This window comes from Cucumis sativus, chromosome 5 (assembly GCF_000004075.3).
Source record: "Cucumis sativus cultivar 9930 chromosome 5, Cucumber_9930_V3, whole genome shotgun sequence".
Taxonomy (NCBI): domain Eukaryota; kingdom Viridiplantae; phylum Streptophyta; class Magnoliopsida; order Cucurbitales; family Cucurbitaceae; genus Cucumis; species Cucumis sativus.
This window is the reverse complement of record NC_026659.2, coordinates 18,274,572-18,346,660: the sequence shown is the minus strand read 5'-3', so window position 1 is coordinate 18,346,660 and position 72,089 is coordinate 18,274,572. Positions and strand designations below refer to the sequence as shown.

The 72,089-nt window shown below is 32.5% G+C and overlaps 3 protein-coding genes and 1 long non-coding RNA gene across 10 annotated transcripts in view; 3 read left to right on the top strand and 1 right to left on the bottom strand.

The window, feature by feature from the left end:
- Window positions 1-3,536, top strand: part of LOC101210912 (potassium channel SKOR) — a 9,214-nt gene extending 5,678 nt beyond the window's left edge. For both annotated transcript variants that reach the window (XM_011656922.2, XM_004140321.3), the window contains 9 exons: window positions 29-324; window positions 611-691; window positions 784-882; window positions 1,284-1,505; window positions 1,647-1,835; window positions 1,940-2,015; window positions 2,100-2,394; window positions 2,553-2,674; window positions 2,770-3,536. In XM_011656922.2, coding sequence (XP_011655224.1) covers window positions 29-324; window positions 611-691; window positions 784-882; window positions 1,284-1,505; window positions 1,647-1,835; window positions 1,940-2,015; window positions 2,100-2,394; window positions 2,553-2,674; window positions 2,770-3,011 — 1,622 coding nt within the window. In that variant the 3' untranslated portion in view covers window positions 3,012-3,536. The remainder of the gene's footprint in view (window positions 1-28; window positions 325-610; window positions 692-783; window positions 883-1,283; window positions 1,506-1,646; window positions 1,836-1,939; window positions 2,016-2,099; window positions 2,395-2,552; window positions 2,675-2,769) is intronic.
- A 15,616-nt stretch (window positions 3,537-19,152) lies between these two features.
- Window positions 19,153-34,240, top strand: LOC101211160 (myosin heavy chain, skeletal muscle). 5 transcript variants are annotated; one of them, XM_031886116.1, is made up of 13 exons: window positions 19,153-19,465; window positions 19,608-19,688; window positions 19,821-20,078; window positions 21,171-21,273; window positions 21,555-21,755; window positions 21,871-21,993; window positions 22,139-22,176; window positions 22,247-22,376; window positions 23,120-27,520; window positions 27,617-27,772; window positions 27,854-27,952; window positions 33,254-33,396; window positions 33,554-34,240. In XM_031886116.1, the coding sequence occupies exons 4-13, from the start codon at window positions 21,196-21,198 to the stop codon at window positions 33,840-33,842; spliced, it is 5,658 nt and encodes a 1,885-aa protein (XP_031741976.1). In that variant the 5' UTR covers window positions 19,153-19,465; window positions 19,608-19,688; window positions 19,821-20,078; window positions 21,171-21,195; the 3' UTR covers window positions 33,843-34,240. The 5 variants fall into 5 exon arrangements, with proteins under 5 accessions (XP_031741976.1, XP_011655222.1, XP_031741977.1 ...); XM_011656920.2 differs by lacking the exon at window positions 19,608-19,688; XM_031886117.1 differs by lacking the exons at window positions 19,608-19,688; window positions 19,821-20,078.
- A 1,396-nt stretch (window positions 34,241-35,636) lies between these two features.
- LOC105435502 lies at window positions 35,637-40,622 on the top strand. 2 transcript variants are annotated; one of them, XR_004216589.1, is made up of 4 exons: window positions 35,637-35,711; window positions 35,833-36,278; window positions 40,130-40,223; window positions 40,372-40,622. It is a non-coding gene; the product is annotated as an uncharacterized LOC105435502 (long non-coding RNA). The 2 variants fall into 2 exon arrangements; XR_969544.2 differs by lacking the exon at window positions 35,637-35,711 and having other exon boundaries at window positions 35,737-36,278.
- A 30,030-nt stretch (window positions 40,623-70,652) lies between these two features.
- On the bottom strand, window positions 70,653-71,252 carry LOC105435501. The gene has a single exon (XM_031885873.1). The coding sequence runs from the start codon at window positions 71,250-71,252 to the stop codon at window positions 70,653-70,655; it is 600 nt and encodes a 199-aa protein (XP_031741733.1).
- Window positions 71,253-72,089: the final 837 nt, after the last annotated feature.

The window sequence follows — 72,089 nt, the reverse complement described above, 5'->3', positions numbered from 1 at the left end:
TCTCTAATCCTTGATTGTTTATGAACAGGTTATGGTGATGTACATGCAGTCAACTTAAGGGAAATGATATTCATTATGATTTACGTGTCATTTGACATGGTTCTCGGTGCTTACTTGATTGGTAACATGACTGCATTGATTGTAAAAGGATCCAAGACGGTGAAATTCAGGGATAAAATGGCAGATGTAATGAAATACATGAACAGAAATAGACTTAGCAGGGAAATCCGTGATCAGATCAAAGGTCACTTACGTTTACAGTATGAAAGTAGCTACACTGAGGCTACTGTTCTACAGGACATACCAATATCAATCCGTGCTAAGGTAAACACTGATTTTCAATTTTACATAATTTAGTTTAGACGTAAAATATAATGTGAGAATATGAACATATTCGTTTATCAAAGAAATGGCATTAGAAAACACATGCCTTCTTTTCACTTTCTTTTATCATATCTTTGATTTGGACGAGCAGAGAGTAATGATTTGCATATTCAAATCAGTGTCGTTTAGCTTTCTGTACTTCCATATTTTTATTAGGAAGTAGACTCTTTCTTCAGAGCATAAATGAGCTTGGGTTGGTAGCATGACGATATTTCACTTTATGCAGATTTCCCAAACACTGTACTTGCCTTATGTTCAGAATGTTTCTCTCTTTAGAGGATGCTCTCCAGAGTTCATCAATCAAATAGTAAGCATTTTATTTTCTAGCTGTAACCAGATGATTTCTTTTTAAGAAAGTGGTTTTAATTTTCTTGTGATTTCTTTGGTTTGTGATTATAGGTTATTAGACTCCATGAAGAGTTTTTTTTGCCTGGCGAGGTGATAATGGAACAAGGAAATGTGGTTGATCAACTTTATTTTGTCTGTCATGGTGTGCTGGTATGACTTCACTCATCATATTTTTTGTTTCCAATAATTTATTTTGCCAGTACCAACTTTTTTCCGTGACTTGCTTTTTCCTTTTTATGTGCACTTGCCCTTATCAACTTATGTAGACTTCTTCAGGGAGAGGGGAGGTAGTTGTGGAATTTCGTTTCAATGTTTATCTTTGGAACATCTGACAAATATTGGCCTCCTTTGTAGTTTAAGGCTGTGCTTGATAAGAATATACGTTTGATTAGATTGGTGCTACATGCCTTGAATCATTCTTAATACTTCATCTTATTCTCTGTTCTAGCCTAGTGTCCTCTTATTATTTTCCTTTGTAAGGGGCCCGAAAATATTGTTGAATATTAACAAGATAATGCTGAAGCTCTTAAAAGTTAACCATATTTCTGCAGGAGGAATTAGGAATAGGACAAGATAGTTCAGAAGAGACCATAGATTTACTACAACCCAACAGCTCTTTTGGAGAGATTTCAATTCTTTGCAATATTCCTCAACCTTATACAGTTCGAGTGTGTGAATTGTGTAGACTCTTGCGAATTGATAAGCAGTCTTTTACAAATATCCTTGACATATACTTTTACGACGGGAGAAAAATCTTGAACAACCTTCTAGAGGTAACACAATTTCACTTATGTAATTTTGATTTCAAGTTGCTGAATTACTTTTCTAAGAACTATGGTTTCTAAGAACCCTGAACTTTTGTAATTTCTTACACAATTCACTTATGTAATTTCGTTTCTTTTCCATACCTGAAGGGAAAAGAAACAAACCTTCGAGTTAAGCAATTGGAGTCGGATATCACATTTCATATTGGTAAACAAGAAGCTGAACTTGCTCTCAAGGTGAACAGTGCAGCATATCATGGAGATCTATACCAATTAAAAGGTCTTGTTCGAGCTGGAGCTGATCCAAACAAGACTGATTATGACGGGAGGTCGCCTTTGGTATGGAATAGACTTTTATTATTATTATTATAATTATATTAAAATATGCTTCTTGGAATTGTTATTGAATTACTTTGGCTAAACGATTGCTTGTTTTTCCACAGCATCTTGCAGCATCCAGAGGATTCGAGGATATAGTAGTTTTCCTTATTCAAGAAGGTGTAAACATTGACCTTAAAGGTACACTATAGACAGTAGTATACAAGTTTCGGGAGGTTTCTTCTTCTCTTTAACTTATTAATATTGTGTTGTCTTTTTTCCCAGATAATTTTGGCAATACACCATTAATGGAAGCTATCAAGAATGGGAACGACCAAGTTGCTGTTTTGCTTTCTAAAGAAGGTGCTTCATTGAAGGTTGATAATCCTGGTAGTTTCCTCTGTACAGCAGTTTCAAGGGGCGATTCAGATCTTGTTAAGAGATTATTGTGCTATGGTATTGATCCCAACTCCAAAGATTATGATTCCCGAACTCCGCTACATATAGCTGTCTCAGAAGGGCTAACTTTGATGGCAAAGTTGCTTTTAGAATCTGGGGCTAGTGTTTTCTCAAAAGACAGGTATGCAAATAGAACATAAAATAATACGTTGTGGTCTAATAATGGAGCCTACTTGTCAACCCTTTTGAAAGCCTTGTGGAAAAGCGTTTCCATTAATAATTAAGAAAAGTTTATGTTCGTATTATTTCATCCTTGCTATGGTCATTTGTATACTGCAGATGGGGAAACACTCCGCTTGATGAAGGCCGAATTTGTGGAAACAAGAATATGCTTAAGCTCTTGGAAGAGGCAAAAGCTTCACAATTGTCAGAATCCCCTTATTCCTCTCGAGAATTTACAGGTTTATTGAGCTTCCACTTTACAATTTCTCAAGAAATCAAACTTGAAAATGATTAGTATAAGGTTAAAAATGAGGATTTGTGTTTGTTTTTACAGACAAAAAACCCACCAAGAAATGTACGGTGTTTCCCTTCCACCCATGGGATCCTGAAGAAAACAAAAGACCTGGAATTATGCTATGGGTTCCACTAACCATTGAAGAGCTCATCAAGGAATCATCAGAACAGCTACAAGTTTCAGGTGAATGTTGTATATTATCAGAAGATGGAGGTAAAATTCTTGATGTCCATATGATTGATGAATCTCAAAAGCTGTATCTAGTTCCTGATACTCATTAAAATGGGGGCTATTGGTTATTGTTGTGTAATTTTATAGCTAAGCCATTCTTCACCTTGGCTATGTTGTCAAATCAGTGATGAGTGTAAATATAATGTTGATGAAAAATGAGAGCCTTACAAGGTATTCCTTTTCTCCATTGCAAAATGGTTTTTGGGCTCCCATCCTCACCATTTCTTGTTCTGAATTGACCGAAAGGAAAGTTAGAAATGAATGGCCTAAGCTATCTTGGAAAATGTCATTACTTGAGAATGAAAGAAAATACACACTTCTTTATTTGCAGCTTTTGTAAAATGCTTCCCTGTTTTATAGCATACTCTTAAGGCATTGTATGCATTCTTGCCGGAGCGCCGTTCTCTCTTTGTGTTTCTTGAGCTTGTACACCTCTCCCTCCTCCTTGGAAGATTTGAGTTCTTGTTTTCGAGAGGTAAAATATTATTGTGTGAATCTAGTGTGCTATAATGGAGGGGTGATTCGTACCAATGGCATTAGTTGGAAGTTCAAATGAAAACAGACCCAATTTTCAAGAGTGAATGGTAAGTAGTCTTAATTTTTAATCGTAAATGATAAGTGATCTTCTACTTACATCATCACATTGTTAATTTACTAATTCATCAATCAAAACTATTCATACACTTGCTAATGAGGAACGCTACTCGATGCATGCTACTTGATACTTGATACTCTATGTTTTATGTTTTATATGATATGTTCTATGTTATATACTAGATACTACTACTCGATCCTCGAAGAGTAGAAATGCATAAAAAAAATGGAGAAAGAAATAAAAAAAGGAGAAAGGATCCAAAAAGATAAAAAGGAAGAAGAAATGCAAAGAAAAGAAAGGAAGAAAAAATTAGAAAGAAAATTGCGAAAGGAAGAAAAGATGAGAAGAAAGCATTTAATATTAAAGTCGACTTACACAATATTGTCATAAGCAAGATGCGGCTTTTCATTGGCTTTAAAAAAGTAGTCAATTTCATAGGTCACCTATGCAGTTTTTCCACAATAGAAAGGAGTGATTGTGTTAAATAAGGGAAAAAAAAGCTAGCAACATAAGCACTCTGTCACCTAAACTAAAAGAAATATAATTTTAAAAAATTGACCACTATTTTCATCTTTCAAAAATTCTTAATTCTAGAATATGATAAGGTAAATATAGTTGTAATTTTTCACTACCTGGTTGGATGTGTGTATTTGAGTTGAATTTGATTTCAAATTGTTTTGTTTTATTTTTGTTTTAATTTAAATTTGTATCGATTTTGTATATAAGTGTTGTGATGTAGTTATATTATACGTGTTAGTTGATTGATATACTTATTATATGATTTTCATTTTTTTTCCGAATTTTATGTAGTTTATTATAGTATTATTAAGTATATTATGATGTAATTGAGTGTATCCTTATCAAGTATATCAGTAAAGTGAATCATTAACAAGTATAAAGTTTACAAGTGTATATTAATAATGTATCAAATGTATAAGTAGAACTTCAAGCATATCAAGTGTAATTTATCAATCAAGTGTGTATAAGTGAAGAATACTAAGTGTATTTGCAGTACATCAGATATATTAAACATATCACATGCATCAAGCATATCAATTTTTTTTAGTGTACCAATGAAGCACAAACAAGTTTAATTTATTAGCACATCAAGTGTACTAAACTTATCAGTGAAGCCTTTAAGTGTATCAAGGCCTAAAGTGTATCAAGCGTATCAAGAAAAATCGAGTGTAACAAGGAGTAGTAGGTGTATCAAAATGTTTCAAGTGTATCAAAAAAAGTATCATGGTGCATCAAGTGTATCAAGGTCCAAAGGTTATCAAGAAGTATCAAATGTATATTAGGTGTATCAATGGATAATAGGTGTATCAGATGTATCAAATGTATATCGGTAACAAGGGTATTTGTGACATTTTACATCTTGTATATGTGGGAGAGCTCTGTTTTTACCATTTTTTAAAACAATAAATTTGTTTTCTATGGATTTAATTATTATAACTTGTTTTTTCTTTTTTGCAAGTGCTCTAGGAAAATTGTTGAAAATGACAAAACTGTTGAAAATATTTACCAAATATAACAAAATACCATACTCTACCAACGATAGATACTAATATATACAAATAAAAGTCTATCATTGTATATTAAACGCACTGATAGATACTGATAGAAGTGTATCGATGTAATTGATAGAATCCAAAAGTTTGCTATATTTTGTAAATATTTTGGTTCATTTTGTTATATTTGAAAATGGCTCTTTTAATTTTAATGTATTTTAGTTCTTAAATTTTGGCTTGGTTTTTTAAACCATTGGTAGAATTTAGATAACAAAGAAAAAAAGTTAGAAGTAAAATAACCGCTTACACGAGATTTTTGAAGAAATGTAATTCGTGGAATTGAATTTTGTATATTGATTTAAAGTGTTGTGAATATAATCTCTAATATTTACTCATTTGATGCTTTCTCCTAGATACAAATTAAAACTTAGAAATTCTTGTTCTTTGATTTACAGGAAGTTGTGGTTGCAAATCAAATTGAGTTTCAATATTCTAGAATTCAAGGAATGTTTAATATTCAATTCTTCAATCTTTTAGAAGATCATAATCTTGGGGTTGCTAAGAACTTTCACATTTTAAGAGCTTTTAGAAGTTTGAATCTTCAACTCTCTCGAGCTTCAATTCTTCCTTCCATCAAAGTTCCTTCAAATGAATGGCAAATGTCAATTTTCATGATCTTTAGGTGGGTTTGAGCTTGAGCTCATTTGTTTGTTGAACTTGAGCTTGGGTCTATATGTTGGCTGGACCTAGATTTGAGCCTATTATTTCTTTGACCTAATTTTTCTATTTAGGGCTTGAATTGAGTTGAATGTGAGAAAATTTAATTAGCCAATTTTTCTATATGTTGGTTGGACCTAGTTTGGCTAATTAAATTTTCTCATATCCAACTCAATCAAATTATAAAAAAATTTGATGTGATGACGTGACACCATTTAATTAGCCAAAAAATTGTGTTCAACAATAACCTTGATAGACTTAATCTTTTAATAAAACTTAATTGCTACAACTGGGTTTGATTTGTGGGAACCACCTCTAAAAGAGGAGAAATTATTAGGTGAATGTTGCAAAATTAATCTAAACATATCTTATGAATGACATATTATTATCAGGGAAATTGCATCAGAGACAAAAGAATTTAGAAAAAACAATTCGTAGTACATTTTTTTTTTACATATTTGCGAATATAAAAAATATGACAAGTAATTAATGATATCATACGACTATGAGAGACCTATCAAAAAATTATTTTACAATTTAAAAAAATATAGTGACATAGACTCTATTATCATAAATTTTGTTGTTACTTTTGTAAATATCCCTTATTATTAGGGGAATGTTGCATAAAACTGTTTTGCATGGGTGAGATCATTGTCATTATGGCAAAGCACTAAGGTAAATATATCTGTCTAAACTAAAAATATAAATTTTAATATCAAATACTAAAATATTTATTTTTAGTTTAGTTTAATCTTGTTCGATTATCAAATTCTCCAGCTGCATATTTGAATCCTATTTAAATTTTTTATATCTTATCTATTAATATTTGGATCACTTGCTTCATTGATATTTACGTAAAAAGTAATAAAATATATAAAACAAAGGATAAGATAATTGCATATTTAGCACAAAAATTAGTAAAGGACTAAAAAACATGTGTGCAACCACCATTTTGGACATTTTTGTTCACAAGAGGTATCCAGAGAAATATGTTTTGTGGAGCTGTGCTTGTGTTGATCATCTAATTCTATCTTGGTCAAACGCCTACACTTGGAAGTGGAGCGGTTGATATTGTTAAAGTTGGAGTTTTTGAAGAATATTTATATCTCTGAAGAACTTGAGTTTCAAGGAGTGATTCAGTCAGAAGCTATCGAGTCTCATTGTTGTTGGGAGTTCTCTCTAAGCTTTTTGTAGTAAAAACTTATGTAACCCAATAAATACATATAACTCCTCTATTTATAGGCTTTATGGATTCGGGCTTGGTTGGTCCATGGATCAAACCACACGTGCCTAATCATATGAATTTGGGTCTCATTTAACATTTGGGCCAATCTAAGCCTATATTTTTTGCTCAATTGATCTTTATTCCAAGTAAATAATTTTAATTAAACCAAAAGAATTAACTTGATCCAATAGTCATGATGAAAACACGTGGCCTCATAAAGATTTGTCAATTTATGTTTTCAATTTGAATTGGGGAAACATATCAACTTTTAATTAGTCCAAAATTTAATTAAGTGTATTTTCATTGTTAATTTGGTAAATGATGTGGTAATTTTTTATTAAGTCCAAAACATATCAACTTTTGTTAATTTTTTATTAAATGATTTGATAGCCTTTCGGCCGCCTGTAAAGTCTATTCTCTTCTTCTCTAGTCAGTTTATAGAGTGAGAGCTTAACCTTCAAGTGGAGAAGATCCCATATTTCCCATTTTCTCCCTAACTTGTAATATTCTTCATCTTCTTTTCTTCCACTTTTGTATTTCTCGGTAATAGATGTGTTCATATTGTACAACGGCCAAAGGCCTACATTCTTTAATATATTGTATTATTATACCCTTTCAACCCATTATGTCTTTATTCTCCATCAATCAATGTGTTATTTGTAGTTTAGGTTAGTGATAAATTCTTGATAAGAAGTTTTGCTTATAAGTCTTATCACGTTAGTTGAGCTATTCTCATCGCTTGGCCAGAATAAGTTGCCAACTATCCGAGAGAATAAGTAGCAAGGACATAGCTAACACGTGCAAGGAAGAGTTTTATCTTTCTTTGCAAGATCACTTCCATCAATTGTATCCCAAAAGGCCAACAAGTGTGGACATTAGGCGCGAGAGGTTGTTGTCCTTAATCTCGAAGTCCTATACTATTTATATGTGATTTCTAGATATACCTCACGTAATCGTACTCAGTCATATGGATCCCAAGAGGTGACCATGTGTGGCATATAATGGCTTCGAGAGAAGTACGTCTTACTCATGAGCATGATTAAGTAAGTTATATCGAATCAAGGTTGTCAGATTACTTGTTGCATGATTATGCATAGACATTCCTTCACTCATTTCTTAGATACAAGTTAGTTCGTATTACCATTTCATCATCTTAAGCCCTCTTTACAGATTCTCTAGGCTTAACTTAGCAGTTTAGTTTAGTCTTACATTCTTTATATTTGTTATTCTTTTCGATTACACTGCGTAGATGGTAAATAATTCCTAGAACTAATATCTTGAGTCAATTTCCTGTGTTCGATTCTGGATCATCCAAGTTAACCTGCTATTTCACTTGCACTTGGGTAAGCAATAGGAAAACTTGTACTCAATGAGGACTTAGTTACTACACGATATAGAGAGACATAGTGAGCATATCGCATGCAATGAACATGCTCGGTGACATATCACCTAGATAAGAATATAAACCCAACACACTTCACATACTGAGTCCAAGTGAATAAGTAATCACTCTACAAATTTACACAACCAACCAATTGTATTGCTAACTCAATTTGGAGTTGCTTGAGTTGTATACAAATGAGCCCCTTTAGGGTATATATAAGCATGGCGACCTTAGGACCATGGATAGGTTGGTGACCAAGAGCCATCCCAACTTGTCTTAGCCCTTACATGTGATGCCTATACCCTTCTAGACACACATAGACCCATCTAAACACTTTTAGGACATTCTAAAATTTGACCGACACTAAAAGCATCATCATGGAATGTCCTAACCTTGTCTAGCGTCCTCAATCACCTTCCAATGCCTTCTTGAGTGGTCTGAAGACTTCTCGCATGCCTCAACAATATCTTTTGCCTTCCAAAGTTGTGTAGGTCATGGATAAGCGGTACAACATGGTCAGAGGGGCTTGTCTGGGCTCTTCCAAACACTTATAGCACTCACTAGGGTCATTTGGGCGTGTCTGGATGTGTCGCAAGAGCACTAGAGAAATTCCAAGCCTTTTAAAAGCTTCAAGAGGTTTTGTAGAGGCTTTTGAAAGCGTTTGGAGCATGGGGGAGTACACCATGGGCATGTGTGAGTTAGGTTGGGCGTATGGTGTTGCGGGGTTTGTGTGACACACACAATGAGTGTGTGCAGCTAATATGCACAAAGTAATGCACATATAATGTCTTGGGCTTACACGATGGTCGTGCATCAAGTGTATGTACATGACGGTGCGCATGTTGTAGGACTATATGGGGCTCGTGTGATGGCTAGGCTGAGTGTGTGTTTGTGTGCATACACTTGTGGTCGATCGACTGACCATGCACTCATCGGCATCTGAGCATGTCTTGCCTGTTGCACATCTGGGTACACATATGGGCTATCATGGGCTTCTATCTAGACACACTTATGGGGTTTGGTTGCCTTGGATGGATACACACTTATGTCATAGGCGTGTGTTCTAGCCACACATGGGCTGTCAACATGGCATGTTGGATTTCTCCTCGGCTTTGCTAAAGGAGCCTTAAGCATCATTTTGGTAGAAATTTTGGAATCATTTTAGTGGGACGTGACAATAAGCTCCTTTTATAGTGGCAATAATCCATCACTTCTATTTTTTCAGTAGAGAACAAATTGGACTTCTAATATTTTATCAAAAGCTCAACATAATGTGCATATTTTTAAAAAAATAAATTTAATGATCATCTATATATTAAAAAAATATGTTTGTGGATCCTTAAATAATAGGCATCAATAAAAGTACACTATTCTTTGAAAACAACCACATTTTTCTTATAAATCGTAAAAAAATAACAATATTAAAATTCTTTAAAATTTGGGCTCAAAACTTTGCAAATCTATAGAATTTTGGTTCTTAAATTTTGATAGTTACATGATTATATTGTTTATAAGAAAAATTGTCAAAAATAAAAAAACAGGCAAAATATCTACACTTAATAGAAAAATGAAGTGTCTTTTTGTGGTTTTTTCCCATGGAGTCTAAATATTTTTTTTCTATTTAAAAAATAATAGTTTTCCTTTTCTTTTTTTTTATATATATGTTATTTCCTATAGACGTTCGTACGCTAGCATCAAGACTCAATTTACTTAGTCACAAAAGGTATTTGACTTTTGGCATACAATCTCATGACTTTGCTTTTGGTTTCCCCTCAAAATGCCTCATACCATTGGAGATAGTCGTTCTCCTTTAGATACCCATGGTCATACCCTTATTTAATCACTTTAATTGCATTCTCACCTTACCCTCTTTTGTACACAAATTTGTTTAACTTGTTATACTCAAAGTGTTTCGATTAATATCAAGTTTACTATAAAAATGAAGACTATTAAAGAATATGATTTGGTCATCGGGGGTGATCATAGAAGTTTGTCATCAAAGAAAATAATCTAAGCAAGTCACCGGATGCGCCCATCGCTGAAATGAAGTGTCAAAGGTGCTTTCCATAGAGTTGGTCATTTGAAGTTTGCCACATAGGTGGTTTTCCAGAGCCGGTCTTCATCAAAATTAGGTGTTAAAGGTTGCCTTTGTTGAACTTGGCTATTAGAGTGATTGTCAGAGGTGACTATCAAAGTTGGTCGCTGAAGTGATCGTTAGATTTTGATCCCACAGGTGGTAGTTGTCGTCGAAGATAGTTGCCAAAGCTAGCGAACGAAATTGGATGTGAAAGATAGTCTTCCCTAGAGATGGTCACCAAAATGGATGTTAGAGTTTGGTCATTTTGGAGTGATTGTTGGAATTAGTTGGAGCAAGTGGAGTTAATAGAAATATTGAAGAAAGAAAGAGTTGGGTAATAAGTAAAATGTCGACTTCAACATAGATAATTATTCACTTCAATGATTTAGCTGCTTGTTTAAGTAATATAAAAGAAGATAAAAAAAAGAGTTAAAAGTAGAGGTTAGTTAATTAAAAACAAATGCAAAGGATGCAAAAGGTAATGCTTAATTATACATTTTGTGACAATCACAAACGCGGAGTGCATGTGAGATCACGTGAGAAAAAGATATTTATTTTACTCATTATTTGAAGATTAGGTCTGAGTTGTTATGAAGAAGAAAGAGGAAAAGAAAAAGAAAAAGAAAGAAAGAAAAAAGTGGTGTGTGTGAGTTGAGCTATTAATAAGAGTTTAGAGTGAAACGACATGGCGTAGAGCAGCATGAGCATGTGAAGGTGGGGCCGGGGCCGGGGCCAGAGTGCGCCTCATTTTGGTGCACGCTTCACTACCGCAATCAATGATTATACACCAATGCTCCAAACCTGCGCTCCGCTCCTTGGCTACATTCAATTGTCTATTTCCTCTTCTCCACCAACTCTCCATTCATTTTCCATTTCTTTTTATCTCCTTTCCATTTTTCTTTATTCTTATTATTTAAGAAAATAGTTTTTTAAACCTAAAAAAAAGAGTATCAAAACTATGTTAGATAGATATAAAAGAAATTCTTTTATCTTCTATATAAACTAGGTAGAAACTAATAAAAGTTTATCAACGTTTATCAATCATAAATCTATCAGTGTCTACTAACGATAGAAACATATATAAATCTATTATTGACAACAAAACAAATAGAAAGAAGTTTATCTGTTTTTTTCTATAAATTATTTGACATTATTTTATTTGCAAACAATTTTAAAAGAAAATGTTAACTCTTACTTTTTTTTATTAATATCAATAAAAATGTGAATGTTTATGAATATTTTTGGAAAAGAAATTATAAAAAAGTTTAAATAAATTCTTTAAATTATGAATTAAAGATTTTGTATTTTTCAAATAAATTAAAAGATATATTAGTTATATTATCTTTGAATTTATGACATTTATATATGAGAATTTTATGAATATGTATTCTTTCAGGCATTTTAAATTGTTATTCAACATATGGGTTTCATGCAATAAAAATTCTGTCTTAGTTTTTCAATAGTATATATTAGTTGGAGCCTTATTAGAATTTATAATTTAATTTTTAGAACAACATCATTTCAAATATCTCTAAATGATATGATATTATTAACTCTAAACATAATTACTTTGTTTTTCTCTAATCAATCAAAGATGACTTTTGGTCACACTCTAAAACCAAGTTGACTTGATTTAGATATTTACTCCCGTTTTGATTCTTTTACAATAAACACAGGTCTAATTCAACCGTTTTAAATTTTAAATGTTATTGGCATGTAAAAAGTTTGACTTGCTTGCATCTTTGTTTAATGTTACAAAGTTAATATTATGTATAATTGTTTGAGGGATGTTTATTAATTAATGATTAGTAGTCAAATCATGTGGCTAGATTACCTTAATGTTTGAGACATTTTTCAAAACACCTTTTTATTTTAAAATAAATTGTATCAAAAGGAATTATACTTTTCTTTGTGGCTCAATGCAGTTTCTAATTTTCACCCTCACTCATCATGCAGTTTATTTCTTTTTCTTTTCCAAACAAATTTTTTCAAAAGGAATAATCCTTTTCTTTATGGCTCAATGCCCATTTTTCACCCTCACTCATCATACCATTCTTTGCTTATTGTTTAGAAGTATAAATGATTCCATAACGCTATGATGTAAATCTCAAGGCAATTATTATCTAATAAATTGTGATGTTTGTTGTAGGCCATATGATATTAAATGAATCTGTTTATATAGAAAAAAACTCACAATTTTCAATTATTCCTAGCAGTGCCTTTAAAGGACTAAAAGTTAGGAAGGAAGAAAAAAATATAGTACATTTATGGTCTATATAATTACATTTCTTTTAGTTTTCAAAAGTTTAAAACAAATTTTATTTTAATATTTGTAACTATGAACCTAAACTCTCCATGGTTAAAAACAATTCAAAAAAATTTAACATAAATTTATAATTATTAAAGCTCAAAGACCAAATGAATATCTCTTCAAACAACGAGAGCAAATAAATATCAAATCATGAGATCGAGTAGGATTATTCTTCAAATTAAATCTTACTACCAACCAATAAAGAAATTGGGGAGAACATTTTGCATTGAAAAAGTTTATGCACCTAAAATGTGTGTTAAAGAGAGCTCTTCCATACTACTCATGTGATCTTTTTGGTGTGGAGGATATCACAGGGTCATGATGCTTATGAAGAGGTTTGTTGTATTGGAGAAGTTGAGAGTCACACGTTGGAAAAACTAAATGGACTCATACTCCATATAAGGTAGATGGACTACTCCTCATATCGCCAATTGGTTTTGAGATGTAACCGCATACTATCAAATTTAACATGATATTAGAGCCTAGTAAACCCAAACGGGTATTCGATCCAAGATAAGTGAACCCAAAGAGACACTGTCTTGAGTAGGCATATTGGAGAAGCCACATTGGAAAAACCGCCAAAAGGACTCATACTCCATATAAGATAGATAATGGGTTACTCCTCTCATTGTCAATTGATTTTGTGATGGAACTCCATACTATCAAATTTAACATGTTGTGTGTGAAAGTTATGAAACATGGTGAATGTTGTGCTGTCATTGTTGTTTTAGGAAATCTTTTTTCTATTTATCATAGGGGTTTTGATTAATTAAAATACAAAAGTAGAGAGCATTAGAGTGTTTTAACTAAAAAGAAAAGAGTTTACAGAGGGAATGCTCATTTAAAAGTTGTTCGAGATCCCAAGGTTTTTATCGAAGAGTTTCTAACGTGTTCCACAATGATATTCATTATGGGAATAGTGTTTCCCTCTTTATTCTCTTTACATATTCATAGTTGTTGAAATGTATGAGTATGATTATAGCATTGATGAATGGCTAAATGTTATATAGTTATAGGGTCTTGATGAACTCATTTATGAATGGATATCATTTTGGTCCCTATCCCCTAATTTGAAGTTTTGTTTAATGTTAATCTTTATATTTTTAATTGTCCAATTTTAATCTACGTACTTTTAATAAATTTTAACTTTAGTTGCTCGTAGTTAATTTTTACCAAAATTGATTAGAGAATAACAATAGTGTTTCGTGTAAAGAAAAATAATATGTGAGTATATTTTCAAAATTTATAGTAAAAAACTATAGATAATAATTTCTTTTTAAATGAATAATAAGCTAGCATTAGGGTCTAAATTTGAAAATTTCTTTTTAAATGAATAATAAGCTAGCATTAGGGTCTAAATTTGAAAATCTATTGAAAGTCTAGGAACTCATAATTTGGGTAAAAAATGACATTTTAACATTTATGAATTTAAGTTAATAATGCATACTAATTTATATGGTTATTGTCTTCATGATTGTTTGATTGTTTTCCAATATTATTGTGTTTATCATGATCTTCAATATGCTAAATTAAGTGTTCAATTCAAAGGTCACTACAAGAATTTTTATCAACTCCGAACTTTTTTATTCTAACGCATTATTTTTCTTGGACAAACACGTATTTATTTCGAAAAAATTGTAATTCGTCGATAAAGTTTTAGAAATCCATACATTTTTTATACACATTTATGTCGACAAAAGATTTATATATGTGACGACACAAAAAACGTCGATCTAAGTTTTTAAAACAAAAAACCATACTTTTTCATATATATTTATGCTGACACATGATTTATACCTATAGAAACGCAAAAAACGTCAGCCTAAGTTATAAAAACAAAAAAGTAAAACATTTTTGACACATTTTTATGCTGACGCAATGTTTACATATGTGTATTTATTCATAAGTACAAGTTTTATCGATACAACCAATTTCGTTGGTATAATGCATTTTTATAGACAAAAAATGTTGCGTTGGCATATAAGTTGTCTCGACGAAAATACATGTTTTTTCGACATAACCGTTCTTCAAAATGCGGTAAAAAAACATATGTTTGTCGACGTTGTTTTCGTCGGTATACATAGTGTATAGTTTTAGATATGAATCGTAATTACTAAATAAGCAGTTTTTTTCAATAATACCTAATGATGCACAAACAATAATTAATTGACAATTAAATAATTTGTGTAACAAATATTAAAAAAAAAAAGCTTCTATATTAAAAATAAAACTAACATTCAATTCAACAATAAATCATTACACATGGAAGGATTGTTAAGTTTTCATAAATCTCACATGTACCATTCCCTAAACCAAAGTTTGTCATTCTAACTTTTTACAAGTCGTGTATAAATAATTGTGTCAACACAAATATGTAAGAAAATGTATGTATGAGTTCTTTTTGTTTTTAAAACCTACGTCGATGCTTTTTGTGTCGTCATATGTATAAATATTGCGTAAGCATAAATATGTAAAAAAAAATGTATATTTTTTTTGTTTTAATACTTAGGCCGACGTTTTTGCGTTGGCAAAACTTGTATGCTGACGCAACAATATACATCAGAGAAAAGGTACTTATGGCCACGGAAATCATTTTCGTTGACAAAAACTTCTCCAGACATGAATATGACAACATTTTTGGCCAACGCAAAAAAAAGTGTCGACATAACTTAAACGACGTTTTCTGGACGTTGGTCAACAACTTTTTTTTATTGATAAAAGTAAAAATTCTTGTAATGAGTTGTTAGTTTAATTGAATCTATCGTATACAAGTGTTACTATGTACCATGAAAAAAGTGTTCATCATGATAGTTGATCATGACTATTCTTAACATCATACTTCTTAATTTGGTTTCAAGTGATTGGTAATCAATTAAAATTGAATGAGACAAGATTGTTGTTAAAAGATAATAATCCAAAAGATAGTTTCTAACTTTAGACATATCATTAATTTAGACATTTGATTTTTAGATAAAAGATAATCTATGTTTTAACGTTTCACCATATTATAACTTGACACATGTGCACTTGCACATGTATCAAATAAGAGATATAAACCTATGGAAACACATAAATGTGGAGATTTCGAGTAAATATTATGAAAATATTGGAAAAGTATTATCCAAAACTACAATTTGAAAAGAAATTACCACACCCATCATTTTTAGAAAGAAACCATCTATATTTTAACTTAATTTGAACTTTTTATTTTACATTAGAAATTTCACATCATTTCACATCAAACTGAATATTGTTTTGTTTATACAGAGTTAAAATTTAGAAAAATCATAGATGATGATGGTTGCTCACTTTGATGCAAATAGATATCCTTCAAGTATATATGGAAGGAATGAGTTTAGATATTTAGTAAGAATACATAGGATGATATGTTATATAGTAGTATTATTTTTGGTTATTGCGTTATTCACTATGTAGTCATGCAAGTGATTAAGGTTCTTATAGTTATAGTAATGTGCAGCACATCGATTTATACACAAAGACCCTCCTATCTAGTGAAAAGTGACGAAGACTCAAACTCAAAATCTATAGGTTATCTACGATTTTATAGCTCATCTATATTTAGGTGGAATATGGTTTGATCTAAGTGATTCTCATATTTGTATTCATTAGGGTTAGCTTTGATACTCTTGCATGAAATGCTTCCATTTACGTGGAAACAATATTTAGCATAAGCAATACTAAATTAAGAATTACAGTATTTGGAAGTTTTCATTTCTCCAATTACCCATGGCTTTTGACGTCTACATCGTCGAATCTAACCTCGCCAATGCCAAGATCATTCTTGCCACCGCCACTGTCGTTCTTGTTCGAGATCTCTTTCTGTCTTTTTTTTCTCTTTTCCTTTAAAAAATTTCAATGTCTCCCTCTATAATAGATTCCAACTCTTGTTTAAGCATAATCTGATTTTTCGAAAACCAACCCAACTCGACTGATTACACCTCTGCTATTGAACAGTGTAGTTAACTTTATATGTATAGCCTAAATTTTATCAATGAAATATTCACCTCACATTCATTTTTTTGGTCTACATCTATCATTTCATTGCTAATCATATTCAACTTCAATTCACATGTTCAAAAACATACCATACTTAATTAATTAAATAATATTATTCCAAAAAAAAAATTCAAACAAATTCAAGTTCTTTTAAATTTATGCGATATTGATGATTTTTTTCTAAAATATTATCTGTCAATATATTTATAAAATTGAATTATCAATAGTTTGTGTAATTACGTTACTGGTTGTATTATTTATATCACTTCATAACAACAAATTTATTTAAAAAGTAAAAGTAATTAAAATTACATAATTGGGAAAGTTGAATCAAAATCAAGGTTAATTGGAGTTATTTGGTCTTGACTTTAATTATCTGAAATGTAAATCATTTGGTGGGAATGAGAATCAAAACCAAAACCAAAACCATTAAAGAAAGAACAAGTAGTAGGTGATGAACCAATAAAAAATAGTGGCCTAAGTCTTTGTCCAAACACAGCCTTGTGATTAAATTCAAAAAAATATGTGTGGCATTCTGTGTTTAATTCTCTCATGCATAATTCCACTATTTCTTCCTTATAATAATTAAGTAGGTAGAAGCATTTTTTTTTATAAAAAATTACAAATATCACACAGTCTCTAATTTGTTCTCTCTTTTACTTGTAGTTTAAAGGTGTCTATTTTGGTCCATTCACCTCTTAAAATTAACCATTTTAGTTTTCATAATTTTCATTTTTATCTATTCTCTTCCCTTCAAAATTTACAAATATACTAAAATTAATCACCTTTTAAAAAAGTAGATACTAAAATGGTAAAGCTACCCATCTACCACACATTCCAATACATCTAGAATATTTCTCTTCACAACACACGATTGAACTTTTAGTTGATATCACATACACGATGTTAGTTGAGCCGCTCATTTTAAAATATTTTATAGTGCACAATGATCATAAAAATAACTACACAATTTATATCTAAAATTTTGAAGATCATATGTTCGCTGTTTTATGTAAGAGGTTGGTTCAATTAATTTTAAAATTTGTTTGATTCATTAAATATCTCTTCAATAAAGTAAATAAATTTAAGTTATTTTCAGCGACTCATATTATATTATACATTAATCTTTGGCGTAAATGATGTATGTTCTTACTTTCATACACATTCATTTTTGTCCATTTAAGCCTATTATATATACACATCCAAAATGTTAAATTTAGTCCATGTATGTATTAATGATTATTATGATTCATTTAACTTTTCTAAAATATTGTATCCAAAGGACAATTTTGCTATATCAACCAATATTTTCAATATCTAATTTTTTCAGTTTTATAAATTAAAATAAAAAATAAGATTATAAAAAATGGTAAATTTGACAAAATATTTACAATATATAACAAAATTTTCAGATTTTATCAACAATAGATATTGATAGCCACTGGTTATACGTGTCTATCAATAACTATCATTAATAAAACTAAGAATTTTGCTATAGCTTATAATATCAATTTATTTTGCTATTTTAAAAATATCTCTTATTTGTATAATATAAAAGAAGTAATGTTTCAATTTTTAATTTTGGTTGATTTTTATTTCCAAGATAGGAAATTCATTTAAATGTTACATATGGATGAAGAGAGAAATTTACATTGTTACATACTATAAATGGAGGAAATTATTAATGCACGAAAAGGGTCATTTTTTGTAAAATAGCAAATGCAAAACAGTGAACACGATTGCCCATGCCTTCAAACTAACCAATACTTTTGTTTACAAATTTAAAAAATTCTCTTAAAGTTCTATATATATTATTGAACGAATTCATATTTATCCGGAGAAAGTAGAATACTTGCATGTTCCATCATTTGACTTTGTTACATGCATGACTCACAATATTTTCTATTCTTTTTCTTAATTTAATTATTCTATATACATTAATTGATTAAATAATAATAATAATATTAATTTCGATGCAAAGAAATATAATGCAGATGTAGTTTTAAAAAGAAAAAAAAAAAAGCTTGTAATCTCATGTGCTCTTTTATGTCTTCACCATGCAAAAGTAAAATGAAGAAATATAAGGCATGGGAAGTAAAAATAGAAGGTGAATGTAATAGTATGAATTACGGAGGACTTGCATTCTAAAGTTAACAAGGAAAAGAAAAAGAAAAAGAAAGGGAATTTTAGGGAATTGTATTGAGGGCGGGGGGGGAATATTAGACTGAGTGTGAGTGAGTTAAAAAATGAAGGGCAAAAAGGAGAATAGATTGAAAGAAGGAGGGTATATCCGTAAGAGAGAAGGAAATGGAGGATTAAGAGAAATAACTAATTGGAGGACAGGCAATCACAGGCTTTTGGCGGGTTCCTGAAGTTGATTTCTGAGCTAAAATCTCAGCTCCATCTCACCTTATTAATTTCTTCTAAACCCATTCTTTTTTTTTCTTCTTCTTTTTACTGCTCATCTACGCCACCTCCGCCGTCGCCGGAGCCATCTCCATCCCTTTCGCCTTTCTCCATTTTCCTTCTCCTACCAAACACTGACACCCCAATTTCTTTCAACCTTCCTCATTTTTCTCTTTCTTCTCTGCCGGATTTTCACTTAAGATTCCCTCTTTCTCTTCTTTCTTCCAACCCAAGCTCCCGCAGATCCCCAGCTTAGTCCAGGTACCCATCTACATTTTCGTACTAACCCCAATTAATTTCAAATTTCCAAATGTGCTAATAATCTTTAATTAATCACTCCTTAATCTTATTCCTTTTAACTTTTACTGCCATGGTGATATCCTTGTTCTGTTTCACCTTCCAGCATTTGGCGTTTTCTCCACTCTGTAATTTTCTAATAATTTGTTTTGGAATTTTTTGGCATCTGGGTCTACTCCTTCTTCTGGTGGGTTTTCATATGACGTCTTGTTGAAGAGAAATGCAAGTGTTTTCTTTAGCTTCTCTTCAATTTAAACTTTCTTGTTACTTACAGTTCATTTTCCTTTTTTTTTTCTCTGTTTTTTTCCTTTTTTTCCAGATTTGGTTGGACAGATGGTTTGAGATTCTATTTTGCCCTCTGTTCTTGTCAGTCTTCTTGTTCTGGGTTTCAGTGCACGAGCGGCATTTCTTTGAATGGGGCAATTTTCTAGATCACGACTTTGTCTGTTTCCCAGGGTGAATTTTGTTTAGCTCATTCATGTTTCCACTGCCCGGATCCGGGGGTTTTCTGCTGGGTGTTTTCAATTTTGTTAATAAAATTTTGGGTTTCTGACAACTTTGTATCTCCTCCAAGAAGGTATGTTTTAGAATTGTCATCTGTTTCTATAATCTGAACTTCTCTTCCACCCCTTTCTCTTATGGTGTTTTGTTCTTCTTTTCCCCTTTTAAATTCCTGATTAACGGTCCAAACCTTCAAGAAGGCATTGAACTCAAGTCCATCGGGAGAGCAATTGAGTTGAGAGTGAACATTATTGTTTTAGAAACAACTTGTAATCTGGGTTCAAGATGCTTGAGCTGAATCTTCAGTATTTTTTAAGTTCGAATGTTCTGTTTTTTGTGTGCTAGTTTTTCCCTAACCTAATAACGTTCAGTTGTCATTTAATTTCTTTCACTAATTTTCTCAATGTTCTTGGTTTGGCCTTTCGGTGTGATCTACAAACCGTTGGTGACTGTGACTTTGAATTTCCAGTTTAGGTATTTAGTCGGCCTGCTGCCATTGTTCACCGAAGAATTTGATTATGTGCATTGGGATTGTTGGTAATGATAATTTTCATCAAATAAGTACGAATTCGTTAGTACTAACTAGGTCTGTTGTTTTTATATTGGGACGACTTAATTTTCATCAAATAAGTATGGATTCGTGAGTCAAAGGAAGAGTCTAAGTTTGAGTTCATTACCTTAAGTTGTATCAATGAACTCTATGAGATTTCACTTTTACCTACTGCTTTTTTTTTCGCTCGACTGCTTAAGTTTTATTGATTTGAAAGTAGTAATGGAAAAACTATATGTTATGCATGCATTACTTTATACTTCCTTAGGCTTTTGGCAAGTTCTATGAGTTGTTTTGCTTCTGTCTTCTTGTTGAAGTTAAAATTGTCACTTTCCTTCCTCATTTATGGATTGTTAAATATTGCTTCTTGCAAATGATGATGATTCAGGCCTCTTTCAGACATTGAGTCTTCCTCATGTATTATGCCAATTCCAAAAGGTTTCTTTTGAAGAGATCAATGATATCACTTCCCTCACCAGTTCACAGAAAACTATTCTTCTACTAATCAAATAGAATTTAGCTTTATTCAATTTTTGCAGAAATGAAAAAAATTATATATAATTTATCAACTAATATAGAAACAGCAAGACTAAGCTTTTGAAATGGAATCTTGTGCAGTGGATGATTGCGATATTGCATAGAAATGTCAAGGATTGCTAAGTGGAAGCTTGAGAAGACAAAAGTAAAGGTGGTCTTCAGGCTTCAATTTCATGCCACGCATGTAAGTCAACTTCATTGCATTTTTCAGTTTTAATGCCTGCATTGTGATTGCCACTAGATAGTTTATTGTTAAAAAATAAAAAAACCGCATTTCCAGTATGATTCTCCAAGTCATTGAAGGTTAGACTCTTACATTTTGAAATATCCTGTACTTACTTTTCTTTTTTCCTTATCTATTTTCAGCAGACTTGATAGTAATACAGTATGCCACTTCATGTTTATGTGATAAACTGTCTACAAAAAATACAATGATTGAATCTTGTTATCTTCTTTTTGATCTAGATTCCACAATTTGGATGGGACAAACTGTTTATATCTTTTATTCCTGCTGATTCTGGGAAGGCAACAGCAAAGACAACTAAAGCAAATGTGAGAAATGGAGCTTGTAAATGGGCTGATCCTATCTATGAAACAGCTAGACTTCTTCAAGACACTAGAACAAAGAAATATGATGATAAGCTCTATAAACTTGTAGTGGCCATGGTAGTAATCCTATCAACTATTTATCATTTTCTCTTTTCTCAATTTGTTTTTGAACTTCTCTGGCATTGTCTGGACAATTGCCTTAATTTTTTTGACCAAATCCTTAAATTTCTAGGGCTCTTCTCGTTCAAGCACCCTCGGAGAAGCTTACATCAATCTGGCTGACTATGCTGATGCACTGAAGCCTTTAGCTGTTGCACTGCCTCTTAATGGATGTGAACCTGGGACTATTTTACATGTAAGAATTTGGAAAGGCTCGACATTCCTAACATAGGGCTCAAATCTCTCATCAAAATTCTATCACTTTCATTTGTTTTTCATATTTGCATTGGCCTAATTTATAATTCAACTGTAACATATTGCTCAATCATTTTCAATGTCAGGTTACTGTACAGCTGCTCACTTCTAAAACTGGTTTCAGGTACGTCTTAAAATGAAACTTTAATAATCTGTCCTACATCCTGTTAATATTTATTTGTCATTCTTTTTAGGGAGTTTGAGCAGCAAAGGGAGCTCAGGGAGAGGGGGCTGCAGACATTCTCCGATCAAAATAGTCATGGAGAATCTCCAAGTGGAAAAATGTCACCATCCAAGGATTTGGTGAATATTCACTCAAATAAGGTTTTCTTATTAATTTTTTACTCGATTATGTTGTTTTGGAATATACACTCATGGCCTTTGGTTTTTTTTTAGTTATTATCTTCTGGGGCTACATTATAAAAACATTTGTACTTGGAGAATTTCGAGTGAAATCCTTATAATGTTAAATCGCTGGATAGGAAAAAACAACCCTAACTGAGGAAATGAAGAATGAAGGAAGTACAATATTTGATAAACTTAATAAGGAGATGGCCAGGTTAGATATCAGTTACACCATTAATGCCCAATATTACATAAATAATATAGAACAGGGGAATGCTCATCTTCCAAAACATGTAAAAAGGAGTTTATATTACTAGAATAGTGTCACAATGTTATGGTGAGAAAGCTATCCACAACTAGACCAAATATATTAATGGTGGTGAAACACTTGAATAAAAGTATATTTAAAACTTATTAGTTTGTTGCTTCTACGTTACTATTAAAGGATGAAGTTGCATAAAGGAATAAGTTTGGGGAAGCCAAAAAACTTTTCTCTTCTCCTCTTGAAGTAACACTTATCATCCTTATAATCTTCTACTTGGTCCTCTCTTTATATAATTATATAAGCTTCTCCATTTAAGTGAACTAGTAAATCTTAATGTAATAGTTAAGCTTGCGGTTTCCATTTATGTATATTTCAGATTTCAATGACATTGTTCTGTTACTTACAAAAAACTTTTCTCTCCGTGCCTCCCATCCCACTTCTACCTCGGCTGAAATAGGTCAATGCAAGAATTAGATCCAAAGAAGTATATAACGAGCTCCCTTTACTCGAAGATGAGGGTGGTCGAAAAGAAGAGTATGCAGATTCAGCAGCCGGTTTTGACGTCTCTTCCAATACTTCAGAAAGCTTATATGCAGAAAAAAACGATGTGCATGAAATTGACAGCATAAAGAGCACAGTATCTGGTGATCTAGGTGGACTTTCCATTGGCCAAAGTCCTGGATCAGAGAAAGGAGACCAGGGTGATCATCAATATTTAGTGCAGAGGTCCAACAATTGGACTCATAACTGGGGTTCTGACTTTGCTGCTGATGGGGAACTGACTACTGCATATAAAGAAAACAATAGACTTAGGGAAAGCTTGGAAGTAGCTGAGTCTTCGATTGTTGAGTTGAGGCTAGAAGTAAGTTCTTTGCAAAATCATGTCGATGAGATGGGTATTGAAACACAGAAAATTGCTTGGCAGCTTGCTACGGAGACTACTTCAGGTAAAGAACTGACAGAAGAAGTTTCAGTATTGAAATCTGAGTGCTTAAACCTTAAAGACGAGCTTGAGAGATTAAAGAATCTGCAATCAAGTCTATCAGAATCTAGAAAACAAATCATAGAGACTGACCAGGATAACATATGCCAAAAGCTCGAGCCACAATGTTTGAAGGGGCTTTTAACAATGGAGGAAAAGATTAGAGATCTGCTAAACAAGGCTCACTTTGGATGTCAAGACAGAGATGTTCGGTTTCTTCTAGCTGACTTGGAGGCGTTGCTCTGCTATGTACAAGATTTCAGAGAACGAATGGAACAAGAAATTTCCTGTGCCAAAGTGAACCAAAATGAGATCAGAAAATTGAACTCCCCAACTAGTCAGATATTGACATCAGGAACTGGGTTTGATTCAGACATTTACCATACTGATAGCATGCTTCATTGTCTTATACCAGGTCTGGTGTCCTACGAACCCAACTCTATTGATGCAATCAGTTCAATGAAAGGAAAAATTTTTGAACTTCTGAGGGAGTTGGACGAGTCAAAAGCAAAACAGGAGAGCCTTGCACAGAAAATGGACCAGATGGAATGCTATTATGAAGCTTTTATTCATGAACTTGAGGAAAATCAGAGACAGATGATTGGAGAGCTGCAGAATCTCAGAAATGAGCATGCAACATGTATATATACTATCACGGCTTCTAAGGATGAGATAGAAGCACTGCATCACGAAATGAATAAACGTTTAATGAACTTTGCCGAAGAGAAGAAGAGTTTGGATTCCATCAATAAGGAGCTTGAAAGAAGAGCTTCTAGTGCTGAGACAGCTCTCAAAAGGGCACGCTTAAATTACTCAATTGCTGTGAACCAGCTGCAAAAGGACCTTGATCTACTATCTGTTCAGGTCACCTCCGTGTTTGAGACTAATGAAAACCTTATTAAAAATGCACTTACTGGTTCTTCACATCCAAGCAGACAGGAATCCTGTGAAATAGGTTGGAAGCCGGAAGTTGAATTGGAGGAATTTTCTAATGGCAAACTTTTGCAGAGGCAGAACCATGATGCAGGGGTAAAGAAATATCATTTTAGTGGAGGTATTTTCTCTGAGGACTTAAAAAGGTCTCTCTACTTGCAGGAAGGGTTGTATCAAAAGGTTGAAGATGAAGTCTTTGAAGTACATTTGGTTAACATATACCTGGATGTATTTTCAAAGACGCTCCATGAAACTCTGATTGAAGCAAATACTGGTTTCAAACTTATGAAAGAGAGAGTAGATGAGATTAGTCAGCAGCTGGAACTATCAACCAAGTCCAAGCAATTATTGTTTCTTGAACTGCAAGCTTCTTTGGAAGAAATCCGATCTCTAAATGAATATAAGACTGCAATTGTTTCAAAATACAACGAAATGGGATTGAAAACTGAAATTTTAGAAGAAGATTTATTAAATGTTACTCGTGAAAATTCCTTTCTTTCCAAGAAAATATCAGAATGTGAGGCCTTGGTGACGGAATATAGAAGTTTTGAGGAAAAGTACCAAACCTGTCTTTTGAAGAAGTTAGAGCTAGAGAATTCAATGATTGAGGAAGGCATTGAAAGCAAAAAACTTCGTAATGATAATGCATCTTTGCATGAAGAAATGAAAGCTCTAAGAGCTGAATTTGACAACCTGGTTTCAGTGAAGGGAGATCTGCATAAAACTGTTGGTTTTGCTTATGATAAGTTGAGTAACTTGTTGGCTTCTCATAACAAAAGCTCTTCCTTAAGTGAATCTGTTTATGATGACTTAGAGCCCAACAGCTTAGCAGCTTTGGTTTTGAAATTTGAAAATCTCCATCTTGATGCATGCCAGACAGTTCTCCAACTCATGAATGAAAACAAACATTTGATGAAAGAAAGAGATACGGCTCAAAAGTCCTTAAGCAGAGTAGCATCAGATAATCTGATCATGAAAGAGAGTTTTGAACGCACAAAACAAGATATGGTCAACAGATTGGATAAGGCCAGTGAACTGGTGCAAACGTTTCACGTTGCAATTGAGACTGTTTCTAAAAATATCAACAGCAGTGAAGCTGAAGATAAATTTACCCAACAGCATAAAGAACTTCTGTCTGTTCTCGATCATGTGGAGGATGAACTGCAACAACTGACTTCTAAAAACAATGGCCTTGAAAATGAAATGGTAGCACTGAGGTTAGTAGATGAAGAACTTGGAAATTGTAAATTTACAATCCAGGTGTTAACAAAGGAGAAAAAAACTTTACTTGAGTCATTACATGAAAAAGTTGAGGAATCAATGAAGCTTAAGTTGGATCTGGATCGCTCAAAAGATAAATGTCAATCATTTTCTGATGAATTAGTTATCGAGAAGAGTTCTAAAGATAGTTTAGAGAAAAGAATTAAAGATCTTGATTCACAAATAAATGAGAAGAGTTGCAAGTTGCTAGAGTTTGAGAAAATGAAGGCAGAAGTTGGACGTCTCAAGCAATTGGTGTTGGAGCTTGAGTCAGAGAAATCAAGAGTCGACAAAGATTTACTCCAGTCTGCAGAACTTCTTAAGCATCTTGATCAAGAGAATTCTTCCTTGGTTTGTTTGGAAAGTCAATTGTGTGAAATGCATGAATTTTCAATAGCTGCAGACATTAGCCTAGTTTTCACAAGATCTCAATATGATAACCAGCTTGAAATTCTTGTTCAGCAATTTATGTTATCACAAAGGGACCTTATAGCTGTCCAGGAAAAGTATGTCAATTTAGAGACTGCTCTTAATCATTGTATGGTCAGTGAAGCACGCCAAGCTGAAGAGAGCACAAGATTGTTGATGAATCTTAACTCTCTAAAAGTGGAGTTAGAAGCCTTTGCTTCAGAAAATAAGATGCTTCTTGATGCAAACGAAAAACTGACGAATCAGTCTGAGGAATTGCAAAATAGGACTAAACTTTTGGAGGTTGCAGCTGATGCTGATAGAAGTCATCATGCTCAAGAGATTGAAAAACTAGGGAATATGTTGAAGACTTGTGAAACAGAGATTGATGATTTGTTGCTTTGTAAGGAAGAACTGGAAGTAAGTTTGTTGGTTGTCCGGTCAAAATTGGATGAACAACATGCTCATGTGATCTTGCTCCAAGGTATAAGTGATGAGATGGTCATCTTGCAAAATAAGTGTAATGATCTAACCCAAAGGCTGTCTGAACAAATCTTGAAAACAGAAGAATTCAAAAACTTGTCTATTCACTTGAAGGATCTAAAAGACAAGGCCGAGGCAGAGTGCCTCCAACTTCGTGAAAAGAAAGAGAATGAAGGGCCATCCAATGCCATGCAAGAGTCTCTCAGAATTGCATTTATAAAAGAGCAATACGAAACAAAGTTGCAGGAATTGAAGCATCAGCTATCTGTGTCCAAGAAACACAGTGAAGAAATGTTGTGGAAATTACAAGATGCAATCAATGAAGTTGAAAATAGGAAAAAATCTGAAGTGACTCACATAAAAAGAAATGAAGATCTGGGAATGAAGATCGTGGAATTGGAAGGTAACTTGAATGCAGCTCTTGCTGAAAAGCGTGAAATAATGAAGGCTTATGATTTGGTGAAGGCTGAAAAAGAATGCTCTTCTATCAGCCTTGAATGCTGCAAGGAAGAAAAACAAGAGCTTGAAGCGTTGTTAAAGAAATGCAATGATGACAAATTAAAATTTTCAATGGAACTGAACCTAATGAAAGACTTTTTGGAGAGTTACAAATTTCAGACGAGCATGCAGAAGGAAGGCGGTGATGGAAAATGCACAGAAGATCACGTGTCTAAGTCCTCAGACAAAGATAGTGTACCTCCTTGTGAAGAAGTTGAATGCACAATATCAGTTTCAACTGATGCGACCAATAATTCACATGCTTTCCTTAATGGTCAAGGGCAACCTGAGCAGGTATGTAGTGTCATTGTTTTGTTTCTTGACATAAACTTTGTTTTGCTCTGTATTATGCAACTCTTACCACCACCCTCACATTCATGTCAATGACAGGATGTTTTGATGTCAAGAAGTCTCAACGGACTTCAAGATATCTCTCCTGGGAATCAAGAGGACTTGCTGCATGATGAGACAAAGCATTTGGCTCTGGTAAATGATAACTTCAGAGCTCAAAGCCTGAAATTTAGCATGGACCACCTAAATGAAGAGGTTAGTAAGCGATGTTAGAGAAAGCGTGTTGGTATTCATTTTCAAATGTTGGTATATTCAGCTCTTGTATTCTGTTTGCAGTTGGAAAGATTGAAAAATGAAAATTCGCTTGCTCATGATGATGATCATCCTGAATCAGATTTTCCTGGTTTAGAACATCAATTGATGCAGTTACACAAGGTAATCCATAATTTACAAGCTTTCAATTGATTATTTCGTTTTAGTATTATATTTTATTGTATCAATTGTATTATATTTGCCAAAATCATTTTTTTCCTCATTTGTAATGGGTTGTTTTTCTATTTAAGACAACCCTTCTCTCTTTGTGAAATATATAGAAAATCACATACTTTGGTATGCTATCAAAGAAGGTTCTTGAAACCCTAAAAAAACTTCAATTTTTTTAAAACCTAAAAAATCTAAAACTCTTATAGTCCACTGTTGACGCCCACGTGCTCCACCTCCTTGAGGGTTGTTGCCGTCGGTCGTTCTACTTCGACCTATCACCACCGCCAAAAGCTGCTTTTCTTTTGTTTTTTGGCTGTAAGTTGGTATTATTTTTTGTCTTTGCCATCGTTTGTCGTGGTCCTCGTTGGTTACTGATGGAATCCAATTGGTACGAATTTACTACTTGTTTATTGAATTTAGAACGAGATGGTTCTATGGTTACAATGTAAAAACGCTCTTCTGTTACCCTATCTTTCAAGGATGAACAGCGGCAAGACTTCACTCACACAAAACCTAACTGACTCTCCCGCCCACTCCCTATTCAATATATTCAGATTTCCGTAACTACTCCCCCCGTTCCTAACCTCCACGTGCTACTCAAGTGCACGTCTAATTGACTACTAATTAACCACGTGCTCAACATGTGCACGTCTAACTAACTTCTAACTTATTATTCTACTAATTAACCACGTGCTCAACATGTGCACGTCTAACTAACTTCTAACTTATTATTCTATTTCTTCCTCCTAGTGTACTGGTAGACTATCGGAGGTCTATCGGTTACTCCTTTCTAAGTCGTCCGCTGCTGATTCTGCTGTCGATGATGAGTTTGGTTGGTGTTTTCAGATTTGTTCTCTCCGTTTTTTTTACTTTTGTTGCTTTTGCCATGTCAGATACTAAGTTACCTGTGGCTAAAGTTGACAATCATATCCATTCCAATAGCCCCACTATCCAAATCACCATGATCCAACTTAGTAGAGACAATTTTCTTCGTTGGTCATAGAGTGCTAGACTGTATATTCATGGACAAGGGAAAATTGGCTACATTATCACAGAGAAAACTGCCCCAAAACCAGATCACCCTTGTTTTGCTGCTTGGGATGCTGGAAACTCCATGGTTATGACTTAGCTTGTAAACTCCTGACATCAGCTGTAATTACACGTGCTACTCCACGATCAAGGAATTGTAGGACAATGTGACACAAATGTACTCTGATTTAGGCAATCAATCACAAGTATTTTAGTTGAATCTCAATTTAGGAAATATGCCAAGGAGGTAACTCGGTGACACAATACTTTCACTCTCTAAAAGAGATTTGGCAAGACTTGGATCTCTTTGATTCATATAGGTGGAAGTCTACAAATGATCAAAAGCATTACAGAAAAACTGTAGAACATGTTTGTATTTATGAGTTCCTTGCAGACCTCAATGTTGAATTTGATGAGGTGAGGTCGAATACTTAGGAAAACCACTCTCCATCTACAAATAATGTGTTTTTTTTAAGTTCTCGGGGAAGAAAGCCGTAGGAATGTTAAGATTGGGAAAAAGCCCTATTGATTTCGTAGAAAATTCTGCATTGGTGTCCAAACAAATATCATGAAGGCCTTTGATTTCTCCAACAAGACACATGAAAAGCCTTGAGTTTGGTGTGACCGTTGCAATAAACCCTGGCATACATGTGAAATATGTTGGATGCTTCATGGAAAATCTGCAAATTGGAAAAGTTCAAAGCATAGGGAGATAAATTCCCTCCTACACACATGAGATGCAGATTTTGGTGATTCCAATCTGTTTAGCAAGGAGCAGATTGATCAAATCTTAAAACTGATAAAGACTACTTTCTCATCTGGTAATCCTAGTGTTTTCTTGGCACAATCAGGTAATTTTCCTCAAGCGCTCTCTTACATGAACTCATCTCCAGGATTATAGATTATGGAGCCTTTGATTGATCAGTTCCTCTTCCTTATTTGCATCCTACTTTCCTATATTTTTCTATGAAAAGATTTGCATCGTTGAGGGTTGTTTCACCCTACTGTAGGCAAAGGAACTATTCCTCTTACTACAAAACTTACGTTGCATTTTGTTCTTCAAAATGCTTGCAATTTGTTATTTGTTAGTAAAATCTCTAAGGATACTAATTGTCATTTCTTCTATGACACTCATTGTATCTTTCAGCATTAGGACTCAAGGGAGATGGTTGGATGTGCTAGGGCATCCTAATTTCTTTTACTTAAAGTTTTTGTTTCCAGATTTATTTAAAGGTCTTGATTGTTCATTTTCTCAACGTGGATTTCACACTTTTGCCAAACATCGTTGATCCACTTATTTGTCCAAACCTGACAAGGCTTCTGCACTCTTTTTCTTAATCCACACTGATGTTTGGGGTCCGTCAAAAGTTTTAACTCATAGTGGAAAGCGTTGGTTCGTTACCTTTATATATGATCATGCTCATTTAACCTGACTTTATTTGTTAACTATCAAGTCAGAGGTAAAAGAGGTTTTTGTTATCAAGTTAGAGGCAAAAGAGGTTTCGTTATTTTAGGTTTTTGAGACTCAGCTCCAAACTAAAATTTGCATCCTTCATTTTGATAATGGTACATAATATTTCAATGAAAAATTAACTAGTTTCTTACACGAAAAGGGTATTTTGCATCAAGCTAGATGACGTGATACTTCTTAGCAAAATAAAATTGCTGAGCGGAAGAATAGACATTTACTTGAAGTTGCTTGTGTCCTTGTGTCTTCTATGAATGTCCCAAAATATTTGTGGGGTGACACAGTTCTTACAACTACATACCTGATCAATCAAATCTCAACAAAAGTTTTGAATTTTAAAACTTCTTTAAAACACTTAAAAAATTCGTTTCTTACTGTTTGGTTGTTCTCCAACGTACCAATCAAATTGCTTGGTTGCACTGCTTAAGTTCATCATGCCAACCTGACTCGCACTAAACATGACCCTCAGATCTGTTAAATGCATTTTTGTAGGCTGTCTCCCATAAAAAGGCTTACAAATGTTTTGATCCTTCGACCAAAAAGTATTTTGAGAGTATGGATGTGTTTTTTTTAAAAAAATGAAAAAAAATCCACCTCTTTTATATCCAAAATTCTCTTTAGAGGGAGACATCTAACCTTGAAGATAATTTTTGGGACACTTCACCTATCCCTATCCAAAACAACATTGATTCTGAAATTATGCATTCTAATTCTTTGATGTCAAGTGTGGAGAGTTCTTTTTCGGGGGGAGAAACACAACAGATTGACTTGACAAGTCAAAATCCGATCTTGATATTCCAATTGCCCATAAGAAAGGTACCTGTTGTTGGTGATATGTAATTAAATTTGTCTTCAACCACCAATTTAAGCTTTTGGGTGAATTTGTGGTTTGATATGGTATCAGAGTAGGTGGTCCAAAGAGGTCCTATGTTCAAGCCCCTGCACTGTCGTTTCCTCCTCAATTAAAATTGATTTCCACTTGTTGGGCTTTTAAATATTTCAAGCTCACAAGTGAGGGAGAGTGTTGGTGATATATAATTAAATTTGCCTTCAACCACCAGCTTAAGCTTTTGAGTGAATTGGTGGTTTAATACTTGTAATTGTGCAATTTTGTTCAAAGGAATATATAGGAGGCCCTGAATGATTTGATGAATGCTCTGAAACAAAATTACAGTTGGATGCAAGTGAGTGTTCACAGTGAAATGTAAAGCTGATGGTAAAGTTGAAAGGTACGACCAGATTGGTTGCTAAGGGGTTTACTCAGATCTATGAAGTTGATTATCAAAAAAAATTTGCTCCAGTAGCTAAAATCAATTCTATCAGAATTTTGCTGTCGGTTGTAGTTAACTTTGGTTGGTCTCATTATCAACTGGATGTTAAAAATGCCTCTCAATTGAGAACTTGAAGAAGAAGTATTTACTTGCCATTTGATTTGAGGTAGATCTCATGATTAACAAAGTGTGCAAGTTAAAGAGATCATTAGATCGTCTCAAACAATCTCCTAAAGCCTGGTCTGAATGCTTTGAAAAAGCAGTCACAAACTATGAATTCAGTCAAAATCGAGCCGATCATACGATGTTCTATAAACATACAAAAAATGACAAGGTAAGGTTTTGATAGTTTGTTGATATCATTCTTGCAGGCAATGATGAGACAAGATTAACTTTCTTGAAAAGAAAAATTTGATGATTTCCAAATCAAAGAACTAGGAACCTTAAAGTACTTCCTAGGCATGGAGTTTTGTCAAGTGCAAAATTGGAATTCTTGTCAACCAAAGGAGGTATATTCTTGATCTGTTAGAAGAGACAGGTTTACTTGGTTGCCAGGTAGCAGAAACTCCGATTGAGTAGAATCTAAAATTTGAAGCTACAATGAAAAATGAGGTAAAGGAAAGAAAAAATGTCAGAGACTTATGGGGAGATATCTTTTTTTCACACAAGTCCTGACATCGCTTTTGCAGTTAGTATGGTAAGTCAGTTCATGCATGCTCTTGGGCTAGCTCACTTTGATGCAGTTTATAGAATCCTAAGACATTTGAAGGGTACTCTAGGAAAACGCATATTGCTTAAAGAGCATGATCATCTCAATGTTGAAGTTTACACTTATGCTGATTGAGCAGGTAGCACGACTACTAGAAGAGCCACGTCTGGTTACTACTCTTTTGTTGGAGGAATTTTGTTACATGGCGAAGTAAAAAACAGAGTGTGGTTGCAAGTAGTGTAGAAGCAGAATTTAGAGCTTTAGCCCATGGTATTTGTGGAGGTATATGGATAAGAAGACTTTTGGAAAAATTGAGATTCACTCAGACGAGGCTCATGTGCAGTTACGGTGACAACAAGGCAGCAATTTCCATTGCCCACAATCCAGTCCTTCATGACAGGACGAAACATATTGAAGTTGATAAATACTTTATAAAGGAAAAGGTCGATGCAAGAGTAATATACATACCCTACCTTCTGACAACAGAACAAATTGCAGACGTATTAACTAAAGGCCTTCCAATGTGGCAATTCAACAAATTGATTGACAAGCTGGCAACGACTGATATCTTCAAACCTTGAGGGGGAATGTTGATTGTTTCCTTTTCGTATTATATCGGTTGTATTATATTTGCCAAAATTATTTTTTCCTTATTTGTAATGGGTTCTTCTATTTATGAAAATCCTTCTCTCTTTGTGAAATATACAGAAAATTACATTCTTTGGCATCTTCGATGTGTAAATCGACATGTTAACACTTGTGCTCATTTTTTTCAGGTGAATGAAGAACTAGGAAGCATATTCCCCTTGTTCAAGGAATTTTCGAGCAGTGGCAATGCTTTAGAAAGGGTACTAGCTCTAGAGATCGAGCTTGCTGAAGCTTTGCGGTCAAAAAAGAAACCAAGTATGCATTTTCAGAGGTACATCAACCAGTACAACCATGCCCAACAATTTGATATTTATAGCAGTTTTCTTAGCTTAAAAGCACTATTAGATGCAGAAGTATCTATGTTTCTTAGGTTGTTTGAAGTTGAACTATTCTAATGGTTTCAATAAAAATTTTGGTCTGTGGTCCAGTTCTTTCTTGAAGCAACACAGTGATGAAGAAGCGATATATCGAAGCTTTAGCGACATCAATGAGCTAATAAAAGACATGTTAGATCTAAAGGGAAAGTACACAACTGTAGAGACTGAACTGAGAGAGATGCATGATCGTTACTCCCAGTTAAGCCTCCAGTTTGCTGAGGTTGAAGGGGAGAGACAGAAACTCATGATGACTGTCAAGAATGTCCGAGCATCCAAGAAGCTTCTCAACGCCAATAATCGACTCTCATGGTCATCCCGGGGGGAGCATTCTCCTTCATAACTTCTTGGCTTCCTAAGATAAGTCTCTCTTGTCTCTTTCACTAGTTGTTGAAATCGCATTCAGGTCAAATGTGACACCAAAGGCTTCATCTTTGGCTTTCTGCATCACAACACCAAGAAGAATATCGACGGACGATACTGTCTCCAGGGATCGAGCTGCTACGAGTTTAGAGTCAGCTGCACGATAAAGATGCAACAGTTTTGTGTAAATAAGAAAGCTTCTGCACCTATTCATTCACCAGTTGGTAGAGTATTATCAAGTATAGAATCTTCTTTTCTACTTCAATGTAATTTTTTCTGTACAGTAAATGTAATATCTTCATGGGTAGATAACTTAACTCTCCAAATATTATGAAGAGAAAGCAATGAAACCATGTCATTATACATCTTTGCCCTTCCTCTCAGCTATCTTCCTACTTTTTCTGTTTGTGGATAATTTGTTACTCTCCATTTCATCCTTTCAAATGAGAGCATGCTTTGGAGTGATTCCATAATGGTTAAATATGTTTTTAATGGTTCAAACAAAATTTTGATGAAATGACAAAATTAATTCTGGTTGTAGAGTTATTGAAAGGATGTTATTTACAAATATTCTTTTAAGGTTGCATGTGAATGATTTATAATTATCGGTGAGTTAACTATTAATTCAAACTCTTCTGATGTAATGACGATAAATTACAAGAGATGTTGGAAAGTAATAATGCTCCTTTTCCCTTCTGTTTCTTTCTTTCTTTCTTCTTTTATCCTTTCCTTAATGAGCAAAGCTTTGATAGAATAATCTAAGCAAAAGGCGATCCTCTTATAGGATTTATTACGTTTGTCCATTTTTTCTTGTGGGTCTGGCTCATGGAGTGGAAGTCACAAACGGGTTGGGCTGAACTTTATTTTCTTAGTGAGCCTTTAGGGTTGAGGGATACCACTCTCTCCATTGCTACTTTGGTAGGCCCATTAGGCCCCAAGATGACTGCAAAATTAGAGGTAATTGTAAGCCATAGCACTAATAATCAAGTGTGTAATGATATTTTTAAAAATTATAAATATAACCAAATCTAGAATTAAGTGTTAAATTATGGTACATTTAAACAATATTTGCAAATATAAGGTTGGCGTAGAAATTTTGCTCATTCATGTTAGTTTTTATGGAAAACGGAAATAACTCCCAGTTAACCATTGAGTTAATTTTTCTTCTCTTGATTTTCGTGAGCTGCATTGAGCAAAATCCAAATGTTGTTGCATGTTTCCAGTGGAAAAAGATAGTGAAAAACTGAAGGCATTTATTATTATTATTTTTTGTTACAATAGTTGATTAAAATAGTTGTTACGTATAGAGTTAACGTATATATTTAAGAAATTAGTTTATTACTACGTACAATGCATACGTGTTATCAATGCATACATATAATGAACTATGTCGATAAGTGATTTCAACATGTATTTATGGTATTAGTGAACTTGGTTTGTTCAATTCTTAGGGAGAAGAATGATCCACTGGGAAGGAATGGAAGTAGTATCTTCCTGCCACCAAAATGAATTTGTCTGCACTAGCGTTATTTGCAGAATGTAAAAGAGGTTGACAATTTAGTTAGTCTCGATGGAGTATTCCTATAGCTAAATCTCTACATGCTTCTTGAGACTAAACATTCCTCTCTTTAGTTTAGACTCCATGTTGTTTTTGTGTGGGGATGCCCGAAATTGGCTTCATCACTAGACCAAACAAGTTCTTGATAATTAACTTCGTTATGATAAGTGTTGGGCGTTTTTTACTTTTCTTGTAGGCCCAAATCAAATGGACGACAACTTGAAATGAAGACGAGTAAGAGAAGAAGCCACATCGCCTTTGATAATGATCGTACACGTGGAAGAGGATGAGGTCTCTTCTTCTTTCTTTGGCTTGCACTTCACGAATTGAAAGGAAAATACCTTTGTCTTCTTTCTCTTTACTTCTGCAAACCCTAGTTCTTTGATAATTGTGTTTTTTATTTTATGAGTAGAGGAGAACACACATGCATAGATTGAAGATGAAGGTGAAGAAGAAGAGCACCGGATGTAAGTGGTTTGGCCAAAATATCTACATCCATGGGAAGGATCACTTTCTTGAATGACCTTGAGATGAGTATAGTATTTTAGTTTTCTTTTTCTTTTACTTTCTGTATCCAAATGTAAAAGAAGGAAACTGATATTTTTGTTATAAACCTTTATATAGAGGTGTTTACATAAAAGAAAAAATAATAGAAAACAAAACTAACTTCTCATGTTAGAATTCAACTATTACAAATAATCTCCATGTTGAATCCAATTTTTATGGGTTCAACCATATTTCCATCTTCTGACTTTATCATCTTTTTTCAGGTATGTCAAAGTCTATTAGCTCGAAGTATTTTTGGAGCTTCATTTTTGTAACAGACTTGGTGAGAGCATGTCGGTAGCATTTTCAGAGGTATGAACCTTTAGAACTTCAATTTTTTCACCTATGAAATGAAATTTTATATCTATATGTTTTGTTCTGCTATGGAATTGTGGATTTTTGGATAGATGTATGGTGCTTTGGTTATCATAATAGATTTTTACAACCAAGTGTTTGATTCCAAAATCCTTCAATTCATTTCAGCCACGGTCTTTCTTTTACTACCTCAGATAGAGCTATGTATTTTACTTCTATGATTGAGAGAGCAACAATATATTATAGTATTTCTTTCCAACTAATTAGATTAGGACTATAGAGAAAGACATACCCCGTTAGACTTTTTCTCTTATCACTGTCACCAGCAAAGTTAGAATCCACATAACCAATTAGTTTAACCAATTAGTTCTAGGTCTAATTATGTGGCCTTTTGGTAAATTAGTTTGGCACATTTAGACTAGATTAGATATCTTAGTATCCATTTGTTTGCTTCACAATGCCTCTTTCCCGGATTAGCCATGTATTTACTAACTAAGTTGGCTGAATAGGATAAGTCAAGTCTTGTAGAGATCCTTACGTACATTAGACTTCCCACAGTTTGGCTATAGGGCACATTCTTCATTTGTTGTTTGTGATCAATGTCAATATTAGTAGGAGAATTTGCAGCTGATAGTTTAAAGTGTTGTGCAATAGGGAGAGTTACTAGTCTAGTATTTGTTAGGTTAAACCTTTTGATTACCTTATCACAATAGGTTTATGTGGCTTTAGGATTTTCATCACGATTACATTTTCCTTGCATAAATATCTCATTTGCTTTGAAATGAACATCCCTACTGATTATAAACTTGAAACCCTTGACCCCTTCTGTGAAGCCAACAAACATGCATGCATTTAGTAGCTCTTACAGCCTTTAGTTTCCCTTAGTTTTGATGAACATACCCTACACATCCAAATACCTTGAGATCATTTAGATTTGGAGGGTGTTTGGACCATTTCTTCTCAGGTATTAAGAACTCTAAAGTGATACGAGGGCTTCTGTTTAGTGTGTACACAGCATAGGCTATAGGTTCAACCCAAAATTTTTCTTCTAGGATAGTTTCAGATTTTAGGCATCTCACTCTTTCCATGATTGTTTTATTGAGTCTTTCTGACAACTCATTTTGAATCTTTTTCTTTTTCTTGATTCTTTTTCTTAAGGAAAAAGTAATCTTGGATTAGATGCTCCTTCTTCTTGCAATATTTACATTTCTTCTTCTGTTTTGCCATCTTTTCATCATTTAAAAGAGGTTTGTTATTGCTTTTCCACGGATCAGATTGAGGTTTGCCTTTAAAAAATAAACCATTTGCACTGTGATATTGTTTTTGTGATGACTGAATTTCTAATTCTCTTGTTCTAAGGGTTGATATAATTGTATTTATTTTTACTGAGTCTACCATATTTGAGTGTATTTTTTACCTCTTTGTAAGCAATGGGTAAAGCATTTAAGAGAACGTAGGCTTCATTTTCATCATTGAGTTTGTCCTCAAGACTCTTAAATTCTAAAACAGTCTTCTTGAACTCATCTATGTTGTCTGTCAAAGTATTTGAAGGATCCTTATATGTAAAGAATTTCTCCCTTAGGTACATTTTATTAGGGAGATCTTTAGTAGCATATAGATTTTCTAATTTCTTCTTTACTTCTCTTGTAACATTGTCATTGAGATTTAGGATTAGTGTACCATAGGCATCTAATTCCTTTTCTTCCTTTTGTGATGTTGCGAGTGTTGTTGGAAGTTCTGAAGTATCTAAAAGGGCTTTATGAGCCTTTTGCTGATCTCGCAATGCCTTGAATTTTTTCCTTTCATAAAGCAAAATCTCCCTTTCCATCGAACTTCTCAATTTCTACTCTTGCCATTGCCACTCTCAAGTTTGCTATATGATGTCACACCCCAAACTGTACTGCCACGATAACGCCGAAGTAGTAGGAATATGATGTGAGTTAGTTTGTTACAATCTTGAAATTTTCTTATCGCAAAATCTTATTCTCAACTTCTTCTAAACTATTAACTACACTCAAAACGCAACGGTGGTCAATGAAACGCCAAGCAAAATAAATACAAACTAAAACACAAACTTTATTAACAACAATTGTTTCATACATATTTACAATACTTTAACCAAATGAGTAAGGCTTAACCATTTCCATAACGCCTTGAATCACCTCGTCGCAAATCTTTCAATCTTCTTCTCTACTTGGCTTAAACACTCAATCTTAGAAGATGAGATTTTTAAAACATAATTCAAAATGACTTAATGAGGTTTTATGAAATCCTTTTTGCAATGCCCTTTGATAAATCATTTTCGTCAAATCATAAATACCAACACAAATTAGTTTATCAATTAAACACTTTATTTCGTAAAACATGTCAAAACACATGTAATCATTTTCACAATATAATTAAATCACCCGCAAATCATATCAATATACATTACGCATAAACACCAATTCATATAACACATCTTTTTTGCATCACATAAATCATCTCAAACAAACACACATTAGTTAATTATTCTTTTCGCCAAGGCTTTCGAATCGTTCTCTACGCTTGGTCTCATTACCTCATGTTTAGACTACTGTATCCACAGTATCCAAGAACATATAGATTCGTCTTTATTGCTAAGGCCGCTAAGCTTTATACGCTCATTTCAACGCATAAACCAACTATTTATCACCATGTAGCCCATACACCCTATGGTGGCCATACACCCCATGGTGGTCTTGATTCTTTATGTACACATAAAAGTTAGCACCATCTCAAAGAAACAACTAATGATTTGAAAACCATTTAATAATATGGAAATCATAATCATCAAATCAAGCTTTAACATTATAAATCATATTTGAAAACATATAAACTTTTCATAAAAATCTCTTTTGAAACACTTTTCATTTGAATTCTTCTTTCAAAATAGTAGAGCGAAACCACAAAACTTTTAAAAAGAAAACCACTTACCACACTTTACCAAAAATCCTCATCTTCCTTCTCTTCTCATGGAGCCTTCTCGCGGAACAAATTGTCATGCTTAACACTTTGTTTTTCTTCTTCTCGCAAAAGCAAAACAACAGAATTTTAGCTCTTTTTTTAATAAAGTTTGTTGCTTACTTAATGAGCAAGTCCTTTATTTATAGAGCCTTTAAACTATTTTAGTCATGCTTAAACTCTTTTCAGTTTGCCAACTCCTACTTAAAATTTCACATGTGTAAATTTAATACTCAACCCAATCATGTTGAACTCCTTAATCTTACATGTTAATCCCTGTCAAATCAGATTTGACATTTTCTTTGTCAAACCTTACTTCTTGCCTAATCCATACCGCAAATAACTTTAACCACTTAACACTTCTCTCGAATAACCTTAATTTTTACTGAAAGAATCTTCATTGTGAACTAACAAGCTTTTAATCACTTAGAACACTTATCGCGAACTTAAACTTCAAGACTTTCTCGTAGACTTCTTCATCGTGAAACCCTTGGGTCTTATAACAAAGACTACCCAAATACCTAGTCATTTTAGTCAAAACTTCACTTCTTAACTTATACGAAGCTTTGCTTTTGCCGCGTTTAGACTTATAGATTCTACTGCAAATCCTTCTTTTTTCAAAACTTCCTCGCGAATTAACTTATTAATCGCAAAACTTCTACTTAACCATAAATATTTTATCGCTTAATCTTTTTTGCAGATTTATTCAAACGCCAAATTCTTTAACACTCAGTTGAATTTTACTTCCTATACTTAAATTAAAAATGGATCTTACATATGATCTTTAATCCTTAAAGATTCAAATTCTTGAAAATCAAGATTTGCTCGGGTACCAATTTGTTAAACTTTCTTTAATTTTCTGGTAGGTGTAAATCAAATGGAGAACAAATTGAATGAAGACTAGGTAGAGAAGAAGCCACATCGACTTTGATAATGATCATACACGTGGAGGAGGATGAGGTCTCTTCTTCTTTCTTTTGCCTATGCTTCACGAATTGAAAGGAAAACAAAGATAGGAAATGAAAAGAAAAAAATACCTTTGTCTTCTTTCTCTTTACTTCTACAAAGTCTAGGTCTTTGATAATGGTGGTTTTTGTTTTATGAGTAGAGGAGAATACACATGCATGAAGGAGAAGAAGAAGAACACTAGATGTACGCGTGGTTCGGCCAAAATGCCTACATCCATGGGAAATGATCACTTTCTTGAATAACCTTGAGATGAGTACAATATTTTAGTTTCATTTTTCTTTTTCTTTGTGTATCCAAATGTAAAAGAAGTAAACTATCTATTTTCGTAATAGTTTACATAAAAAGAAAAAATAATAGAAAACAAAAATAACTTCTCATGTTGAAATTCAACGATTACAATCAGCATGCAACTTCTATCCCTAATCAAATTCTACGAAAGATTAATATTTTTAACTGAGTATATTAATATTTATCATTAATAGGATAACCACTAATAGATTCTATAATTATTAGACTTTCAGTTTGATTTTGATTATCTAGTTACACTGTGCACCAAGCTCACTTGAAATGAGTTTATTACCAAACAAAAGAGGAGCAAAACTTACTCGATATTATAGTTATTACATCACTATTGGTTGTTTTTTCTCTCTTTAATCTCATATTAATTAATTTTAACTAATTAGTTAATTAATATTTTGATGGTAAAAAACCTATATTTTTTTATTAACAATTTTATTGTTTTGAAGAGCACGTTGTTTAGAACTTGAATAATAATTCTAACACAATTTGAATAACTCAAAAACGAGTTTTACACTTTGAACGTAAAATAACATTTTCTCTCTTTATTATTATTGATAATGAACCTTTGTATAGGCAAGAAGTAGAGGAGGGTAAATATGTAAGAAGACAACGAAGGAGTTATTAAGTTATTTATTTTGGAGTTCAAAGGAAGAAATTAAAACTAAAACAAGCATGAGAAAAAATTACAAGTTGTTGACATGATATTTTTTCATTAAAGTGGACCAATTGAAAAGTGCCACTTGGAAGATGAATGAGAGTGAAACATTGAGGACTTTTTCTTTTTATTAGTTTAAAAATAAAACATTCTTTTTTTAAAAAAATATACATTATCACATTATTGTCGGATCGTTTGGGGCACGAATTATGCCAGACTATAATAATCACTTCTAGCTACAGTAGATACTATTTGAAAATTCTCAATTAGCTACCGTAAACACTATTATAACTCAACTATAATAACCTAAGACAAATAATTCACTCCTTACTCCAAACACTCCATTTACGTATATGTCTAATTAGTAGATGGACACATGGTGGGCTAACAAGTATGTTATTTTATGTTTGTATTTAACAACTAGTTAATTTTAAGGGATAATCGTGTAAATAGCAAAATAGTAAATAACAAACTGAAAAGTAGCAAATTGCAAAATTATTAAGATTTATGACAAAACCATCAATTTCATACTTTTTTATACCCTCTATATACCCCTTTAAATAGGACAACTCATTTCTTATAGATAAAATGTATTCGTATAGTTCAAAAAATGAGGCAGAATACCACATATTTGTATTTGCAAACAACAATCAGCTTGATAAATCCCTAAAAATATGACGGTAATTTTTACCAGATTTTCAAATTCTTAGAATTTAAATCAATTAATTAATAATTTATTTCAATATTTCATAATAGATATGTTTAATAACCATTTGAGTTTAAATTTTTGATAATACCCCTAAATTGATGGCAAAAATAATGGCAAACATAAATTGAACCGTTTTCGATTTTTTATATTTCATACTATTTATAAAAAAGATTATTAAATAATACATAATTCATATTTTTAATAACAACTTGAATTTAGATCTTATACCATTCTCTAAATTCGTTAAGTTGAATTCAATTCTTACATCATTCCTTTAAATAATGACATATAAATTTAACATTTGAGCTTCTTTTTAATCCAAAATATTTACAAAAAATTTATTAAACAATAAATAATACATATTTTTAATATCAATTTGAATTTATAATTTTTATCATCTCCTAAAATCTTGCTAATTAATAATATCCACTTATTTTTGTTGATTTTTATTTTAAAAATTATTTTCTTGTGCGAACTATAACGTTAATATTCACGTTTATTCCCAAGTTTTGAGATTCACATCATGAAATAGGTGTATAAGATTTATTGAAATTTAACAATGTTAAATACATCTCAATATCTAAACAAGTTGGAATATGCGACTGACTACACTATAAATCTTATTATACAAATACGATGTATTTTAATTGATTTACAAGTTGAGAACACCGTGCATATCTGGGAAATAGTGTGATGCCCTAAATTTTGGGTATTTTTCTTAAAATAATTATCTTATTTTGTTAAGATTTTAAAATTTTGGATATGAATTTATTGGGGGTTTGGTGGGAAAGAGTAAAGTTAATTTAATAAGGGAAAAGGAAGGAAAAGAAATGAAAAATAAAATAAAATAACAATAATATTATTATAAAAAAGAATAATCGGTATGCGTGCAACCTCCATTTCGTTGTCTTCTCCATTCATCATCCCCTTCCTCTTGCAAAAGAAATCCTAGTCGCCACTATTGTCTCATCACCGTTATCATTTGACAATTGCGCGCCATCCATTTAGACAAAGTCGGTCTTCACTATCCGTCACTCTCTGTCGTTTATCAAAGCTGAAGCTCGTCGTCTCCAGTTATTACGTTCTTGACCCAAGCTAAAGGACATAACATCTTGTTGGTCCGCGATGGCGTCATTCTCTTCGTCGCAAGCTTCCCATCGACCATGAAGTCGTTCCTAGCTAAGCTCGATCATAACTTCTTCGTTTTGTTCTCCAGCCGAGCCCATCCATTTTGAACACCCATATCTAAGCTGCTTTGTCTTCGATCAAGCTGGATTTGAGCCGCGCGTGTTGAGTTCTCCTTTTCCAGTCAAGCCACAATCAGTTCTTCTTCGCACGCCGTCTTTTGGCTCTATTTGTGCACTATTGCTGCCTCTGTCTTGTCGTAAGCCATTGAGGTTTGTTGTAACTAGTAAGGGTTTGAAAGAGCGGAAGATAGGGTTTTTGGGGGAAAATTTAAATTTTGATAGAGGTTAATTGTGTGTTGGGATTTGATTTAATTATAAGGCATTTGTGGGGGGTTTTTGAAGAATTGTATTTAAGATTAAGCTTTTCACTTAGGTAAGGCCATTTAAGACATTGTTTCATCCATTTTTTTTCCATATTTTTTGTTTTGCTATTTATTAATTTAAAAATGAAAATTTATTTATTCAAAATAAATCTCCTATTTTGCTATTCTTCTTGTTATCCCTAATTTTAGTAAAAGTAAATTTTCAAGAGTTCTGTTTTTTTGAAAAATTTAGAAGAATGATCTAATCAAGCTACATTAATTATAAAAAAAATGTCTTAAATTTTCAATTATTTACGGTAATAAGATTTAACAATTTTTATCACTAATTTGATATTATCATTAATTAAAAATAAAACATTTCAACAAAATTCATTTTATTTATTTACCACAAATATATTATAGGCCGTTATCAAATATAGTAAAATAAACCAAAATATTTACATGTTATAGCAAAATTTTAGATTATATCAATTACAGAAACTGATAACTTTTTATCATTGTCTATCAATGTCTATTATTGATATAATTTGAAATTTTACTATATGTTGTAAATATTTTGTCAAATTTGCTACATTTTACCATTTTTCTATATTATACTGCATTTATATTGATATTAAAATTGACATATTTGAACTATTAATTAAGTACTATTGATTTTATTTGATTACATTTATTATTGACCCTAACTAATGACATACAATTAGCCTAATTGTTAATTGAATTTAATTAATAAATATATGTCCAATCCCTCCAAGCTCCACCTTTTAACATAGTCCATTTCTTGTTATTTTTTCTATCATCAAACCCATTTTTTTTTTTCATTTTTTATGTTGTTTTGGTTAAGATTTATTCGTTAATGTTGATCTAAATTCTTTTTGGATTAAACTTCAATGTTTTAGAATTGTCCCTACATTTACTCATTCTTTCTCTAATTAACTAACTAATAAATATTGTCTTCCTCCTTTCATGCGATTTATCAACTTTCCAAATTTCAACAAATTAGAGACTTTATTGAAGAAGTTCTTGCTTAATAGAAATAAGTTGAATGGATCTATCACTTTGCTTGGTTAGTTGTTTTGTTTATATATGTAGTTTGCATTATTATATAGGATCTAAGAAGTTTGAGTATGCTACGTTAGATTTAGGGTCCACTATTAATATCATGCATGCCTCTGTTTATTTTGAACTTTAGTCTCATATCTATCACCACTCTACATATTAGTGCAGTTAGTCGATTTCTCCCTTGTTAGGCCCTTAAGTTTGGTCAAAGATGTCCTAGTCAGAGTAAAAGTTTTATCATTTCCTGCATGATTTTATATGATTAACGTGAATGTCGATTCTTCCTCTTTTGTTCTATCTATGTTGTTAGGTAGACTTTTTTTTATGACAATGAAAGTTATAATAGATGTGGACAAAGGATTACTAATACTTTGGCATAATAATATGGTTGAGTCAGTTTTATATCTCTAACACTACTACTATTAATATAATCCTTCTTGTTCAAGTTCTTGAATCTTTCATAAGAGTGGCCCACCTCCTAAGGTGGAGGTAGAGGTTCCATTTTTTAACTTTCATGATGGCTATGGTTGATGAAGCCAAGTATAATAAAGCATAATTATCTTAAAATTTTGTGCTACTTAGAGGCAGTAAGGATTTTTATTGCTTTCCTAGTGTAGGTTCCTTTTCTGTTTTTTTTTTCTTCTATTGATCTAATCCTTTCTGTAACTCATTGTTTTATAAAATTTGGGAGAATATCTTTTTGTAGAGCCATATACCCATCCATCCATTGTTTCAAAAATTTATGGAATGTTTTATGTTTTTCCTTTCTTTTTGCTCTTATCTTTCTTGTTTTTATCACATTGAGGGTAATGTTAGATTTTAAGTTAGGGGCAGGGTATGTCAGTATTCTGGCTAGAGCTCTTGAACATCTAATGTAACGTCGTGCCCCAAAGTCACTCTATGTCACTCTATGCAAGATCAAAACTTACTTTGAAAATAGAAAAACTTCATTTATAATGCTTCAAAAGTACATTCTTTCAAGTTTAAAGAAACTGAGTACAACACAAGACAACATTTGACTCTTCTCGCCTAGCTTCTATATTCTATGCAAGTTGGCAGTGGTCACTATCAAATAATGTGTTTTATGATTGGTACAATAGGCTTTCAAGCTTGCAAGTTCAACGTTGGATTTTATTCATTAACCAAAGGGTTAAAACAAAAATTTGAAAGGTTAGATGAAAATACTCACTAACACTCTTAATAAATAAATTTTGCCTTAACGAGTTATAAATCATTTCAATTAGGAAGATATAGAATTTAATTCAAATAAGTTAATATATTGGGAGAGTTGCAATATCTCAATTTTATCAATAATTTTCATAAATCATTTGAAAATTATTACTTTCAATCATTCATAGTAATTCGTATGAAAATCATTTCTTTACCAACTATTTCAATGCACATCATATTGCATAATATGCATTTTACATACAACATCTCATAAATCATCTCGCAAACTCATTATGCTTATTTAATTACATCTTTGTACCCTTTTCTCAAAGTGTTTACACACACTTTTTTGCCAAGTTGCAGCTATGCAGGGTAGTCTCAACGCATTTAGTAGGTTCCATCAATTCTATTACACATAATGTGCATTCCAATGTCATATCACACAATGAGCAAAGTGCATTCCATATCAAATTACAGAGCAAGAATAGAGCATCTTATCTCAGATCACACAACAAGGATATGACATCTCACATCAGAACACACACATGTGTGAGGCATCACATTGCATAGGGTACAAAAAATCATTTCATTTCTTCATTTCAATTTATATAAAGTCTCGTGCATTTCTTAAATAATCATCATCTCATCACATTATTCTAGTTCATATCATGTATGATTAATTTATAAATTACATGCACTTTAGGAATTGGAAGGCATATGGAAAATCACATAATTCATATTTTCAATCAGAAATATATTCAAGGATTTAAACACATTTAGAAAATATTTTTATTTGGAAAACATTTTATAAGAAGAACCACTCACAATCTCACTCAGCTAGCTTCTCCAACGAGCTCCTTAGTCATGAGCTTCCTTGCAATTCTTTCCAAATTCAAACTTAATGTTTAGGATCTCTAAAATCATAGAAATTCTGTCGATTCTTTCTTAAGTAAGCTCAACGTAAAAGTATTTTCAAAATGATCAGATTTCATATATATAGACCTTCTCTGATGAAGTCTCTCATGTTGGAATGATTACTTTTGTTGTCTGTGATAATTCATCTAGTGTCGAATGCCATGCGTTCTTTTTATTTTCTTATCTTGAATTTGGATTAGACAGTAAAGTCAAATCAATCATTCACTTTCTTACAGAAGAATGACATCACTACTTCCTAGTGAAGGAGGCTTAAAACGCATAACAGTTCACCACGTAGCCTATGCGACGCGTAGCTTAAATGTAGAACGCAAGATACTTTGCACTTTTCTTCTGCCGCCTAACGATCTCATCGCATAGTCCAATATTGTCGCATGAATCTTTTCACATGAGACAGAACACGATCAAGACCTCACATTTTAACTTGAGCTATTGTATGTGTTTTGTTTACTTGCTTTTTTGTCTTAGCTTTTTTATGACTTGCCTATGATACACTCTTAGCATTCTATATCTATGAAGCATTATATGAAAACAAAATAAGTATGATATTTAGCATAATTTAAAATGTTTCTCCCATCTCTCATGCACACTTGAGTCTTTAACTTGACTATCCAAAATGTCAATATGTTTGCATTCCTTGAGTGGCTTTATAAGGTCTATATGTTAGCTATCACCTCAAAAGGTCTTGATAGAGTCAATTTAGTAATGCATGAGTAAAGACTGAAAACAATCGATTTCCCTACCTTTCGTAAAAAAAATTTATGTGAAAACAAATCAAGTGGTATCAGAACATGAATTTAAAGTATTTATGCCAACAAGTGGTATCAAAGCATGAATTTCATGTTCAATTGTTGGAAAATGTTTGCTTCGTATTGGTTTCTTGATTTAAGATTTGATTAATCATATCGTGATTTTAAAGTTTAATGGTTCTTAATTCAAGAATTGATTAATAATATATTGTGGTTTTTGAAGTTTCATTGTTCTCGATTCAAGATTTGGTTAATTTTAATTATTCTTGATTCATGATTTGGTTAATTATATTGTGGTTTTAAGTCTAATTGTGTTAGATTCAAGATTTGATTAATCATATTGTTGTTTGAAGTTTAATTGATCTAGATTCAAGTTTTGATTAATCATATCGTGAATTCATGTTTAATTTGATCAACATTAATAGATTAAAGATTAATTATTGATCATCCTGTGGACTAAACTTGAATAATAATTTTTTAGAATATTCACATGTTTATGTTACATTAATTGTATTTTAATGTACCCAATTATTGGGTGAATTTTGTTAAAGATTATTTGGTGTTCTTCTTCCATTATTATTTTGACAGTAATAAAATTATTATTATTTTGTCTTATATTTTATATTGAATTGGCCAAAATAATATGTTGCCAAAGTAGCCTCTGTTATCTAGATTAATTTAATTTCAGAATATAGGATGTGCATATTCATTGATTTAACTGAATAATTATCAACCAAAATGAAGATAATCATTTGGTCAAATTATGAGTATGCATGTGGTAATGAGTATGTGACAGTTATAAGGATTGCTCATGTGAAAAATAGTTGATCCATAGAAAGACTAATTTTTTGACAGAGTTTACTGTAAGTACTTTGATTACTACGTTAAGAGTATCAATTATAGTTGATGTCTCTACCCAAAGGTTGGACATCAATGTATGTGAAATTATTTTGTCATATTTTATGTTATAACACTCATTAATTGTGAGTATATCATTTATTTGCTTGTTCTTTGTTTAGTTGGTCTTGCTCAAATATTTGGAAATCTAAATTCAATCCCTAAGTTGAATGAACTGAATTTCTATCCTCGATAGGGTACCTATGAGTTGTGGACAAAAAAGAAGTCTAGTATTTGACATCTCCACGTCTGGGGTTGTTCAATTGAGCTTAGGCCTTACAGACCTAATGAAAGAAAATAGGACCCAAGAACTATTAACTGCTATTTTGTTGGGTATCCTAAGCATTCTAGGGGTTTTAAGTTTTATGATCCCACTTTGAGATCGTGTTTTGAGACTAGAAATACTAGATTCCTTAAGGATGTTGAAAATGAGGGGAAGATAACATAAAGAAAGTTGTCTTTGAAGATGAATTAATTTCTACTCCTAATGCGAGATTAGATGATGCTTAGGCTCCAATTCCTGACTTCATTATGGAACCAATTAAACAAGACAACAATGAAGTTCCTATCGAATCTGAAGTTCAAACTCAACAGTGTCAAGAGGTGCCATTAAGGAGGTCCACTTGAGAAAAGAGAAGCGCAATTTCAGATGATTATAATGTGTTTCTTCAAGAACATCAAGATGATATGGGTCTAATGGAAGATGATCCAATCAACTTCCAACAAGCTCTACAAAGTTCTAACTCTCAAAAGTGGTTAAATACTATAGAAGATGAAATAAAATCTATGAAAGATAATAACTTTTGAAAATTTGTCGAATTTCCATCAGAAGTGAAACTCATAGGTTTTAAATGGATATTTAAAACCAAAAGGGATTCACAAGGCAAAATCAACAGATATAAAGCTCGTCTTGTTGCAAAGGGTTTTACTTAAAAGAAAGACATTGATTACAAAGAGATTTTTTCTCTGGTTTCATCGAAAAACTCTTTGTAGGTAATCATGACATTAGTAGCTCACTTGGACTTAGAGCTACATCGGATGGATATGAAAACTATGTTTCTCAATGGAAACATTGTTGACACAATTTATATGGTACGACTAGAAAACTTTATAACTAATAATTCAAAGTCTATGGTGTCACATTCCGCCCCAAGCACTTGCTTGTTTGGCCCAAGACATGGTGTGATGAAGCCAATTGATATTGCCCACTTCAAGAATGACACTAGTTGACCCTTAATCTTAACCCATAAAACAATGAACAACAACGGAAACTAACACGTGACGTATAAACATAACTGAAGAATAAGCGTCCTTACATGTCGTGGGGCCTTTAAATCCTGTCCTGTTAGGGTTAATTTTGAGATGGTTCCGACTAAACCTTTACAAACCATAAAGCTTAAATCCTTTTTCATAAGGAATCTTAAACTTGTTTTCAATAATCTTTAAACATACTTCAATAAACAGTAATCATGAATAAATACTTTTGAATAATAAGATATTTGAATAAATTTTGTAACATAAATAACTTTCATAACATAAACTTAAAACATTTATCATAAATTATTCATAAATCATGACTTGAAATAACTTTAATAGAACATTTTTCACTTAAAGGTACGATCTCTTCTTTACCTGAAAATGTGGTAAAATAACCCATTTAACTTCCTTTGACCACAAAAACGTCAAAAGAATACTTAAAACTTCCAAAATTATCCAAAAAGTCCCAAAAACATGTCATGACACTACCTGACGTGCATGGGTGGGCGGTAGGGCTTTGGCCACGTGCTGGGCTGTCGCGTGCTAAACTCTTGCCTAATCTCACGCACAGGCACGCCGCACACCTCACTTGGTAACGTATCTGGCGTCTTGCACAACCTTCCTTGTGTGCGCCTTTGGTTGCGTGCATCTTGCGCATAGGTCGTGCGTCCAATGTCAATACCATGGACAATAATCTCTCTAAATCCAAATGCCACGCCCATCTCGCCTAGCTTATCTTGTCACTCAACAACCTCCCTTTTGCACAGAAATTCATTTTTCATCCAGAAACTTGACATGATTTTGAAAAATCATAACAAATAATTCAGAACTCTTTTAAAGAAAAATTTTAAGAAATAAGTTCTATAGCTCTCCGTGAGTGCACCTTGCTCAAATTCTCCTAGAAAATGACATTCTCGCCTTTTCTTAACCAAAACGCCAACCCTTTTAAATCTAAAATGTACAATAGCCCTCTCTCACCAACTATACTCAATTTATAAACTTTGAAGACTAATTTGAGTGATTTTTCATGAGTGAGTTGTGGAAAATGCATTGCTGAAGTTTCCTATTTACAGTGTTTCTTGCACGAGATTAAGGTAACACCCCATCCTTGCTTAAATCTACCCTTAATCCTTCTTAAGACACTTCCTGCTTTTAATTCATCTTAAATTGCATGTTAGTACTATTAAAATACTTGTATTAACTTTAAATCATTTTTCTTAAGCTTGCCACATGGTTGTCCAAAACGCATGGTCAACCTCCAAGGTCTTCTCGCATAGCTCTGATGTCTAACCTTTATTATCCTTCTTTCTCGCCAACCTTAAACGTCAAACTAACCTCTTAAGACACCTATCTCACCTAGCAAAGCTAATTCGCCAAGCATACTTAGAGGTTTTTCCTAACCTTCTCGACCATACATCCACAACACAAGCATGTCTTCCATTCTTGTCTAAATGCCTAAATAACCTCTTTGGAGGTTATCTATTTCTCCTTTGGCTGCTTAGCAAGCCCAAAACGCCTAACACATGCCTTAAATGTTTAATGACTCCAATTTAGATGTTATTTGAATGCTTAAACTACACCAAGCTAACCTCTAAACATCTAGCACTTTTCTTTCTTGACAGTTAGCCAAACTTTCCCTTTTTCCAAAAAATTATGGCACCTATTTAACCTTAAGTCCATTTAACTTTTAAATTTTCAATTACTTTAAAAGATCTAGGTTTTCCTCCAAGGTTCGGGGTTTACATATGGTGTGCAAATTTAAAGAAATATATCAATGGTCTCAACACGTCTCTCATCAATGGTATCACAAATTTCATGAAGTAATTATCTCATTTAGTTTTGAGGTGAATATAGTGGAAGATTATGTATATTACAAGTTTAGTGAGAGTAAATCTATTTTTTCTAGTGTTATATGTTGATGACATACTCATAGCAAGCAATGATGTAGGTTTATTGAGAGTATCTATGACACACGTTCTAAGAGGTTTGAGATGAATGATTTTGGTATAATGCTTCTTTTGTATTAGAAATTGAAATATTGTCAGATTGCTCAAAAAGTATTTTGAGACTATCACAAAAGAACTACATGGAAGAATTTTGAGTAGATTTGACATGAAAGATTGTGCACTAGGAGATACTCTCGTTGCTAAAGGTGATAAATTCATTTAGGTCAATGCCCCAAGATCACACTCGAGATTAAGATGCAGAAGGTTCCCTATGCATCGACTATTGGAAGCCTAATGTATGGTCAAATCTGTACACATCCAGCTATTATGTTCATAATTGAAGTGTTAGACAGATATTTGAGGAACCCGAGGATGAATCATCAAAGAGCAGCCAAATGAGGGTTATAAGGTATTTACAAAGAACAAAAGATCATATGCTCACTTATTGGAGATAAACAATTTTAGAGATCATTTGGTTTTCCGATTCAAATTATGTTGGATGTCAGTACACTTTCTAATCCACTTCAACCTATAACTTCATGTTTGGTTGAAGGAGTTATATTTTGGAAAAGTGTTAAACAAACACTTATGCCTTCTTCTACCATGGATGTGAAGTTTATATCATGTTATGAGGCATCTAGTCATGAACTATAGTTGTGAAATTTTATCACTAAGTTGCAAATAGTAGTTCGCAAAGACCAATAAAATTATTTTGTGATAATAATTCAACACTATATTTCAATAACAACAGAGGCAATACAAAGTCAAAGCATGTAGACATAAAACTTCCAGTTGTGAAAGAAAGAGTTTAGGGTGGTCTAATTTGATAGAACAAACAAAGAACAAACTCTACAGTGATAGATCTATTGACTAAAAGTACACCACTAAAGTTTTCAATGAGCATGTTGCTTATACTAGTGTTAGTTAATTTTCTGATTCCATGGTTTAGTGGGAGTTTATTATTAAAGGATGTTCTTTAACCTTAATTTGTTTATTTTTTATATAGAATAAAATTGATGGTTTAAGATTTATTATTTGAACTTGTTTATCATGTATGCGGTTTAGCATAAAGTTTTATTTTAAGAATGATCTCACTAAAGAATTTGGACTAGTTGGAAAAAGGCATGATCTAGATCACTTTGCATATAGTTTTCACACTATCCATCCATACTTAATCTATGTCATTGAATGTATTGGAATAGGTGATCAAATAAGGTTTAGTTACAAGGATAGTGACAAAAGCCGCCTTGATTCCATGTTGATGCAGGAGATGGACTAGATTGAACTAAAGAGAAATTCTATTATTAAAATAACTTGTTTATTACTTAAGGTTTATGAGATTTAATTATATTAGGAATACAAACATAGCCCAAGTGAGAGATTGCTAGACATATTTAAATAATACGTATAATTAAAGTGTGGACTATGTATGTGAATTAATAATTTATCACATTGGGTTATTTTATTAGATTAGGCCTATTATGCGATCTATTTAATTAAGGCTCAAGATTCCTAATTGAGTATGGATTAAATGGGTAGAGGCTTATTTCCAGATTGATTAGGATTTAATGGGGATCCTAATTGAACTAGTATATAAAGAGTTTTAGGGGTATGGTTCCCGATATACCAAAACAATAAGCACTCAATCTTTCTTGTATCACATCAAGAGAAATATCCCACTAAGGGCATTTAGTGTTTTGTTTTAGGAAGAAAATAGTCATTTTATAGCCCTCAGACAACATCTATTTTATAACCATCATCAATGGAATCTAGTATATAACTTATTCTTGATAATTTGACATGAATGATCTTGGGTTAATCTATTATATAGATTTAAAATATTTACGAACAATTATGGCTACCCATATTAAATTAAGTCAGTGATCTAACATAACATAATATAATTATTGCTTTAATCATTTTATCATGCGATATCCATAATTGAATATAATGCATGGACAAAGTCACCTTGTCTAATTCAATTGCTTTCTCGATCAAAATGTATATTGAAATAATAAATGACATTAATACCCTTATTAATTCATTTATAGTATGACTATGCATTTCTACAGTCACACTTAATCGAGAGGTCCAAAGATATCTCTCCATAACAAGAGGGATAAATTAAATTTCATCTTGATTCATAATGTATTTGAGTACAAAGCTTTATACCGATTAAAGATAACATTTGACTATTGCATTAGAATAGATTAATTCTTATGTTTGACACTCTTATAATCTCAAGTCTAAAGATCAAAACAATAAATAATTTGAGAGTATCTATGACACAAGTTCATGTAATAATCTAAGAAAATGGTCGATCCAATTCTTATTCTCTGATAAGAAAATATGATTATAATTTATGTATGTACATATATAATCATCCTACGATTATCGATTATAACTCATACTAATATGAATGAACAACATAATAATCGATTAAAAAACATTTAGAATATAATAACATATTCATAGATATTATTACACAATAACATTCAATTGAATAATTGTAACGTCCCAACTCTTTATACTAAGTTGAATTCATTACTACAAAAATAAATATAGATTTTTTTTTTAATAAAAAGAAGATACTAAATTTAAAGGAAAAACTTCAAATATTCTTTTATAAATTATAAATAAAATACTAGTTCTGACCCTATTTATCTTTTAAGGAAAATAACACATAAAAGTAAAATATAGGTTCAATAAATTTAAATAAAATACCAAAAGTGAAAATATGGTAAAGAATAAGCGAAAGCAACATAAACTTTTCCCTATAGTGAGCCACGATCACTTCTTGTCATTTACCAGCTTTCCTCTAACTCTACCTTTACCTTTGCTAGAAAAGTTACATATAGAAAGAGTGAGTATAAACATATACTTAGTAAGGGACTCACTACTAGTCCTGCTAGGTGTCTGTTAACTTCTCGTTAGGAATCCATAAGGAAGTACTCCATAACTATCATACTTCCGAACACACGAAGTCTAGTGATCCCGTAGGAACACATCTGGTCTTTGGTGAACTCGAAGGAACACCTTAGAGAATTTGGTTGTAAGTGTCCCCATTGAATCACTCATAAAATTTATAAAGTTATCATGACATACTGGTGGTCCCTTCGAACACACACAGTCATAAAAATGGTGGGGATCCCGAGAAACACTCATATGGGTACGACCCCTAACAGAAAAAATTAACAGAACACCTCAGCCTTTAACATGTAGCATATCACAAATATTCACCACATAGTCATATTATATCCCATATCTCAGTCATAACATATCTCAATCATATCATATATCTTAGTCATAAAATATCTCAGTCATACATAACGATCATCTATGTAGCCATCTATTTCAATAATCTCTAACAGTCACATTATGCACCCTGGCTATATTAATGCATAATAGGGAAAATATGCATGCAAGCTCTTCAATCTTCAGCCGAAGGTCTAATAGTAGAATCTCTTAACTCGATATTAGCTAAAACAATATTTATTCCTATCAGCAACAGTCGAAACTTTTCCAGCAGACGAATCCTAAACATAATGAAACTAAATTAATAAATTTGTCGTCCAACATCCAAGTACTTAACTTAGGTTTCCAACTTACCTCGAGGCTAAGGTTGAAACCCAAAACAACTTTAAATGGGAATAATTTTTAGAGATTAATCATTCCTGAAGTTAGCCAAAAACCTTTAAAAACAAAATTCCAACTTAAACCCACACTTTAAATTATTTAAGATCTAAAGGATATTTATTTGGGCATATCAAATCCAACCAAAAACTTACCAAATAATAGATGGCTTCAATGACTTAAGGAATAAGAGGCAGGAGGCTTGCCTTGCTAAATGGCTTGGAAAGGGAGGAAACGACTTGGTAAGGAGAATAAATCGACCCATGCAGCTCCAACACACGACTTGCAAAGGAGGCGACTTGGATGCACTGCTCGTGAAGGGGACGACTCGAATGGTGGAGGCTCAGGGCGTAGACTATTTAGCTTCATTTGAGATAGACGAAAATGGAGATGGAGAACTGGCAAACGACTGGTGTAACACCCTGAATTCGAGGTATCCTACGTATTCAATAATAATAATAGTTATTTTTTATTTTAATTATTATTATTATTATTATTATTATTTTAAAAAAAGAGAGAAAACGTTTCCCTCTCCCTTCCCGCGTGCGAGTACCCCCCTCATCTTCTTTCTGTCCATTCGTCGTCGCCGTTCAAGCTCGTGCGCCACCCCTTCAGATAGAGTCACCGTCGTCGACCGTCTCTGTCTACACTCACCGTCGAAGCCACCACCATTGTTAGTCGAAGCCGAAGCGTCCTCATTCCTTGCAAATTTGGCAGCCATGTGGCGTTGAGCTTTCTTTCGCTCAGTTCCCTGTCGTCTATGAAGCGTTGCCGCCACGCCACGTCTTCATTCAACGTTCGCGAAGCGCCAATCGTTGAGTCGCGTCGATCTGTTTTTCTTTAAACCGCGCGACCCATTAAAGTTGATTCGTATTCATCCCTTTGTCTCGAGTGGATTCGAAGCGCCGCGACTCTTCGTCTGCCACCATCCACGCCACCGCGACACTTCGTCCGCGGATCGTGAAACGTCAGCGCACTCTTCTCCTAATAGCCACGAATTATAATTCGACCCACGTTCAGATTGATTACATGCTCTCCTTCGCTTTACTCTCGTACACCACGGCCGCTTCTGCCTTGCCACGAGTCATCGGAGTTTTGGTGGTACGATTGAAGTTATGAGGTTTATAGTTGTTTCATAGCTACCGTAAGCGTTAATGTTGGATAAATTGTCTGGGTGTCTAATCTTTGAAGGGGTTGTTGGTGAATTGGTACTAGAAGCTTGAGTTTCACAATGAGCTTATCTGGAAGTCGCTTCTCCATTTAATTTGAGTTCATTTGTTGCACTTTACTTTGAAAAATGAGCTTAAGTAAGGTTAAGGTAAGGGATCTCTACTACTGGACTCTATAATGAATTTGAAACATATTGATTGTATAGATTCTTGGTTGATTGATATTTAGATGATGACTGATTAACTGTATGGATTCTTACTGAACTGAGATTGGTTGATTGATATGTGGATTTAAATGTGATGATTGATTAATTGTATGGATTCTTACTTAAATAAGATGAGTTGATTGATATGTGGATTTAAATGTAATGACTAATTAACTGTATGGATTCTTACTGAACTGAGATGGATTTATATGTTATGTAAATTTAGTTGATGACTGAAATGAGAACATTGAATTGATAAATTTGTGGGTTGTTGATGGTTATGTTAAGGCATAGGTAGTGTACTGTATGTTGAATTGACAAACTAGGTTGAATTGACTGAACTGAGGCGAGTGACACTTATGTATAAATTTAATTATTTGAGGGATCGTCTTGTTGATGTTTGATTGAATACTGGTTTGGGTAAATTGATCGTTAGTGTATTAACTAAAATTATTATATGATGAAATAGTTGGACTGAATTAAGAATGGACTGACAATATGTTAATTGTTAACTTTTTCTATTGGGTAGTGTGCCTTGCAGGTGTCCCACGGGATCACCACTTACGGGATCACCACCTGTTGTGCATTCTTCGGGAGCACTAGACTAATATGTGTTTTCTGCAGAACACTAGACTGATGTGCGTCCTTCAGGACGTTAGACTGATTATGTGTATCCTACGTATCGCAAGACTATTAAAGTGCAGGGTACCCCCAATAGGAAGTTAACAATTTACTTTTTTCCCTAACGTGACTAATAGTGGGTCTCTTACTGGGTATGTTTATACTCAACCTTTTATGTTTAACTTTTCAGGAAAATATAACATGAGGGGAGACCGACGAGGGACAAGGAGTTGTGATTTGCCATAAGGGAAATGTCTTTTAAACTGTTTCCGCTAATGGTTTTAAATTTATTTGTGATGAAACTGAGTTTATGAATAGTTCTTTTGTAAACAGTACTTTTAGAATTTTATTTGTTTGAAATAGGGCCCGAACTTAAGTTTTCCTTGATCGTTATGATTTCAATTAAATTTCACAATATTTTGTGTCAATCAAAGTGTTTTGTTTAAAATAATGACTTCGACTTAGATAGAAAAGTTGGGTCGTTACAACTGGAATCCTGACGTACGACGATTCACGTGCGAAGATCGAACGTAGCTTGGATCTCCGACGATGGCTACACATGACAGAGGTTGATGAATGGAAGTTGGCAAAAAACAACGTGAGCATTAGATGAGGTGATGCTTTAAAGGAGAAGAAGATGAATAGTGAGTTAATGGGCATGTTGGACGAGGGTAAATATAATAATTATATGACTAAATATTATTATTATATTTTTTTCTTTAAATAATCGATTTTTCCTTTTCCTTTTCCTCAAAATAACTTTATTCTCTCTCCATATTAAATCTTTCCATTACACAATCTCTCTTTATAACATCTTAATAATTATATTAGCCTTAATATAATTATTATTCACTTTCATAATTTAGTTATCCATATACCTATGTAACTAACCAAAATTCTCAAATTTCAAATTAATTAAATATTCATTAATCATGATTCCACAAAATCAAATACTTTTCAACAATTATTTAAAATAACACCCAAACAATTTCAATATAATTAAATTAAATTAAGATAATTAAATTTAAGAATTGCTTAAAATTTGGGGTGTTACAATAACAATGACAATAATAACTTTTATTAAATAATTAAACAATAAAACAATTATCTATAAGATTATTATTGAGCACAATAAAAAACCAACAGTTGGAGATATTTAGTAGCATCGTAAATATGCTATCTAACTCCGCTTAATTTAATTAGAATCATTTAATGATTTTACGCTCTTATTTGGTTATTTTATAGGTTTCAAGCAATTCGAAAGTAGAATTTAGTGTTGATGTCGATTTGGAGCTTAATTGGACAAAGTGGAAGTCATAAAAGGATAAATTAGATAAAAAATGCGATGTTAAGAAGCTAAAGAGGCTTCTACCTTGCACGGCCGATATGCACCACAACACCATGTGCGGCGTTGGTAAGGCAAAATGATCCAAAAAATTTAAAGTCACATTGTTCCATGGCGTTGCATTAGAACGTTGTGGCGCTCCAAAAAATTTTCCCATGTGATTTTCATAAGCATGGGGACATCATCATAAACTTTATAAATAACTTTCCACCACCTAGGCCTTTTCATCTCTGATTCCAGTCGTCTAAAGCATTCTCTATGTTTTTGTCCCCTTTTAGTTTTGTTTATGTACTCGAGCATCTCCCTATTGCTCAGTATGTTGAGAATGGATGGTCTTTGTGCTTTTTATCTAAATTTTCTTTCGTTGTTAATTCAATTATGTTTTCAATCAATTTATATCTTGTTTTCAAACACTTGGGCATTGATTAACACTTTGTCAAAGCAATAGGTTAAGTTTGCTTGCCATACACATTGATCAATCTAACCTAGAATTAAATTTGCATGAATATTTAGTTAGACACTTGAAAACTAATTATTCTACCTTACAAGAGAATATTAATTTGGAATTTATATGCTTCTCATTGGTTCAATTGATATCAATTAGTTACTTCACAAAATTTTTTGACTTTTCCGATTGATTAGATTAGATAAAAGTAACCTAAAATTTAGTAACGATAAACACATGATATTATGTTTGACTCAAGCTAGATTCTTTTGACATTTAATTTAGTTAAATTTAATTCTTTTGCTATTTTCTTTTTATTTGCAATTAAAACAATCAAACCCTGTTCCCCTTCTAGTGACCACGAGTTGGAGACAACTTTGCTTGAGAAATTCACATGTTCCCTGAATTTGATTCGAACTTACTACTAGAACTAGTTCTTTTTGTGGAATATTTTAGTTAAACTTTTTTTTTCAACTACATCCACGTTTGCCCACATTCCATTTCACTCGTACCATTCCACATTCATGTATATAATAGGGTTAGTTAGGTTAATTAGCCACATATTGTACATACTCTTAACTATATAGTTTATTGCAAAAGACATAACATTGCATTGATCTTAAGAATCCATTAAGTCCCTAGTTTGACCATGGTATAATATGAAACCCGATAATCTTTATTAATGCTCGCATTTAAGGATGATAGAGAAAACTTATACTCAATTAGACAAATCATTAGAAAGTACAAGTAACATGGACATGAGTAAGCATTGTTGCTCCATTTTTATTGCACTTTGCTAACTCATAGCCAAAGTAGTCACATACTTAGAACCTCAATCATAGATCTACGAGTAAAGAGCATAATCACATACAAATTCATCATAGAATGTAGTCATCACATAAAGTAATATTGCATCTTTATGCATTAAACTCATAGCATAAACAAGCAAACATCATCCATCATCCAACTTGATAGTGAGTATAGTGGTTAGAGGATTGCCAAAGGGGTGAAAATGAAGGTTGCATTTGCTAACGATGTTGGCTGAACGGAGGTGGTGAGATTGGCACCATTGATTAAGGTACATGTGGAGTCAAGATTAAGGGTGACAGTGATGGGAGCTCTAATACGAAGAGAAATTTACATAACAATTGAACACAACAAATTGGTAATGGACTAGCCAAAATTAAAGAAACAGTTTAATTTATCTATTTATCGTTCACTCTTATTGTCTTTGCTTCAAGAAATTTTCTACTATATAATGATAATATCAGTTCCCCTAACTTTAGAAAATGTGAAAACATCATTAAAAAATCAATACCATTATAAAATTTAAATATTATAGTTATAGCTTATATATAAGAACAAGTATTTGCTCACTGAACACATTATTCATTTGTAGCACATTAGCCACAAACTACAATGTCAAACAAATGACATAATCAACAGTAGAAATGTCAAGCAAAAGAAGAAAGGTCTCCAAATGTCAAAAGAAGAAAGATCTTGAAATATCCATTCAAGCATACACATCTTGAGGGAATAAAAGGATTTTTTTTAATAAATGATAATAAAAACATTTTTCTTTGATTGAAAGCCAAAACACTTTTAAGTCAAATATTCATATCATACGTGATAGCCTTGTTTTTTATTCAAATTCTTCTGCTTCCCATTGTACCATTAAATTCAATATTTTATTTTATATATTGTATATTTTTCTATTTACTTTCATTAAATATTTGACTAAAAATTATTATCTATCAACAATATCAATTTTATGAAGAATTTTCTGGCATTATAACGTCCCATAACAATCCTATTCTATACTGCTACTATTTCAAAAGCTTTATCATTTACTAAGCGATACAAGCTAAACTTTTCATATAATTTTTATTGTGCTCTTTGTATAACTATTTAGGTTGAGAAGTTAACTATAAATATAAAACGTTACAAGGGATAACAACGATTCATATATTGAAGTGATATACATATATGTGTTTGTATGTATACATATGTATATATTGAATGATGTTTTGTGTAAATCACATGTACAGGTTGAGGGTTGTATCCCAATAATCTTAAAAAGGTTAAGTTGAAGAATATTAAATTTAAATTTTATATAAGAGACAACCTCATATTAAACTTATTTCCCCTAATTTTCCTTGTTGAAAGAAAATGTTTTTTTTTTTTTTTGGTAACTGATATTGGAATGCTCTTTCCAATTATTAAATTTTCAATTAATTTTAATTCACAAAATATAAAGAGAAAACAAATATTAGTGTCTTAAATTTTCTCTACATTCTTACCTTCTTTCCACCTTTTTCTTTTAGTATAACGAGGATGGAAAGATTTAAACCACAAATCTAATGATCTTGTAACTGAAAATATGGACCTATATTATGAAAGTTAGATGACATTTTTCCACTTTTAAAATATGCAAATTCTATGATAAAATAATAGGCTAGCTAGTTAATATAGTTTTGATTATTAATGCTGTGTCTGGACCCTATATAATTAATGTGGGCTTGAATTATAATAACCCTAACCCACGTTTCGGGTCCATTTTAAGGAAACCCTAGTTTTAGGGTTTCCATTTTTTCATTTTTGCCCCTAAATCAATCGTCTACCCTTCTCAACCGTTCACGAATTGCATACAATATTTTCCATCTCAACTCGTCTTAATCCTGTCTCCCCTTGTCTTAAAATTCTCTTTAACATTCACTTTGCCTTTCCTCAACCCATTTCATCCTTTCTCGATTTCCATACGAAATCATCATGTCGTCTCTTGAATCGTTATCAACCACCTTGTTTTTGGTTTAATGGTTGGAAAAAATAAATCCCGCTTTCCCTCAACTCATCTTCAACCTCTTCTATTCTTGTTCTTCGGAGTTCGTTTTCTTGTGGGAAAAAAACCTCTTTTGCCCTAATATTTCTTTCTCTCCCACTATTTGTCCTTCAACATTTCATTGAAGGCTTCGCTCACTACCTTGCCTCCAAAACAAATGAGTATCCCCTTTCAGTTTCATTGAACGGCTAGTTTTAGACTTTGCCTCCGAAACTCAAACGATTGCATGTTCACCACTCGTCTCGGTGAGCATGCAATTCTGACTCGATTTTCCCCAATTCCACTTTCCCTTGTCGCTTGAACTTCCATTTGTCGAGCGGATTTTTTTTCCACTGATTTGGACACTTGCTACACTAGTCTTACTATCATTTTGTGCATATGGAATGTTCGAGCAAGATATGGTTTGAGGTAAGCGGTTGAAACTCGAATTTCTTTAAAGCCGATGATGAGGATTACAAAGTACTTGTTTGATTTTTTATCTGATTATTTTTGTTTTTATTCAATTGGCTTCCATATATATATATATGCATATTTCCGCATCTCGATTAAAAACCACAATGTTGTCTTTTTTAAATTGTTTAAATCAAATTGTTTTTATTCTTCCTACCATTCCTTGGAAATATCATGCATCTTTTGTAATGGGTGCCTCTGCAGAATACGTGTATAATTTATTTTTCTCATTACTTTTATTTTCATTCAATTTGCTTCCATATATGTGCATATTTGGGCATCTAGGTGAGAAACTACAATGTTCTCTTTTTGTAATTGTTTAAATCAAATGTTTTTATTCTTCCTACCATTCCTCGTATTGCAATTTTGATCATCTTTGTAATGGGTGCCTCTGATTACATAATACTTGTGTGATTTTTTTTTTATTACTTTTGTTTTCATTTAATTTGCTTCCATATATGTGCATATTTAGACGTCTAGAATAAAAACTACAATATTGTCTTTTTGTAATTGTTTAAATTAAATGTTTTTGTTCTTCCTACCATTTCTCATATTGCAATTTTGGCCATCTTTGTAATGGGTGCCTCGGATTACAAAGTACTTGTGTGAATTTTTTTTCTTTATGATTACTTTAGTTTTCATTCAATTTGCTTCCATATATGTTCATATTTGGGCTTCTCCATTATAAACTACAATGTTTTTTTTCTATATATATAGTTGTTTAAATCAAATGTTTTTTTTTTTTTCTATATATATAATTGTTTAAATCAAATGTTTTTTTCTTCCTACCATTCCTTGTATTGCAATTTTGGGCATTTTTTGTAATGAGTGTCGTTATGTTTTCATCTTTATTTCTTTTGTCATTTCATGTTTTCCTGTTTTTTGTTCCAATTTAGTTGCAATAAACATGCCTACTGTATTTGGTCCCCTATGAAGTATGTTCTATTTATTTGCAATCAACTTCCATCCATCCATAACTCTGCAATGTGTTTGTTCAATCATATCGTTCTATGGTAGCTTATGCATTTGTTTATTCATAGCTTTTCTTTGTCCTCACTATGGTAGGTTTTGACTATTTTCTTCATTTTCTGTGTATCTATCATTTTTAGAGATTCTTCTCTTTTCTTTTCTTTTTAATAAATAAAAGCATAATTTATTGACCACCTATCCATCTATATACCTCTTCATTTGTTGTTTTATTGTGTGCTGTTTTTGTGCTATTTTTCTTCTTCTCGTCATGCTTCATTCTCTGTTGCTTTTTGTTTTGGTAGGTAAGTTATTTTTGCTTTCTTTTTTTCATGTGTGTGGTTGCAGTTGCTTTCAGTATTGTGTTCTGTTTAGGGCATAGTATGAGCCATGATTTCCTTTCTTTATGCAATTATATATCATGTTTCACACAGCCCTATGAACTTGTAAATCATACTGAACTATTTGTTACAAACTCTGATTTTATTGGTTGTTCATTTTGTAAGATTGTTTGTATACATTTTCATCCTCATACTTCGGTTGTACCTCCTTTGCATGCATACTTTATATTGATGTTTCCACAACTATATCCAATTCGTTACATTGAAAGGATTTAATTACTCTGAGGCACGACCCTTTTAAAAATAAAACGATGTCATTTTCTTAATCATTTTAACGAGTCTTGTTTTTTCATTTGAACATCGAAATTCTTCAAAAGTGTACAGTATGTAATCTCTACATTTGTTCCTATAGTCTCTTTACTGCTATTTGTGTTTGTCCGGAAAATTCATTTTGTTACTTTGTTTTCTGGAAAGCCAACTCCATATTTCCGTCGTGAAAGGTACAAGGCATTGGTGCTTTGTAATACATATTTTTTTTTCTTTGTTTTTGTACATTTTTTAAGGCGTATACTATAATGTATTTCGAAAATTATTGGCCATTATTGGTTGTTAATTAACTTTGTTCTTTTTTGTCTTATAATATTGTACATTTTTTCGCTTACATAGCACTTTAATTGTATTTCATTATACGACCTATATATTTCAGTCTCATAGTTTTCCAATATTTTGTTCAATTTTGCAAACGTTAAATTTGAAATAATATACCTATTGCTAGATTGTAACCATAAGGGCGACTTTGTATTTCATTAATCGTTGCAACTCACACTATTTTTATATGGATTTGAAACACAGTTGACCATTTTTTTTACTAAACTACAGGTTTAGGGTTTCCAGGAATATGATGAATAATTATTAAGCACATAGTTATGCATTAAAAAAAATAGAATTTTGTCTTTCCTGATATGAACGATTCTTAGCGACCCTTTTAAAACAAAACACCATGACTTTGAAAAACCTTTGTAGTCACGCACAGTGCATACACTTTTTAAACAGTAGACAATATCCTCGGAACAAAAAAATGTTGTTCAGTTTTTCTAACACATTAAAAAATCTTTTCAAGGAGCTTCATCGTCTTTTTTTTAAAAAATGTTATTCAGTTAGGAAACAAAATGGATAGCATGCTTGAATAAGTTCGTTTTACTTCAATATAATGTATACGTTGAAAAAGGTATTATGTTATAACGCATGCACTATAGGTGTGATAGCATTGTAGTTAGAACAATAGATCATCAGGTTCGTTGTTGCTACCACTAAATGGACCTAGAAAACATACGCAAAATATTAACCGTGTTCACAGTCGCCCAACGTCAGTTACTACTGATTTTAGAGGTACTGAAGAACAACAATAAGTAGGTGACACATACACGCTACGAGACTAGACATCAAATTAGACAACTTGCCTACTTCCGTATGATACACGCCCCCGACCTTGCTTGTCGCCAATGTACTAGAATGGATAGAAGAACTTTTGCCATTTTATATCACTTACTAAGGACAAGTGTTGGTTTGATGTCAACAAAAGTTGTTGATGTGAAGGGGATGGTTGCGATGTTTCTTCATATTCTGGTCCACGATGTGAAGAGTAGAGTCATCCAAAGAGATTTTGTGCAGTCTGAGGAGACTGTTTCTTGTCATTTCAACCTCGTGCTATTAGATATGATACGACTGCACGATGAGTTGCTGAAGAAACCACAACCAATAACAAACACATGCACTAACCCACGATGGAGGTGCTTCAAGGTTTGACTAGTCTTCTAATCCATTTTGATAAGGTAGCCCGAGGTCATAGCACTTAGCTGCAGTTTTTCCAATTATACAGAATTATCTTGGGACATTGGACGACACATACATAAAGGTGAACGTGCCTATTTCCGATCGTCCTAGGTATAGAACACATAAGGGTAAAGTTGCCACAAACGTGTTTGGCGTCTGTAACACAAAAGACAACTTTGTATTCGTGTTGGATGGCTAGGAAGGATTGACAGTAGATTCTTGCATACTCCACGATGTTATATCACGACACAACGAACTGCAAGTTCCAAAGGGTAAGTGGTGTTCGAACTAATACGACATCGAATCTAGAAATTTGCAAATGGTCAAATCAAGTAATGTCACTATCGTGACAAGATTTTTCTATCTATGCAACGCGGGGTATCCTAATACTAAAGGATTTCTTGCTCCATACAAAGGATAGAGATACCACTTGCAATAGTGGCGTGGATCTGGTAATGTGCCAAGTAATTCGAAAGAGTGCTTAAACATGAAACATTTGTTAGCACTGAATGTTATTGAGTGAGCATTTGGTGTATTGAAGGGTCGTTTGGCAATACTACACGACAAGTCGTACTATCCCATGCAGGTTTAGTGTGGTACGATTTTGGCATGTTGCCTTCTACACAATCTCATAAACTAAGAGATGGCACATGCCGATTTTTTGAATGAACTGAACGAGGCAAACTCGACCTATGCGACGACCGAAGGTGACGACATTCACTTCATTGAGAACTCTAACGAATGGACATAGTGGAGGAATGAAATGGCAGCAAAGATGTTCAGTCAATGGTAGTTGCGTAATCAATAGATTCTATTTGTCCATTTAATATCGATGTATTCTAATTAAGTTAGATAAGCTTTGTCGTCCTTTTATTTGAATGTATGCTTCCATTAATAAAAATAATTGTTACATATCCAATACAAGATCTCAATTGCCATTTTATGTCTTTAATTTTACTTTTTTACATATTTAACTTACTTCCACTAATAATTTTTAGTATGGAAACTTCATCAAGTGCACCAAAACATGTGTGGACAAAGGAAGAGGAGGAAACCCTCCTGGAGTTGATCTCAATGGGTGGATGGAAGTCGGACAACGGCACGTTCAGACCTGGGTATCATGCACAACTTCTTCGGATGATGGATGCAAAGTTATCAGGCTGCAATGCCCATGCCACTACTGTTATTGACTATCGCATAAAGACGTTGAAGCGCTCCTACCAGGAAATTGCAAAAATGCGAGGACCCTCATGCAGTGTGTTCGACTAGAATGAGAATGCAAAGTGTATAGTTTCTGAGAAGGAATTGTTCGACAGTTGGGTCAGGGTATGTGAAAAATATAGCTGTACAATGTTATCAATTTTTACTAACATATGACACTAGTCTCATGTATGCAATTTTTGTTCATGTATACAGATCCATCCTGCAGCCAAAGGGCTCCTTAACATGTCATTCCCATTTTACAACGAATTGTCCTATGTCTTTGGAAAAGATAGGGCAACGAGAGCGCATGCAGAGTCCTTTGTCGATGTCGACTTGAACGTTTTGCCTGGGTTTGAGGATTTTGCACACGTGTATCTGAACGATATGGAAATTCCATCAATGTCCAGCCATCGGTTTAACATGTCCCCTGACGACACCGCACAACCTAGTCGAGCAAGCGATTCTAGGGCTGCATTTGTCACTCGAGGATGAAAGCAGTACCCATAGGGCTGTTGTTCGACCACTACGTGTCATACCTGAGATTCAGTAGGTTTGGACAGGGCATAATGTAATCGAATACTGATGAACAATTTAGTCAACATGAAGGGTTTTCTTGAATTGGTAGACGACAAGAAGCTTGACTACTGTACGGTGATCCTACGAGGCGCTACCTAATTGTTTCTTTTAATTCCACGAACTATTGTTGATATTTTTTTATGACTCTACCTGTTAATTGTTGTTGAATTGTTTTTGTAATGACTTTGAACTTTAATGCTTTTAGTTTCGATTATTCATGTTTATTTAACGTAGTTATGTATGAAGTAGTTTATTTCTTTTATAATATATATTATATATATATATATACACACCTATATACATATATATGTTTGCAATCATTTTTTCGCTTTTACGTGTTGCGTCACAAATAATAGTTGAAATTGTGAATGTAATCAAACATAAAAATATTCGTCAACTAGTTCATATGGACGTTACCAATGCATGCATTAGATCAATTGCTTCACGCAACGTCAGATGATTTGGTAAACAAATAAATTATTCACTTTATCTATTGAATTTTAAATATGAATTTGATAAATAAAAAAATTGTTCACTTTGTCTATTGGATTTTAAATATGAATTTGTTAAAAAAAATTAATTAAAATAAATAAATACATTGCATCACTACCAACATAACGCTTCCTCCAAACACATCTTATAATAAAACTATCATAACCCTACCCACATAACACTTCTCTCAAACACAACTTATCATAACATTATCATAATCTTATTCACATAACCCTTTTCCCAAACACTACCTCTTATCATAAAACTAGTTTTATTGTAACCCTAACTCTTCCATAACCCAACCCTTCTCCCAAACGCCCCCTAAGTCTTTATTTAAAAATTTTGAATTTAATTTCTATTTAGTTCATTTGGTTCATATATTTCAATACATTATTACCTTCTAGATTTTGCTGCTGCTCATTTTGGTATTTAATATGAAGGGAAAACTTTTAATTACTTTTAATATAGGATGTAGAATTAATGAAAACTAACAGCATATTTACGATTCAATTTTATGTTTTTCAAATTTAATTATTGGGCTTAAAAAATATTTTTGGTATCTAAACTTTTATGTAAATAACAATTTAATTTTTGAACTTTGGTTTGTAACGATTTAATTTTGGTAAAATTCAAATTTATAATAATTTAGTCTATGTACTTTACTATGTAACAATTTAATTAGTTCTTGTACATTAAGTTTTGCAAAAATTTATGATCTCCTATAGTAGAAATTAGGGTTAATATTTAATGAGATTTCTAGCATAAATAAACCGATAAACTAACTAGAGTTTCGATATTTTCATAAAACACAAAGGCTAAATGATAAAAGAATAAAACTGACATCTAATTATAATGAATTCTTTTTACATTGGAGAATAAATTGTAACAAAATTGGAAGTGTAGAGACTAATTCGTTGTAAACAAAAGTTTATGGACTAAATTATTACTTTCATCAAAATTCGGAGACAAAAAGATTTCATAAAAGTTTGGAGAGAACAAATGTTTTTTAACCTAATTACAAAGTTGATCTCAACTTAGTTTCTATTTAATTTTCAAATTTGTTTTATTTTTGGGTTTTGTGATCCAAACGATGCAACTTTTAAAAACATTATTTTAATACAATATGTCATGTTATAAACTCAATTCATTTTTTAAAAATATAATATATAGTATTTAATGTATTATAAATTATATAAACATTTTAAGTTAAATTATAAATTTGATTGGTATAATTTAAAGAAAAATTAACCTTTATGGTTTATTTTTAAATTTAGTCCTTTTATTTGGTTAAACTATTGAGAATTGTATCATTTCCTTTTTATTCGATTAAACCCTAGAGAACAGTATCATTTGTGACTATACCGAGGTTTTACCAAACTATAAAGTCTAAATTTTATTTTCTCCACAAGAATAAATTTGAAATTTACCCAATTTTTAAATATAAATTATATTTTTAAATAAATTAATAATTGAAAATTTTTCATAAATATAACATAACAAACTAAAATATTTACTGCTCGTATAACAAAATAAAAAACAGTCATTTTTTTAAATACTCTAAGTTGCCCTTCATTTCCATCTTCTTTCCTCCCTAATTTTTCTTTTTATTTTCTTTTTCATCCTCTTTTTCTTTTATTTTTTTTCAAACTATTATTTGGTTTAAGATCATATCATATCTACAATTTTTATTTTATGTTTTTTTCAAACTATTATTAATGGTTGAAAATCATGTACCACGTTTTTGAACAAAAATCATTGAGATATTGGTAGACTATCTAGTCAAATTTAAATGATCATGTACCAAACAATAATCGTAGTAGTCAAATCTAAATCCATCTTGTTACAAGATCTTGATTGAGGTATTTTTTATATAACTTTATTTTATAAAAGTAAGCTTTTCCATTTTCAAAACTACACCATATAATATAAATATTTTACTGTTTTATTTTATTAAAAAAACCTCTTTAATAATAATTAATTTTAACAAATTAAATTTTAGTGTATAAGAATAATTTCATGGTTTATAAATATATAATATTCACACATCTAGAACATAATATATAATTTATTTTCTTTGGATCTTTCTACCCAAACTTTAATACATCTCCCAAACCTTCCAATCCGCTGATAATTTTATTTTTTTTCCTTTTGAAAATGAAGGTTATTTGTTCTTTAAATATTAATAATGATCAATTATTTATATTAAGGTTGTAGTTGGATTGGCAATTCGAATAACCCAAATCATATTTTTAAATTCATAGTTGTCTTCTTTTTTTTCTCATTCCTGTTGTTTGTATAAAATTATTGTACCTACAATAAATAAATATATATCATTAACTTCGGGTTGAGTTCAGTTGAAATTTTCAATCCCACTCAATCCAATCAATTCGAAAAAACCAAAATTTTGGGTAGTGAATCTTTTTGTTTGAATTCTTAACTAAATTAAAAAATAAAAATAAGTTTTTGACACTTTTTTTTAGTTTTTAAGAATTAGCTTGACTTCTTTTATATCAGTGATAAAATGTAGACAACAGATAGAAGAAAATTGGAATAGAAATAGTGCCTATAACTGAGTTTCAAAAATTAAAACAAAAAAGAAAGATTTTTTTATAGGGAGCCAATATTATGATTTATTTATAATAGTAAAAATAATTAATAGACATGAAAAATTAAGGAGATAGTGAATTTTTAATAAAATATTGAAGGTTGGAGGAGTAAAATTTGAAGACCCATTTGAAAACTGAGGACTATCTCGACATTAAATGACACAAAACTCATGGCTGAAATGCCATTTTGAGACCTAGTAACCAAAAATGAAAGTTACCCAAAGCCTACAATGTAAGACAAAAGAACAAAAAAAGAAAAGAAAAAGGAAAATGACAGAAATGGCAGTGTGTGGAGGAGGACTAACGAAATTACAATTGAACTAAAATGAGAAAAGTAGCCGAATTATTTCCATTGGCTCAACTGAAAAGTGAATCAAAAAGAAAAACCACAAGAAACTAACAAAAATAAAAAAAAAAAATCTGCAGAAATGCAATGGAGGATTAAAATGGTAAACGCTAATTCTGTTTCTCTCTACTTTTTGTAATAGCGACCCCTCACCTTTTACAAAATCACATAACTGTACCCATCGGACGAAGAGGCGCCGAACCGAAATGTCCATGAACGACATGTCGTTCTTCAAAATTACCATTCGCACCACAAAACGTCATTCCTCCGCCACCGCCACCACCTTCTCCGCCGTACGTATAACTCCTGATAGAAATTTCAGAGTCTGTACCTTCATCTTCTCCTCCATCACAATCAATCGATTCGACGATCTCCTCATTTCCTTCCTTCTCTTCGATTAAGTGCTGAAAATGATCCTGATCACGTTCGTCGATCGGCACGAGATTCAGAATCAAACGGCCATTTTCTCGGCGCGATTCTAAGGACTGATGTTGCGTGACTCTCTCCAGTTTCAAAATCAATCTTCTATTTGAATAATATCTCGTTAAGACCCATGGCGACCGAGGTCGATTCCCTGCGGCCTGTGTTGCGATAAAAGGAATCGGGGGTGGAAATTGTTTTTTCAACACACATCGTTGATTTTGCAAAATGAAATGGTGTCGATCAGTGCGATAATAAGGACAATCGAAATCGGAGTGAGTTTCCATTTCTTCAGAATTTGAAGTTAAACAAACACCGCTCTCAGTGCCGATCAAATCGTCCATTGAGAAATTACAAGATCTGATGGAAGAAAAACAAAAAGAAGAAGAAGAAGAAGAAGAAGAAGAAGCAGAAGAGGAAGATGAAGAGGAATGAGTCAACAGATTGGACCTGATAATGGCGAGTCCAACACTGCGAATCACTGGATCTTCCGTGAACTGTTGTTTGGAAGAAATGAGTGATTTGAGTCCTCCAGAAATAGAGAATGAAAGTAGTAGTGGTGGAATTCGGTTGTGCTTTTGGATGGGGAAACGAAAAGTGGAGGAACAGAGAAGGAAATTGAAGAAGGATGAAACGATTATCTTAAGTTTGGTAAACAAGTTGGGTTGGCCGCCAGAGAAATAATCCATGGCGGATTTTTTGTTTTAATTCGAGAAACTGAAAGGGTTTTCTTTTTCTCTCTCACAAACCCTAGCATGGTGGGTGGGAATGAGAAAAAAACAATGAGTATTTTAAAAACCATTTTTGTTTTCAAATAATTTATTATTTATTATTTTTAATAAAATTTTAAATTTACAAGGAATGTGAACGGTTGCCTTTGGATTCAGTTACCCTTCTTAATTAATTATCCTCCCATACAAACTAGGATACCCTAATTAACCCTAAACCCTATTTCTTTTCCTTTTTTTCTATATTTTTCTTTTAGTTTCTGCATTTTCAAATATCACAATCTACAAACTACACACTCACCAAAATCAAATGCCACCTTTTATTATTTATCCCCTTCATTATTTGTTAATTTATTTAATTAATTAATTAGTAATATTGACGTTATTTTTCTTTTTTGTTCTCTTTTTCTCTATATATGGTTGCACTATCAAACTATTTTATTCTTTCTTTTA

Excerpts from the sequence above, each read along its gene's own strand:
- LOC101211160 (XM_031886117.1), top strand. The coding sequence starts at position 21,196 with ATGTCAAGGATTGCTAAGTGGAAGCTTGAGAAGACAAAAGTAAAGGTG. Across the intron at positions 21,994-22,138 it reads AACCTGGGACTATTTTACAT|GTTACTGTACAGCTGCTCAC; the intron begins GTAAGAATTTGG and ends TTTCAATGTCAG. Across the intron at positions 22,177-22,246 it reads ACTTCTAAAACTGGTTTCAG|GGAGTTTGAGCAGCAAAGGG; the intron begins GTACGTCTTAAA and ends CATTCTTTTTAG.
- LOC105435501 (XM_031885873.1), bottom strand. The coding sequence starts at position 71,252 with ATGGACGATTTGATCGGCACTGAGAGCGGTGTTTGTTTAACTTCAAAT.